This window comes from Mercurialis annua, linkage group LG6 (genome assembly GCF_937616625.2).
Source record: "Mercurialis annua linkage group LG6, ddMerAnnu1.2, whole genome shotgun sequence".
In the NCBI taxonomy this organism is placed as follows: domain Eukaryota; kingdom Viridiplantae; phylum Streptophyta; class Magnoliopsida; order Malpighiales; family Euphorbiaceae; genus Mercurialis; species Mercurialis annua.
In genome coordinates, this window is record NC_065575.1 from 12943583 (window position 1) to 13015671 (window position 72089).

The 72089-nt window shown below is 36.6% G+C and overlaps 3 protein-coding genes across 3 annotated transcripts; 1 reads left to right on the plus strand and 2 right to left on the minus strand.

The window, feature by feature from the left end:
• Positions 1-32167: 32167 nt before the first annotated feature.
• Positions 32168-37886, minus strand: LOC126687608 (uncharacterized). Its single transcript, XM_050382165.1, has 3 exons — positions 37781-37886; positions 32289-33264; positions 32168-32183 (listed from the first exon to the last, which is right to left on the minus strand). The coding sequence occupies exons 1-3, from the start codon at positions 37884-37886 to the stop codon at positions 32168-32170; spliced, it is 1098 nt and encodes a 365-aa protein (XP_050238122.1).
• Positions 37887-46352: 8466 nt separating this feature from the next.
• Positions 46353-51843, plus strand: LOC126686910 (probable protein S-acyltransferase 22). Its single transcript, XM_050381200.2, has 9 exons — positions 46353-46924; positions 47000-47113; positions 47950-48348; positions 48507-48575; positions 48667-48738; positions 49192-49320; positions 49402-49482; positions 49701-49889; positions 50751-51843. Exons 1-9 carry the CDS (start codon positions 46883-46885, stop codon positions 51528-51530), a joined length of 1875 nt encoding a protein of 624 aa, XP_050237157.1. The 5' UTR covers positions 46353-46882; the 3' UTR covers positions 51531-51843.
• A 4007-nt stretch (positions 51844-55850) lies between these two features.
• On the minus strand, positions 55851-57201 carry LOC126653807 (uncharacterized). Its single transcript, XM_050347745.2, has one exon. The coding sequence runs from the start codon at positions 57054-57056 to the stop codon at positions 56040-56042; it is 1017 nt and encodes a 338-aa protein (XP_050203702.1). The 5' UTR covers positions 57057-57201; the 3' UTR covers positions 55851-56039.
• Between the last annotated feature and the right edge of the window lie 14888 nt (positions 57202-72089).

The following is a 72089-nucleotide window of genomic DNA, read 5'->3' on the forward strand; positions in this document are numbered from 1 at the left end:
TATTTATTTCCTTAATCGTCATTCCTTCTTACTATATAATCTACTTCCTCTTTCGACTTATACTTCTTTTTCTTACTTTCGAATAGCTTCATAACTTTATTCTCATTCTTCAAGGTATCATCTTAATACTAGTTACAATTATTTATTAGTTTGTCCTTATTCCTTCCTTCTTCTTCTTCTCGAAGTGTTTTCTTAGCACTTATATCGTGATTCTAATTGTCCTTTTAAATAACTTGGTTTCTCCGTACTAGCATCATCTCTTGTCCTTATGACATCGTGACTTCTTAGCTGCAATTCACTCCTTCCTGTTCAAAAGCAATAAAGTATCACTTTATTCTTTACTTACTGTATTCACTGTATCTTTCCTTCATCTATAACAGCTCTGGTATTGCTGCTGTTCTATTCTGACAATCCTTATGACGTATTTCTGAAACTTTCACTTCTCTAATCACCTTACTAAGTTCTGAGGGCATTTGAATTTTACCCTTACACTTTTCTTCACATCATTCACCATTCTTACATTTACTGACACGTACGTCTATATATGTGCTTTTCTTCTTTCTGTTAACGCAACTTATAACTCTTAATGCTGATATTTTACTCAATATCAGTCATATAGCATCATTATCTCTTTCGATCTATCAAGTTTTAAGCTTCCATGTCTTACAAGATCATCTCCTTTGTCATTTCATCCTTTATTTTGTTATAAGGATAAATACTATATCCTTAAATATTGCCAGTGCATCGCAACTCAGCTGCGTATGCTTCCCGACGATAATTCCTTGTCCATATTCTCCCTTGGCTTTATTAGCCTAATAGCAATAATTGTTAACATGGCTTTATTCTTTTATTGGAGTTTCTTTCACAATTTATTCTTATTTGTTAAGAATCTTTTATTATTTGTCGCAGGGCTTTACATCCGAGTTTACTTACTGAACAACACGATTTTAAAACTTCTTTTGGCTGCGCAGCTCTTTCTAAACTACTTTTCATCAATCATTTAAAATCGTTAGTACAATTGTTGCTCAGAGTGATGACACCTCTCATCACTAAAGAGTTGCTCAAAATCGCATTTTTCTTTATCATTGTAAAGATATGAGATCTAAAATTTTGAAAATCATTCTTTTATGCATTCCTATCATGATTATGCAATGTCACATGCGATGTCTGAGCACCATTGTACCTTGAAAAATCATAAAAACTTTCAAAATCTTCATAAAATCGTAAGTCTTACTCTAGATTATACGCTCTGCGACTATTAACGGCTTTCTTTATACTTATTGGGTATGTTTCAAATTTTTGTACTGCTGTCATTTTTCTGTCATTTACAGACTGTTCGTCTGTCACATCCCTTTTCTCTCCATATCTCTGACAACTCAATTAAATTCAAAATTTCCTACTGTTGTACTTACCACATCCGTTTCTGCAACATTCTATTCTACGTCATATACAGACGCAGGTACCGATGTTTCACATCGACTTCCTGTAAGCAATCCATTTCTTTCTTCAAGTTCTAAAACGTAATATAGGAATTACGTTTGCGATAATTATATATTGTGACGTTTATTGTATTATTGTTTCTGTAAGTTATATTTATATATATATTCTTTCATTAGGCACGTATTTAATAACAGCGCTTCCTATAGGTTCTCACTTTCCGAGGTATTATCCTAAAGGCAAAACCTATTACTAATATTCTACTATGCAATGCAGTAATTATATAAACACAATAATGCAAACACATAAACACAATTACTTAAAGTATGTAAATCACTAATACCTGGGGGTGCCTGATGCGGAACATTAGGTTCCCTAATAACTACGCCTGTATGTCGGCCCCTAACTGTTCTACCAGAGTTTCTTCCACCTTTTTGCACAAAGTAAGGATTAGTTGTAGTTCTGGAGGACGTACTGACGTAATATGGGTGGTACTCACGTCTAAAGTAATAAGGTCGTACCGGATCACCCGCCCACTCATGCTTTGTTTCAATTCTACGGGCCATTGTAGTGAGCGTGCTAAAATGTTCGTCCACGTGCTCATATAGCTTATCGAACTGAGGTCCTAAACCCCTGACATATCTACGATTAATGGTTCTATTGCTTTCGTTCAGATTAGGGACTCCCTCTGCCATCCGCAGAAAATCAGTAGAGTACGCTCCTACAGTCAACATTCCTCTAGAAAAAGAACGCATTTGCCTCCTAACCTGATTTAGGGCTATCTGCGCCTGACCGTTAGCTATGTCCGCATCTTCCCTCAAATTGCGGTATCTCCGCACACTTGACCAGAAATAGTCATTTCTATATTCCTCGACATCTAACTCATCTAACTCTTCTTCTTCATGCTCTTCTTCCTGAGGATTTTCCTCTTCTGCTTCTTCTTCTAATTCTTCTTCTGGATCCTCCTCAGGGTCTTCTTCAGGATCCTCTTCCGGATCTTCCTCCGGTTCCTCTTCCTCTTCTTCGCTGTACTCTATTTCCGGTGAATGCACTCTAACTCTGTTTCCAGAAGAACTACCTATCTCCGACACAGACGTATAGCCATTTTGATATATTTCTGGTGATACTCTAGTGTTTGCGTGGAATCCATTCTGATGGACCCCAGATGGTTCGCCTACTTCGTTATGAAACCCGTTTTGAAATATAGGAGGCGCTTCCTCCCGTTCTTCCTCAGCATGAGACTGAGCTCCATTTTGCCCAGACATGCTGAAAAGAAACAATTTCGAACGTAAGCGACCATCTGAGCCCATTTCACACGCAATCCCAATCATCAATTTATAAATACTGTAAACATTTAGCATTTAATCCAGCCGCATGTAATTCGCAAGCAAATAAACATTTAATAATCTCAGCGCAAGTAATAATCACGTAATTACCTCAATCGTTCATAATTTGCAAATATATAACCACTTCCTATCTCTTAACGTAAGTAACAAATACTTAGTTACCTTAGTCGTTCACATAAACAGATACTATTCACTTACTAGCTTAATACTCCTGGTTCGCGCGCATTATGCCATAAACTATTAATGCACAGATCAAATGAATGCAAACAACTAAGGTCCGACTCTCTGCTGCAGTAGTTCCTAGGTTTACTTACTGACAGAGTATTCAAAATCAAACAGACATTCAAACATAACTGGCAGTGGTAACTAGACCAACTGCTCTCAAACAAACACTGAAACAAACTTGCAGTGGTAACTGGACCAACTGCTCTGATACCAACATTGTCACGACCCAAAACTATTGAGCCGCAACCGGCGCTAGGGAACGGGAGTGGTAGCTCCGGAACCCGTAGCAAGCCTAAAATCACAATTAATTTTTCGCAAATATAATATAAAATAAACAATATCAAACAACGGAAGCAAATGTACATATATATAACATGTAATCATACATTTACACTAACTGTTTCAAAACCTCGCGGGCTCTAGTTACCGTACCCTGTACGAACTGGCCTCGCGGTACTATATACATCAGTTAGTGTCTCAAAATATCACACCGGCATCTGGGGCCGTGGATTATATACAAAACACATAGCCTATCAAAAAGCATATAAAACAATAACAGCAGTTAATATATACAATAAAATAAACTGTTGTCTAGACTACTATTCTACCGACACAGGACCACTACTGCAGCATTCACAGAAGTCATAAACTAACATATACAGATGACTTCTGCACTCCAAAATTGGCTTCTAGCTAGGTCCACAAACTAAGCACCTGTAAGACAGTAAAGGTGAGGGGTCAGTATTTGGGAAAATACTGAGTGAGTTGTCATTTACTAACAGTATTAATATATAAAAACATAGCATCACATTTCAAGGAAACAATAATATGAAATATATAAACACGTATTTGATCCGTACGAAACTAATATCCTAGCATGCGACACATTTCTCGAATAATCATTATCAATCAACCCAATCGTAAATATCATTTGCGAGTCCAACTCGCTGGTGGCCCAGCCACTGGATACGGGGACTCCAGACTACACCGTAGCCGAGTACTCACTCGTATCAAAACCCAATCGTAAATATCATATTCATCAACAGCTCCCAGCTGTGTTAAGTCATTTCTCAAATGCAAACATACTAGACTGACTCGATACTGGTGATCACACAGCCTATTGACACCCAATAGGTAGCTAGTTTCTTCAGATCGCATACTAGTTCTCATATATAGAATTTAAATAAACATATAACATTTCAGTCAACTATATATAATGCGATGCGTGAAAACAGTATATATATATATATCAAATAGTTTTAATACATGAAAGTAAAAGCACAACTCACAATGACCGCAATCCAAGAAATGATATGATCGATCTGATGGTATGCCCTCGCTAGTCCGCTTCTACTGACTCCACTATTCGCTGACACGTCTGATAAATTGTTTATGATTAGACGTGCACTTCATACTTTAATACGTATAACACTTTTAAGTTCTAGGATTTAGTTTTATTTTTAACTTTATTTATGATCGCATTCTTCTTTTATCATAGTTGCGATATCTCGAACTCTGTTTCTCGTATTCAAGAAACGTATAATATCCTTGACATTTTTCATTATCATAGCTTACGTAAAACGTCGAGCTAAAACTTTACTTTTCAATTTATCGGGGTCCTTAATCGTTTTTAGGGTCTAATATTCCAAAATGTTGAAATCCCATTCAATTAGGGCCAAAAGCTCAATTAGGTCCCTGCGGACCCACTGTGTGCGCTCGCACACTTCAGTGTGCGTCCGCACACTTGGGAGTGTGCGTTCGCACACCACAAGTGTGCGTTCGCACACTTGTTCAAGTGTGCGTCCGCACACTGCAAGTGTGCGTTCGCACACTTCGGTGTGCGATCGCACACCGAGTGCAGTTCACGCACAGCCCCGGAAATGTTGTTTCCGGGCTTCCCGTCGTGCTATCACTCCCCATACACGCCAAACACTCCGTTTTCAACAAAACCCGTAACTTTGTTTCTCCAAAAACGCTAAAATCGAGTTTAAATCGATAATTTCAATTCCTAAACTAAAACAGCCTATATAACTCAAATTCGGCACCAATTCTCGAAATCTTACCTTGATTTGAAGCTAGAGATCGATAAAGCTTTCAATTCCGAAGAGATTGCCGCTTGAATCACTCAATTCGGACGTCGGACGGCGAAACGGCGGCGAAATGACGATAATCGGCGATGATTCTCCAATTCTCTCGATCCTTCTCTCTGCTCTTCAATTCATATTTCCTTTCTTATATATTTTGGCTAAAAGTCCACTTTGATCCTTGTTCTTTTTGTTTCTTTTCATTTATCCCTTAAACTTTTCTTTCTTACGATTTAGTCCATAGCTAAATCGTTAAACTCTTTTATTACGACTTATAAGCATTATTTATATCCGATAAATAATACAAAGCTCGATATTAGTACCTTCCCGTCAAAATCCAATATTTCTATTTCGATACAAAGCGGCTAAATTACCACTTTGGTCCCTGTACTTATTTTTGGACTTTTCTTGCCATTTTTCCTTTAAGTTCCAATTCTAATTATAGAATTGAAATATAACCTTAATTTCCACCTAATTGTTTTCCTTAAAACCGACCTACTAAAATTAATTTATCTCGATTTTTATCAAAAACTTTCCGATTTCGCCATTCCGGCTAATCTAAACTGGACACGTGGTCCAATTGGATAATTAATTATTTTGGGGTATTACAAAAACCGTATACCTCATCTAAGTTGAAGTATTCATTTTTCTCTTTTGATCTTCCATATTCAAGCTTGCAAAAGGTACATATACCTTCATTTACTAATAAAATACATGGATTGAGCTTCTTTCTATGGAATTTGTATGTTTTTGGTGGTTTGTGTGGGTGGTATTCTAAAGTTAGAAAGTTTGATTTTTATTTCAAAATATAATTAAAGATGATCATAAAAAAAAATAAGGGTTGAAGTTATTTTTGAAAAATATGAAAATTTTCTTAAAGTTGTTAATTAAAGGGAGAAATTCAAGAAAATGTTTAATTTCTTCTTGAATCCGAAAATTCAAAGAAAAATATAGTATTTGCAATTTTAAGGTTTAAATTTTAAAGAAGATAAATTTTTAAAAGGGATTGAAGGTTTTATTTTTCAATTAAAACAGAAAATTGAAGAAAATATGGGTATAAAATATTTTTAAATTTTAAGCTGTGAAAAGTGTTTACTTTTCAAAGAAAATAAAGATTTTAATATTTTTAATATTTTGAGAAAAAAAAATCTAAAATATTTAATTTTTCTATGGAAACCAAAAATTATGAAAAATAATTTGGATAAGATTTTTATGATTTTTGAGTTCTTAAAGGAAAATTAAAGATTTAATTTTTAAATAGAAACCGGAAATTTCATAAGAAATGTAGATGGGGATTTTGATAATTTTATATGAAGAATTGGTTATGATTTTATGTGTTAAAATTATATGTTTAATCATAGTTTTAGTTTATTAACGAAGGATACCGAATCCTATCTTAACTACAATGGAGCCGAGTCGTAGGAGATCCATTCTCAGACGATACCGGACTCCTAACCGAAGGAACAAAACATACGAAACAGGTGGTCGAATCCACAGGATCTGCCACGACCTATCCGACAGGAATAATGCTGAATCCCCGAGGACCCAGACAAAGCGCGTCGACCCTGGGATTCGGACGGATTACCAGATCTACTGAATATTCTCGAGTATCTTACCTATTTGGATACAAACTCCAACTTAGGAAGATAAGCTCTAACTTAGGAGTATGAGACTATTTAGGAAGACGTTCCTAAATAGGACTCATGTCTGAATAAGGAAGATTACTTCTAATCAGTCAAGCCCTACAAAGTAGGATTCACTTTCCTATTACAGCTCTACTAGGTATGCAATCATCTACTATAAAAGGAGCATGAGGTATGTCTAAACACACAATTACATTCATATACTCAAAACGCTGCTCAAAGCTCTAAACTGACTTTAGCATCGAAGAGTTAATCGGACAACCACCGTCCGGTTAGCTTCTACCCTGTTTTGCAAGTCTAATTCACCGGATCAGAAGGCAGACTCCATCAATTAATATGGTAAGAACTAAGACTTATATATGCTTGAAAAGTTGAGTTTTAAGCTAAGGATTTCGTAAGATTGTTATTTGATAAGTTAATCAAATGTCATTGAGCTAAGGTTATTTAAATAAAAGAGTAAAGTGTGATTAAAAGTTAATCTAATACTTTAGCTTAGTAATTAATTCAATTTAGCTGGTTTGGATAGCTAATTAAATAACATTTGGACTAATGTTATTTAAAGAATGACGATGATAATGATGATGATGGCGACGCTGATGATGACATTGTGAGCGAGAGCGATTAATGCCCATTCATATCATTTGCATTTCATATTTTTTTTATTGCATTTTTTTACTTTTTGCACTTTTAACCATACCAAAAATGCCTTGTATTTATTCATGTCAAAGGAAACATGTATGTCTTGTGTTTATTTTATGAAATGCCTTGTACTTGTCCTTTTATCTTTAATTTTTTTATGCAAGTTGATCCTACTATGTTAAGTTTCTCTTCTTATTTTTTCTCTACATGGTATTTCCTTTTTGCTTTTGCCAAAAGGGGAGAAATATTTGGTTTGGTTCACATTTATCACAAAATTGCAAATTTTCCTAAATGACTAAGTGTTTAAACTCTTTGTATTACTTTATGCTTTTAAATTGTTTTTCATTCTTAGTGCATAAAGTGAGGAAGAGCCAAAGATCATTTGAACTCTCACAAACTTACCCATTTTGGTAAATTGATTGTCAAAATCAAAAAGGGAGAGATTATTGGACCATGTACTTTTGATCTCTTCAATTTTGACTTTTGACAATCAATTTAAAGATTCCAATATTATTTATTAGTGTGTAGGAACCTATTACATCCATCGTGGAGTGATTCGGAAGTTATTAGCGAGAATCGAAAAATTTAATTATTGAACTTAGAGAAGCTTTTCACGCCCACTACCTTCAGCTAGTCGCGGGCGCGAGATATTAGTAGCTGGCGCTACTCAGATCCTTAGCGGGCGTGACCTTTTCAATTGTTGCTTCCCTAAACGGCCATATTTGAATCGCCCAATGAAGAGGTGCCAAGTGGCACAGAAGACGCTAGAGGTCGCGGGCGCGACTCCTAACGGTAGCGGGCGCTACCCGGTTCTTTTCAGCATAATTGCTGAGCTTCTTCTAGAAGGCGCAAAGTCTCGTTGTTGGGAATATAAATACCCCTTGTCTGCCACATTTATTTGGTTAGACACTTTATCAACAACCAAAGATTACAAGCATTCAATTCTCTTATCTAAACATTTATTGTGCATCAATTTGTATTGATTGCTTTTCATTTCTTTATTGATTATCAATTCTTGATTAATCATTTAGTGTTTGTAGGTTTGTGAATAGCCTTGAAAAATCACTTTGTGAGTTTGTGTTGAGCTCTAGAGAACACTTATTGTAATAGTTAGGTGTTAAGCTTAAAACACCCATTAGTGAATTTATTACAGATCTCAATCTTTGATTGAGTATTGAAGTAGAATCGGTTTGTGATTCAAACCACTCTAAATTGCTTGTGTTTTTTCTTCTACCTCCCAAACTCTAAACCAAACAGTAATCACCTTTTAATTTTTACAATAAGTGTTTTTCTATAGCTCAACACAAACTCACAAAGTGATTTTTCAAGACTAATTACAAATCTACAAACACTAAATGATTAATTAAGAATTGATAATCAACAAAAAAATGAAAAGCAATTAATACAAATTGATGCACAATAAATGTTAAGATACGAGAACTGAATGCTTCTAATCTTTGGTTGTTGATAAAGTGTCTAACAAAATAAATATGGTAGACAAAGGGTATTTATATATCCCCAACAACAAGCCTTTGAGTCTTCTAGAAGAAGCTCAAAAATTGTGCTGAAAAGAACTGGCTAGCGCCCGCTACCCTTAGGGGTCGCGCCCGTGACCTCTGGTGTCTTCTGAAAATCCAGCGGTCAAGTGCCACTTGGCACCTCTTCATTGGGCCATTCAAATATGACTGTTAAGGGAAGCAACGGTTGAAAAGGTCGCGCCACTGAGGATCTGAGTAGCGCCCGCTACTAATATGTCGCGCCCGCGGCCTAGCTGAAGGTAGCGGGCGTGAAAAGCTTTTGTAAGTCCAATTATTAAATTTTTTGATTTTCGCTAGAAACTTTCAAATCACTCCACGATGGTTTTAAAAGGTTCCTACACACTAATAAACAATTAGAACCTTTAAATTGATTGTCAAAAGTCAAAATTGAAGAGATCAAAAGAACTTGGTCCAACAATTTGGATAGCTAATTAAATAGCATTTGGATTAATGTTATTTAAAGAATGCATTTCTATATTTAAAGGTTGTCGATTAAATATCGAGACGAGTACGATACAAGTACGACGGGTTATGGATTATGCGTTTTATGTTTAGTGTCTAGAATTATCTCTAGAATAAGTTTTTGTTGTTAAATGTTCTAACAATAGAATTATACGTTAGAAACGACAAAACTCGAGAAATGGAATTAGAACACCAAGAAAGCTTGACGGGGATTGGCGTATATATTTTATTAATTCTGGATAATTAGCGATCTGGTTCAATATACACTACTCTTGCATATTATACGATATAATTATTTTATGATATACTATACATTAGTATTAAAATGCATCGCATGATATATTATTTTCTCGATATATATATATATATATATATATATATATATATATATATATATATATATATATGAGTTTGTGTATCGATTATATTGCATTGTGAAAACTAGTATATGATCTGTGGGAAACAAGCTACCTATTGGGCGTCAATAGGTTGTGTGATCACCAGTGTCCGAGTAAGTCATAGAATTAGTCTCGATAGCTTTGAAGAATACTCTTATCGTTTGTTAGATTCGAGGCCAGCTTGGTGGAACTATCTCGCGGTCTATATCTACTGAGTCACCATGGTTGAACTATCCAGGGACTCATATCGATCGTTTGATTTGAGTGATGGAACGAGTCGCCTTGGTTGAACTATCCCGGGACTGTACTAGATGGTATTGGTTGACTTGGTTGAACTATCCTGTAACCAAACCATCATGAGTAAGATATCGTATTTGCTTGTTATGATTAGGAATTCTATCCTAGTACAGGTTGGTTTGGATTAGGGTTTCGATCAAATCATATGCTTGAATTATAATATGTGCTCATATATATACACGTTTTGTTTTTAAATGCGATGTTATCTTGAGTAGTACAATTAGTAATGTGTACTCACTCGGCATTGTCTGACCACGTTGATGTTTACCCCCTTTGAGGTGATTAGTGTCGGATCAGACAGACATCCACTTATGTGCCAGAAGTTCTTTTGACTTGTTCAAAGCACAACTTCCATTAGAGCTGCAGTAGTACATGGAGACTAGTATGGCTTAGTGTAACAGGGTCCTTTCATGTATTGTATACTTTTAAACCTGCTATTTGATATATGTCATTTGTTAGGCTACGCTAGGTCGTATGATCGTCTCTGATGCTGTTTATGTTTACAGCATTTATTTATAGATCGATAGATGGGCTAGTACGTATAATATTACGGAAGTTGAACGCCCACTAGTATTGTTTGTATTTGGCATCGATGATGTGGTTATATATGGTATTGTGTTGTTTCCTAAATGTGTGTTTATTTGTACACGTTTTTGCGAAAAATTTACAGTGATTCTAGGCTTACTACGGGTTTTGGAGCTACCACTCACATTGCCTAGCGTCGGTCTCGGCTCAATAATTTAGGTCGTGACAACTCTGCATCGCAATGCAAAGGTTGATGTATGCCTGCAAGCTCTCTTTAGCGGTTCTAAACAGACAAGCTGCAATAGTCAATGTAAGAATTGTTTGTCCCCTTTGAAGGTGTGCAAACATATAGACAAGGTGGACCAAAAATTTCACTGCAAGAAAATCTGGGAAGTAACTGAGCCTGACGGCTGGTCAAGTGCATGGACAGACACTTGACTGGCCTGGGTATTAGAGGGTTTAACCAAGTGAAGGAGTTTCACTTGATCATTGGTATTTAGGTCTGGCCTAACAGGATCTTTTGAAAATCTGGTTTTGAAGACTAGAAAATGTTGTTAGGCCTGACCTAAGACTGAGTTTGAAAATGGTAGTTTTTGTAAAATGGACTCGGAATCCTTACATTAACATTTATGCCTCAAATACACACATTATGTTGGGTGTTTTTCTAAAGGGTAATAACTAAGTTGTAATGCGTGTAGGCTGAGTCATTTGGTACTGGTAGTAATCGGCTTAAGGCTCTCATAAACTGATATACCTTTGATGGGTCTCTTTAATCACGAGTACAAACGACTGAGGTACTAGGCTGTGAGTGATGCTGCTCCATATAAGACATTCCAGATATTGGAGTGCAACGCCAGGACGTGAAAGCGGCTATGAGCATTTGGGCTGATATAGAGTCTCCTAGAAAATAGGTGAGAAGATAAATTTTGTCTAATGTAATGCAACAGGTGCGAATATGTCTGGTAAATAATTTAGTGACTGATAAGGCGCAAGCCGTGCGGTTTAGGTCTATGGTAACCATTTTTGAAAACAATTATGAACACATTTTTATGTTTTAAAAACAATTGGTTTTGTCATCCCCAGTGGAGTCACCACTGTGAGCGGAGCACGGTTTGGAGGCCGCTCGCCCAGGCTTATGGCTGCCTTTGGATCTGGAAAGATTTTAAATAATTGAGTCTCCACCTAATTTAACTAGAAAATGCCTTATATACCGATTAGATAACCTGAATCGCTTATGGGTAATAATATAGTACGCCGGGCCAAAAGACTGGGTTCGTGGACCTCCTCGAGACTCTTGTACTTGGCCACTTTTTTTTTTATTCTCATTGTCTTTCTATTTTTATCCTCTTTGTCTCGTTTCCTGCTCTTTTGTTGAATTTCCTTCTTTCTTCTTTGACTATGGCTGAAGGTTACTCAAAGGTTGTCGCTTCTTTAAAGAAGTGGCCTTGGTTGCTTACTCAAGAGTCACTAGTTTCTCTGCGGGAGACCTATGGCATCCTAAGAGACTATCTTCTGGATCTTCCAAACAATGGTCAGTTTGCAAATTATCGTCTTCCTCTTGTTCAATCGTTTGTCTTTGAGGAGCAACTGTTGGCTGGTCTCCGTTTTCCATTGGATGGACTGCTGCTCCTCTTTTTGGAAAATTAGGGCATTGCTTTGTCTCAATTGCATCTCAATGTCATTGCCATTTCATATGCCTCAAGTCGCTTTACTATCTTCATCGTGAGCGGTTGTCCCTTGCTCGTATACATTACTGGATGAACTCTCCCTACCGCTGTAAGGAATGACCCTTCATTACCTTGGGTTCCCGTTCCGGGTTTCAGATGTTTGGTGACATCCCGAATTCTTTGAAGAGGTTGAAGGGCAATTTTTTTATATCATTTCTCACCCTTCCCGTTCCATTGGTCCAGCGCCCTGCGTTCGCATGTCAACCCCCGAGATCCACTGCCGATATCGACGGAAGAACATGCTTTGATAGAGCGTATCAATACCACTTATGTCGAGGGGTTCCGGACATATGCTGACTTTATCAACGAATATTTGTGGAGGCATGCCACCCCTATGGCCGACATTCTATCGGTCGTTGTTCCTTCCGCTGGTACGCTTTGTGTGGTGTTCTTTTTTTCTTTTTGTGCTGCTAATTTTATGTTAGTTTTTGTAGGTTGATCCACTACTCCTTCCGCTCCGCTTCTTATTGAATCTGTCACTCCTCTTTCAAAGCGTATTCGTAATGATGACTCGGAGATTCCACCTACAAAGAAGCCTCCCACTGTGCCTCCTCCACCTATTTTTGTTCCTTCCACCACCCCATTGGGGGTGACCGGTATTTCTATTCCCGCTTTTTCCGGGTGTCCATCTATCATTGTGCCATCACCGACTTCTCGTGCTGAGGTAGCGTCGGTTCCTTTGGTATCGTCATCTTCTCCTCCTTCCCGAATTGGTATCTCTAGGGGAGCTATGGGTCCTTTGGCTGCTTCAGCTTCTTCTTCTTCTCAGGATATTGAGGAGGAGGTAGTCGCATTTTCTGGAAATATTATTCATCCGGGTTCTTATCTGAACCTCCCATACAGTTGTAGTCATAATGAATTGGGCGTTCTTCACCAGGTGCGTGATTTCATTAGGATGATGGAACCTCCTTCTATTTACCATCGCCTGGAGGACAACGACCTTTATGACTCCATTTGTTGAGGTTTCCTCAATATTGCCGATGGTGTGCATGTTGAATTGAGTCGGGTTAAGACTGACCATGCTATGATGGTGGAGAGTTTAGAGGATTCTTATTTCCTCATCTCCCGGATGTTGAGGTTGCACCGAAGGGCTATTCATGATAACTATTTGGCTCTTCATCCTGGTGGCGATACCTCTTTCTTGACTCTCAACGCTCGTGCGCTGAAGGAAGAGGCTCAACGTTTGTTGGCGGAGCATAAGCATGGTCAAACTGTGCCGCTTCCTAGTAGTGTGCATGTGTCTGCTCCTTCCGATCCTTCTATTCCTGTTATCCATCCAAGCCTTCCTCCGCTATCGTTGTGCTTTCCCTCTCCCAATGGGGGATAACTTTGTAGAATATTTTGCTTGTAGACTCTTTTTGGCCATTACTGTTATCTTAATGAATTTTTGTTTGTTCTCTTTTTTCCTATATTTTGTTTTTGTTTCTCTGCTTGTCTCTTGCTATTGTTTATGTGTTTCATTTGTGCTTTCTTGGTGGGATGTTTCCCACTATTTTATTTTGTCTATTGTTGCTCGCTTTTTTATCGTTGCCTTATTTGTTTAGTTTTATTGTTGTTTTTTTTCTTCATGAGAAATGTTCCTCAAATTTGGCCGTTGCCTTTTGAGAGATGCCTCTCAAATGTTGGTTGTTGCCTTATGAAAAAAAAATCTCAAATGTGGTGGTCGTTGCCTCCGTTTGTATTGTTTGTTTGCGAATTTTTTTGCTTCTGACAAACATTTCTTTATGAGATTTATTCATTCATGATACCTTTTGAGATGTTCTACATTCCAGAATCTGGGTACTTCTTGTCCCTCTATTGTTTCTAAATGGTAGTCTCCCCTTTCGGTTGTCTTGGTTACTCGGTGTGGTCCTTCCCAATTGCTTTCCAGCTTACCTACTCTAGTGTTGCCCTTGCCTATCTCGGCATCTCTTAGAACCAAGGGTCTCCCACCTTGAATTCCCTGGCTTGTACTCTCTTATTGTGATATTTTTCTGCCTGACTTCATTATGCTTCCGCTTGAATGTTTGCTGAATTTCTTATTTCTTCTAAGTTGTCTTTTGATAAACATAGTTCTTCTTCATTTATTTCTTTGTTGTAGTGTTTTATTCTCATCGTGTGCATTCTGATTTCTACTAGGATGACTGCTTCTACTCCGTATGTCAGCCGGAAGGGCGTTTCTCCTATTCCTTTCCTTAGTGTCATTCTGTATGCCCAAATTACACTTTATAGCTCCTCTGCCCAGTTGCCTTTTGCTTTGTCTAACCTTTTCTTAAGCCCTTTGCAGATTGTTCTGTTTGTAACCTTCATCATTCCGTTGGTTTGTGGGTGCGCTACCGATGTGAATTATAGGATTATTCCCACGTTCTCGCAGAAGCCTCAGAATGTAGCACTATCGAACTGCTTCCCGTTATCTTTTATCGGTGTATTAGGTAATACCGAATAGACACACCACTTCTCTCCAAAAGAACTCCTCATCTTTGGCTGCAGTTATCGTAGAAATGGCCTTTACTTCCACCCATTTGGTAGACTGATCGAATGCTACAAAGATGAATTTTTTTTTGGTCTTCGACGTTGGAATGGTCCCAGGATGCCTATTCCCCATTTCGCAAACGGCTAGGGAAAGTATGCTGGCTTTGTCTCCTGGTCAGGTATGTGTGATCTATTTTCGTGCTTCTAGCATTTGTCGCATTTTCAAACCAGCTCCTTTGCGTCTAACCGTATGGTTGGCCAGTAGTATCCTTGCAGGGATACTTTTCTGACCATGGAGGTTGGTCTTTCGTGAGCTGGGTGAACTACTCTTCTCTTTTTGATACGCTTTTGAATCATGGGAGGCTTGTTGACGTCCGGTACATAGTTTCCTAGTAGAATGCATACTGGCTTGCTGTCCTTCTAACTTTCTTAGCTTCTTCTTTATCTTTGGAAGATTCTCCCTTCTCGTGGTATTTTCATATTGGTTCCCTCAATGGGTCTATCTCTTATATGTGGTAGCTAGTTGGTGTGTCGGCCGTTGGTGTTTGTATTTCCTCATTGAGCTCCATATGTTGGAATTTGTTATTTTTCTCTGAGGCAACTTTTGCCATCAAGTCTGCTTCTGTGTATTCTTCCCTCCCGATTTTCTTTATTTTCCAGTGTCCTCCTTTTTTCAATGTCTTGTAGCAGTTCCTTTGCCTTTTTATGATATTTTACCAGGTTTTCCTCCTTTGTGGAGAATGTTCTCTCGATTTGTCCGACCACCAACTGTGAATCGCAATAGATCTTCAAGTCCCCAGTTCATACCTCAACCACTAGCGCTAATCCGTCTATCAGTGCTTCATACTCGGCCACGTTATTCTTTGCTTTAAAGCTCAAGTGGACCGCATATTCCCTTCTGTTTCTAGCTTGGAATAATTAGTAAGTTCCGCCACGAAGTCAGCTGGGGCCTGCGCTTTCATCGCTTGTCTTGGCTTCTATCTAATGCCGTGCTCTCCCAGCTGTATCGACCATTTGACTAGTCTTCTTGAGAGTTCAGGCCTTTGAAGCGCTTGTCGTAGCAATTGGTCAGTTTGTATGACAATTGGATGTGATTGGAAATATGGTTTCAGCTTCTTTGTTGTCGTTATTAGGGCTAGCGCCATCTTTTTAATTTTGGGGTATCTGTATTCCGCGTCCTTCAGGGTCCAGCTTACGTAGTACACAGGGAGTTGTTGTACTTCCTCTTCTCTTACTAGAACTATTGCTATGGTGTCTCTGCATACCGAAATGTATAGGTAAAGGGTTTTTGCGTCCAGCGGCCGGCTTAGTAGTGGCGATTTGAGCAGGAATTTCTTCAAGTCATCGAAGGCTTGGTCGCATTCTTCACCCCACTTGAATGTTTTTGTTTTCAACGTTTTGTAGAACAGTAGACATCTTTTTTGTGATGGCGAGATGAACCTTCCCAGCGTCGTTACTCTGCCATTGAGGATTTGAACTTCTCGTTGGTGTTTTGGCGGGCTCATTTCTAGGATTGCCTTGATTTTCTCTGGGTTTGCTTATACTCCTCTTTGAGACATAATATATTCGAGAAACTTCCTTGCTTCCACTCCACATGTGCAGTTCTCCAGATTGATCTTCATATTGAACTTGTCAAGCAATTCCATCATTGCTCGTAGGTCTTTTGGGTGATCTTCCTTGCTTTTGCTTTTCACAATTACGTCGTTGATATATACTTCCATTGTTTTACCAATTTGATTCTTGAATATGTACTTCATTAGCCGCTGGTATGTTGCACCTGCATTTTTTAACCCAAAAAACATCATTGTGTAACAGTAAGTACCTTCATCGGTGACGAAGCTTGTTTTGTTATAGTCTTATTTCTTCATCGGGATCTGATTGTATCCTTACACCATGTCTACCAGGATGTACAACTTATAGCCTGCGGTAGAGTCAACCAGTTGGTCGATGCTGGGTAGGGGGAAACAATCTTCCAGGCATGCTTTGTTAAGGTCTGTGAAGTCAACACACATGCAGTATTTGCCGTTCGCCTTTTTTACCAAGACCGTGTTGCTTAACCATTCCGGGTATTTGACCTCCCTAATGAAACATGCCCCAAGAAGCTTCCCTACTTCCACTACTATTGCTTTTTGTTGTTAACTTCACCCGGGTAGACTCGCATATCTCTCTTCTCGGAATTAGTAGAATCATACTACTCTACCCAGAAATAAAGATTAGATAGGTCTAATCATATTCTTAAAAAATAGTATAATCCACCACTCCTTTCGTCAACAATGAATGCCATCAAAGGTGGACAGAGACTCATAGAATGGCAGAGGCAAATAGAGCTTTTGCACATTTTCGTTAACCCACGAACAGGATCTATATAAACACATAGACGTGTGAAAGTAGGCCAGCATTTCTATTGGAAAATAGGAGGTTTCCAAATCCATGCCCAAGTACTTATTACTCCTAATGTCTTCGCTTCTTTTGTCGGACCGGCATCATAGTCGGTCTGACGTTTAATTCTTGCCACGCTACTCCTGGGTCCACTCCCATGATCTCTGAAGCCTTGGTGACAAAGGTTCTTAGGAACTCTTGGAGCACCTTTTTGATTTTGTTTTCCGTAAAACTTCTCACCTAGCTGTCAATTTTTACATTCTTTCCCGGGTGGATTTCCTAAAGCTTCGTTTCTCTGACCGGTTCCGCTGTTGATTCTTCACATAGGAGTTCGAGTATTTTGTTTATGGGTAGCAACTCTGCTAGTGCCAAAAGGTAACATGCTTCTTCCTCCTTTTGGCTTCCGGTAACCACCATGGTTCCCTTTTCCGTGGGAACCATCATTCTTCTGTTCTTGATGTCGATGGCCGCTCCTGAATTGTAAAGAAATTGTCGTCCCAATATCAGGTCGTACGGGAGTCTTCTTTTCACTATCCAGAAGGGGGATGCAATCGTTTTTTCCCCGTCCCTCCAAATCTTTGAAGACCATCCAGATATTTGTCGTCCATATGGCCGTAACCATGCTCTCCCTATCCCTTGGAGATCTTTGGGTTGATTTCTTATTCGGATCAAGCTTCGTCCTACAGTCTGTAAGCTTCTTCCGAGATTATGTTGGCACGCGCTCCTGGGTCTACCGATATCCTCCGGACCTCACGTCTCCAACTTTGTCCTTCACTATGAGGGATCCTTCTTGTCCCTCTTGTTGTGGATTTGGAGTTACATTGCATTCAGTCGTTGGCAAGGCAGTTCTGCCTCATTCGTAACCTTGTCTTCGATCATCCGTGCTCGCCGCTCTCGTCCTTTTACTAGCTTAGCATTTCTCTGGCGCATCCATCTAAGATGTGCTTCAGGTTGGATTTATGGGTTTATTGGGCTATCACTGTTTTGTTCTCGCTTCTACCAATAGAATTTTGTTTTGAGAACTGAGTTCCCACAGACGCCGTCAAATGATAGATGTGGGGATTTTACAAAGGATATTATTTGGTTTCTAGAACAGATTTGGATTGAAGGTGTGAGCTTCAGATACGGTCATCATTGGTGGCTTGGGACTGGCCTTTTATAGGCAAGCGTGTGCTTATTGTTTCCTTTGGGCGATGTGGGATTTGCGTGCTTTGTAGTATTTTAGTCTTATTACATCAGTGGACCTCCTTGAGACTCATGTACTTGGCTTATCAGTTACTGTTTTATTTACCGAACATATTTGGTTATCTCATCTCAACATTCATGCAGTTCACGGTATAATTTGTGGAAATTAAACACGTATGAAAGCGTTAAAGGGATCCATATAAGACGCACAAATGAGTCGATCTGGGATTTGAGGCAAGTAGCAAATACTCCTATGCATACATCTAAACCTAGCAGTTTCTATCAAGTAATTGAATAATGGCTGGTTTGGATCAATTTACATGCATAAAGCTTAAAACGAGATGTCTAAGTGATATTGATTTTATTTTAAGTCATCTTGAAAGCCTATACAACCTTTAATTACATTTTACATGGTATTCCTAAGATGTCTAGGTGATTTGGTAGATTTATTTAATTTGATTATTTATTTAGCGTGGTTGGTTCTTTATCCTGTTAATATTGGATTTGGCATGCTTTTAGAAAGCGTTTAAACAACTTCAACGTGGACATGGGCAGGTGGTAAACATGCAAGGTTAGCAATACTTTTTAACCTCGTCGACCAGAGTGTTTGTCACGCGATGCGATTTGACTGTCGGCGTTGTCGAACCCGGGTTTCGGGCAGAGCATGGAAGTGCTTCGTCTTGTCGATAAGGATCCACTGGTTTTAAATGCAATTGATTCCGAGTTCAAACGAACCTGGAGTCCTTTCTGAAACTGGTTGTCTTGGTAGTAATGGGCTTTAGGGCTCGATTGGCTTAGCGGGGTTATAAGGAAAGTCTTCAAGGTCCGAAAATAAACAGGCACAAGCCCTTTACAACAGGTTTTATAAAACTACATCTAAAATAGTACAAGTGGGCTCAAACGGTGCCCAATGCCGAGCTCAAATGAGCCAGGAAACACAAAAATAAAGGCTAAAAATATGTTATTAGTAAATTTAATTCATTACAAAAATATTTTAACTTATATATTAGATATAATTAAAGAATAAAGACTAAAAATATATTAATTTTAATTTTTTTTCAAAAATAATAATAATTAATTTGTTATTCGGTTTTTCGGTCGGTTCGGTTTATAAAAAGCTAAAACCAAATTGAAAACCGAATATCAAATTTTTATATTGACAGAAATCAAATCAAACCATTTTAACCAAAAAATGAACCAATGTTAAAATTTTGGTTTGGTTTGGTTTGGTTTAATTTTTCGATTCAATTTGGTTTTTGCACAGCCCTATTTGCAGCTATGCACTAATCACGCCTATTCGAATTCAAACAAACGAATCGATAGCTCGTCAACAGGTGTCAACAATAGAGTTCGTAGAAAAGTATCTGAAAGACCAGCAAGCCAAACTGGAGTATCAATGATCATATAGATTTCTGCAACGATTATTAGTGCAGAATGAAATTTGATAAGGATAGCAACTGATTGTGATGAAATTTATATGGACGGTTACCTATAACTCAAAAAGGATTCTAGCTTAATTAGGTGATTATGGATAGTGTGATATACATCCTATATTCTCAATATTTTGCGTATATAATATATGGCCGAGAGTTTAGACGATAAAGTGAAATTAATGGACGACTAAAATTTGTAAAAAATTTAGGTACACAATTAAAGAATGAAGCATTGTTTGTTAGCCATAAGTAACAGATGGTTAAAGGAAGAAGACCAAGCAATAAGAGTATGCATCTCAAGTCTATAAAAGATTTTAGAATTCGCAAGCTATATACGATTTAAGAAAATAGTTTGACTACAAAGCTAATACAGTTAAATGATATCATGAGTCGCACAATGTCCACAAACGAGAGCCATATATTTTGGATAAGGCATAACAGGATAAAATTTTAAGTTTAAGTCGCGATGAATCGTATCGTATAGAAAATTGCATAAAGATGCAACCGACAAGTGAAATTTACCAATAAGCAGCATGCTTTAAGGATAAAGCATAAACCTCTTATAAATAGCATTATGGGTTATCAGAGTTACGTCGCTATAAATTTTAAAATTCAAGGACAAATTTTTATTAGGGGGAAGAATATATTACCCCGAACTTTTAAAGTATTAAAGTTATGCCACGTTTCCAAATTTGCGATAATTAAAGTCGAGGAGGTCTAAAATAGATTAAAGTATTATGGATTAGGACCGAAAAGGGTCTATTAACACGAGATAATAATTAACTTTTGAAATTATTATTCGTTAAAGCAGGTTCGAACGGGACTAAGGAAAAGCTCATAAATTAAAATAAAATAAATTTTTAAGTCACAAGCTAATAATTTATATGTCGAAGTTCGTAAAATAATTTTAAAAAGCTATCATAAAATTTGGACGTAGTTTATTTAATCAAGTAGGACTGAGCGAGACCTCAAATATCTCTACAAATTGAAATAGAAAAAGTACAAGTCCCGTGCGGATAATATTATATTTATATTCGTTTTACATTTAATTGGATTTTTGGGTAAAATTTCGCGAAATTGTGAATTCGTTTCATAATTGATTGCGGACGATAATTAGAAATATGGGTTAAAGTACGTGTTTGAGCTGCTTGAGCCAAAGTGGAATTTAGCCATCACTATATATAATTTTCCCATGAATCATACATATATTAAGGTTACAGTACATCAATTCCATCTTCTTCTATTTTCTTCTTTGAGCGGCATGAACGGTGGAAGCTACGACTTCATAATCTGGCAACCAATTTCATGATTTCAACTTCGGTCGACTAGCTAACTCACGTACAAACAAGGTAATATGCTCAGATTTGATTTCGGTTATATATTTATTCAGTTTTGTTAAGTTTTAGTTACGGGTTATCGTTTAGAACGTTTAAACCTCAAAATATATGGATTTAATCATTTATCTTTGGATTTTGACCACGGATTTGATAAGGAAAGGACGTGAGCATGTCAGATTAGGAACTGACAAGTTCAATTATGCTCAAGAAAGCACAACTGCTTATGCTCGACGAGTAGAAGCAGTCTGCTCGACGAGCAAGGCCAACTCTACTCGACGAGCAGAGTTGGAAGGTTTAACGAGGGGGCTACATGAGCAGTCCCTAACCATCCAAATGGGTTGTTTTTGACTCATATCGAACCTAAACGTGTGACGTATTTCACTTGAGTTAATCAACATGGCATGACAGAGTAATAAAGGTTTGAATGTAAGAGTTTTATAAGATATAAGCTATTAAAAATGGACTGATTCAAATGTTAAAAGGGATAAATTAAAGGCTTAATTGCTTCAAAAATCACCAACTTTCGCGTGTTTTTGGTATTTGACACGAACTTTTAATTTTGGCATATAAATACACGAACTATCAATTTTTTACATATATAACACGGGCTCCGTTTTTGACATAAAACGACACCGTTTTTGACCTAAAACGGCAACGTTTTATACCTAAAACGACACCGTTTTTCACCTAAAACAGAAACTTGGCCATATATGCAAAAATTGATAGTTCATGTATTTATATGTCAAAATTAAAAGTTGGTGTCAAATACCAAAAGACACGTGAAAGTTGGTGATTTTTTATGCATATAAGCCTAAATTAAAAGGAGTTAAGCTTATAAAAAGGGTTTCTAATGAGTTAATCAAATGAGGTTTTTATTAATATTCAGAATAACGAAAAGGATGTATTAAGATTATATCAAAAATAATACGATATGAGTACGACAAGCTACATTTATATATTAAACGTTTATGTTTACTGTCTAGAGTTATCTCTAGAATAGTATTCTTTATGTTATATGTTTTAATGATAGAATCTTATATTAGATTTGATGAATTATCGAGCTACGGATTTGCCAAACCAAAGAGCTTGACGGGGTTAATGAATATGAGTTTATTTTGGAAAATTAGCGCTCACTGTGAGTTTGCAATTTACTTTTGTGTGTTATTACCAAAAGTTATTTATTATATTAATATTATAATCAATGCATTGCATATATCGTATGATTTGATTCATTATGTTTGTGAAAATAGGTTTGGGTTATTTTATGATTTTATTATTATGTTCAATATATCATAGTTTACTTGTTAGTATAAAAACCAATGTATGATCCGAGAAAACATGCTACCTATTGGGCGTCAATAGGACTGTGTGATCACACGGTGTCGGGGTAAATCGAAAGTGTCTGTCTTGACTAATTGTGATTAGTAAAGGAGGACAACTTATGTTAGATACGAGCTAACTCGATTAATGTTCTCGGGACCTGTATCTAGTGAGTAACTCGATTGATATTCTCGTGACTCATAATTTTGGATTAAGCAGTAGTATCAGTACCTTGGTGGAATTTCTCAGGACTTTGCCACATGGTATCGGTAACTCAATTGAATGTCATCGGGACCGTACAATAATGACTAAGTTGTTTGATATGGTTAGACGTGGGTATAGTACAAATAGCTCGGATATAAGTTTGGTATTAAGTTTTTGATCGGATCTAATATTTGGATTACATTTATAAGTAAGTATGTGATCTCATCTTATAATACCTTTAATAATTTGTGAACTCACTCAGTGTTGACTAACCCCCCCCCCTGGTGTTTTTCCATTTAGGTTTACATTGTTATGAAGTGGTCGAACTTCCATCCTTTGTTTTGAAAGTCTTAGTGTATGTATTTACAGAAAGTTTTTGTTCCTATCTAGAGCTGCAGTAGTCAATAGTGGTAGATCCAGTTTATATCAAACAGTTTTTATATGTTTTGTTTCAACCCATATATATTAGTATATATGTACAGTTTTGAGTAATGCACTTGATAACCATTTGTATGTTTTACCAGTTATCTGTGTTTGAACTGGTTTATTCGATATGTTTTATATGCGTGAAACAGGGGAATGCACGAGATATGCAATGTTTGAATAAGACCCTAATTTTCATGTTTATAATAACTGTTTTCTATTATGTTTTCTATGTATATGATAAAGAGTTTTTTTTGAAAATGTACTTCATATGATTATATGCTTTGACTAGTGAAACATTTATAGTGATTTTAAGATTGTTACGGGTTTCGGAGCAAACACTCCCATTCCCTAGCACCCGCCGGTTTCAACTCATAGATTTGGGTCGTGACACATAATTACTTTTTTCTTTAACATATATATCAAATAGTAAATTATTTTTGTCTTATTTTTCCGTCAAGATATATGGCTTTAGATATCATTAAACTGGTCCAGAACTATAGAGCGACCTAGTTCCGAGTATTTTTTAAAAACTACATTTTATGTTTCTGTGGACAAATTTAAATAATAGAAATATCATAATATTTCATGAAATATTTAATTTAATTTTCCCTCTGAATTATAATAATAAATGCATTTATTTAAAAAAAATTAATAGATAACTTTTATTTATAAAAATCATTACAACCTCTTCAACAAACCCAATGAAATAATAAACTATTGGATTAACATTCCGTCAAATTCATTTTAACTTGAGCGTCAATGTCCCATAAATGTACACTGTTTATTATAAAATGAACATTTTAACTTGAGCGTCATGTCCCATAAATCTACACTGTTTATTATAAAATGAATGGTGTAGATTAATGGTTTAATTTTAACTAAATTAATCAACACAATTTATTTTATAATGAACGGTATATAATCATTAATATGACCCTTGAAGTTGGAGTGAGGTTAAGAGAATACTAATTTCGAACTATTTTATTTATACTTTGTATAAATGAATTAAGAGTTGAATAAGCTACTTATGCATGTGAAGATCTATTATGATGGCCAGGTTACTTCTATTGCATCTCGAAATCGCGGGTTCGACCCAAACCTCGGCAGCCAATTGGTTCGGCTGCTTTAAAATATATCATAAGTTTAACGATAATATTAACAACTAACTCTGTTAATTTCCGCTAAGCATATCTATAATGAAAAAGGCCTAATTACTTAAAACCACCCACCTTAAAACGTTTTTTCATTTATAACCTGACGTAGGAAAAAAAACCAATTGTACCCTTTTTTAGGTTTTCATGTTTCACCTTTACCCAAAGAGTTAAATTGACCTATTTTTATTTAAAAAAAATTCAAAACAATCCTTTATTTTAGCTTATATTTTAATTAAACATTAATGTTATTAATTGTACAAAAACACATTCTTCCTCAAAAAATTTAACAAATAATAAATTTTTTTATTTAATTTTATTAATTATTAAGAGATAACTCATCTCCAATTCCCTGCACTTTTATCATTTTTGATCTTAAATTCCTGCACTTTGAATATTGCACACAGGTCCCTGCACTTTCATAGCGCGTTTAGCATAGGTCCCAGCGAAAACAGATCAGAATTTTAACTATCAAAAGAAGGCAAATTCGGTTCCTAGACTTTTTAGGCAACAGCACTGACAAGTAGAAAAAGAAAAAATGGTTTCAAATAAGTCCATATATTTTTATAATTTTTAAATAAGAAGGGAATAAACTTCTGAAATAGTACACATAATACTATTTGAATAATTAATTAAATTAGGTTTAATTAAGCCAGTTTAATGGAAAATCCAGCCGAGAGAACAGACTCTAGTAATCCATCAGAATTGACTTCGCTACACAACGTGCAAAGCGAAGTGCACCAACTTCTTGAATATTTTCATACAAAAGGAATTTTAGGTGATTCACCAGAAAAAAGATCTATTTTAGCAAATGAAGTAGGGAAACTGGTAAATGAAAGATTAGACGCAATCGAAAGGGAAAAAGGGTTAAAAAAGATAAAAGGACCAATAAATGAAAAAGAAATTCTTCAACTAAGAAAAGAAAAAATTGTTCCTTTTATTGCACATCCGGCAACTAAAGCAGCCAGCATGAATAATAATAATTTGGCACAAGACCTTAGAAAATCTTTAGGATTGGTAGAAGAAGCTCCTCTGCATATAGATGATAGAACTTTTAATGAGCTAGTCTCTACGAAAAGAACAATGTACAAACTCAACTATCTTCATAGGACAAAAGAAGAATTTGTACCTAGGAATAATCCTTTGAGACTGGTAATTAGCCCGGCGGCATTTCTCAACATAGATTGTGAAAAACATGCGTCTGAAAAAATAGATGAGTGGATTACTATGATTAGATTTACGGTCAAATCAGGTGGTTACACTCCTGGAGGTGCCTACGAATTGTGCAAAGCCACCATGGTTGGCAATGCTCAAAAATACTGGGAATCATTAATAGCTCACACTCCAATAAAAGAAGAAATTGATAGAGAAGTGTTTGCTTATGGAGATCTAGCTATAGTGGTAGATGCCTTGAAAAGAGAATTTTGTGGTTTCTCGTTGTCCACAGAGTCATTAGAAAAAGAACAATCTTTAATGGCTTTAATGAAACTACAAATTTGTGACATGTGCTATTTCGTATAACTTTGCCTGTGAATTTCAAAAATATTATTATAATTTAGACTTGACAGCCCAAAATTACATGTCAGAATTATTTTTTGCTAAACTCCCGGATCCTTGGCCGGAAGTAGCAAAGACTGCATTTCAACTTCTCTTAAATGAAGACAAAGTGATCAATGGTTTAGGAGGAAGGATACAAGCAGTGAGATATGCTATGAGAAAAGCATGCACAGAACTCCAAGTAAGGCAAGACGCAAAACGTCTTCCTTATTTAAACAAGAGTTGTTGTTCTCAAATTGAGTATGTTCCAGGAAGGTGAGGATGTTCTTCTGGAACAAAAGAAAAACCTAGAACAGGGTATTCTTGAAAGAATAAAAATTTCAAAGGATATAGGAAGAGAAGAATATCGAGAAAGGATAGAGAGGACAAGAGAAAGTCTGATAGGCCAGGTAGGTTTATTAGAAAAAGAAGTAACCTTAGAGACAAAGATAGGATAGATGCGTTCAAAAAAAAATATGGTAGAGAACCAAAATGTCCAAAGGGAAAACCTTTGAGCAACTGTTCTTGTTGCTGGGTGTGTGGCTCTAAGAGTCATAAAGCCGATACATGTCCTCAAAACAATAAACGAAGAGAAAATTTTAGGAGAGTATTTTTTGAAAATGAGAGCCTAGCATATGAGCCAATAGATGAAGAAGAATTTTCTGGTATAGACTCTGAAGTAGATTCAATTTATAAAGTAGTTTCTGAATATGAAATTGATAATGATGAATCTAGTTTATGGACATCTCAATTATTCATGATGAACACTTCAGGAGCTGACATGGATGACGAGTTAGTACCATTGGATACTACTCTGTTACATGAAGAGTCCTTTCAGTACGAGGATACATCTAGAAACTGTCTAGAATGGAAACTGCCTAAGGTAGACATCAATTCTATTTATAGTAAGTCTAGATTTAGCTTCAAATCAATAGTCGATGTCTCCCAATCTGAATCCACAGCTCAGGTTTCTAGCACAGAATTAAAAACGTTGGATGTATCTCTGATCACACTTACAAAAATTAGAGATATGATGAACAAATCCAAAGGTGAATACAAATATATCCATGTTGGTTTAGTCTAAGTAGGATTAGTCCCTTTGTTTAATCTCCCAGCGGACAGTCCTGTGATAGCAACATTCTTAGATAAAAGATGGAAGGAATTTAAAGACCAGCTAATATCAGGAGTTCAGACTAACCTAGAAATATCCAGATTATTTGATGACTTTAAGCGATAAATGTTTGGGAAATTCATTAACTCTTAGGATAAAATCCTCTAAGATGAATAGAATGAGTTCTCAGGCCAAGTATTTGGCGTATTACACTAGGATTGTCTTTAAACTTATCAACACGAAAAATCCAGGAGTGAGGAACATTTATAAAGTAACAGAATTGTTCGAAGAATGTTCAGATAACTATAAGCAATTCAATAGGAAAGAGATAAATCCTGTAGAACTTAGTTGGCCCAAGAGTTGGGTGCTTACAAAACCAGCTGAGTCTTCAAGACAAATAGGATCTTCTCAAATAACCCAAAGAGGAAAATAAATTATTCTGAATCTCGAAGAGCCAATGAGAACTTTTAGAATCTCTGATCCTATTCTCAGAAGATCATTATCCTCTAGGAACATGTTTAATTCTACGATTGTAGACCAACTACCCAGAAGATCAGTGTCTAGTGCAACTGAAAATAGGATAGAAATTCCTAGAACATCAATAAGAGAAGAAGATGGACAGTCATCTGATAATAGGAGGATTATAGGCTACAAAGAAATACGTCTACCTATCTATGCAGATGAAGAAGAAGGTCAGGAAAGTGTAAGATTAATGAGACAAGCAATAATACTTTCTGAGGTTGTTCAAAAAATCCAAACAATTTTACAACAACGTTCAATGCCTTTTTAAGATATTTGGAATATGATATCACCTATTCCAATGACATCACAAAAGATCTTTAGCCTGGAAAAAATCAATTTGAGCACTTATATTTCACTAACATTCAAATTTTCAAGTTATTATGATTATTGTTTAGATGCGTTAATTGACACAGGAGCAACAATCAGTAGTGCAAGACCAAATGCATTACCAGATGAATGGTGGAAACCATTGGTCGACCCTATTGTTTTACGCATGGCAGGAGGTGAGGTAAATCTAGTAACACATTATGCTGAAAAAGATTCCTGCTATCATTAATGAAAAACAATTCATTATTGATAAGATTTTAGCCTTTCCTGAACTAGATGCAGATATTATTTTAGGAAATGCTTTCCTAAAAGGGCAAAAAGAAAACCGTCCTTTTGTGCAAGATGATGTATTTATCTCAATTGCAGGTGTCAGAATCATAACTCTTGCAAGTCTGCAATTAAAGTTAAAATTTGGTTTTTATTCGGTAAAAGTTTCTGAGTTGTGTGGATCTATACCTTGCGAACCAGCATACAGAGTGCAAGCACAGCGTGGTGAGTCATGGATAGATTGTTTATTTGGATTAGAAATTCCAAATGATACCAATTGGTATGAAAATTTGTGTCAAACACAAGATGTAGTAGAAAAACCTATTACAAAAAGCATACAACTTGCAGGAAATAAATGGGATAAGTTTCTAAACAAGTTAACTGATAACTTTAGTGAAGATCCATTAAAGTTATGGGTTCTAAATGGTATAAAAACCAAACTAGAACTGAAAAATCCTGATACTATCATCAGATCAAAAAATATAACATATTCTGAAGAAATGATAGAAGAATTTGATAAACAAATTCCTGAATTGCTCGAAAAAGGGTTGATTAGAAATAGTGAAAGTCCACATTCTAGTCCAGCTTTTATGGTAATTAATCATGCAGAGCAAGTGCGTGGAAAAGATGGTTATAGACTATCATCAGGTAAATCAAATGACTAAAGATGATGGCTATAAGATTCCTACAGCCGGAGATGTAATTGATAGGTTAAGTCTTAAACGACCGTCTATTTTTCTAAATTTGATTTAAAGAGCGGTTATTAGCAGGTAAAAATGGAAGAAAACTCTATACCATTAACAGCCTTCAATGCTCCTCAAGGAATGTATGAATGGTTAGTAATGCCATTCGGTTTAAAAAAATGTTCCAGGCATATTTCAACGCAAAATGGATAATGCTTTTAAAGCATTAAAGAAGTTTTGTGTGGTCTATATAGACGATGTGTTAGTTTTTTGCAATAATGAAGCTGAACACATGAGTCACCTTGAACAAGTGACTGATATCCTTCAAAAGGAAGGTATGATTCTATCTGAAAGAAAGATAGAATGGTTTAAGGAAAAGATAGAATTTCTAGAGATAGAAATAGCAAAAGGAAAAATATGGCTACAAAGTCATATCTCTGAAAAACTTATCAATTTTCTTGATGAATTGGAAGATAGGAAGCAAGTACAAAGATTTTGTGGACTTGCTAACTATGCTAGACAATTCGTGAAAGATTTGTCCAAATTCTTAGGAAGAATATCTAAGAAATCTTCTGATAACACTCCTTGGTATTGGGATGAAGAAGACACTCTAGCTATACAATAGGTAAAAGAAAAAATGAAAAATTTTCCATGTTTAAATTTACCCTCTGATACAGATGAGTTAGTCTTAGAGACAAATGCTTCAGAAAAGTGTTTGGGTGCAGTCCTTAGAATCAAAGGATGAAAACCTGAACCGATTTGTAAGTATTGGTCTGGAACCTTTAAAGGTGCAGAATTAAATTATCCAATTCATGAAAAAGAAGTATTAGCGGCAAAAAACAGTATGAAAGCTTTTTATCTCTTCTTAGCACCGAAAAGGTTTATTCTTAGAACATATTCTACTTATGTTAAAAGGTTTAGGAATCTGAATTTCAAAGAAGCTAGACAAACTAGACTCTTGAGGTTGCAAGAATGGTTTAGTTATAATAGGTTTGATATTGAATACATTGCATCTGATAAAAATGTAATAGCTGATTCTCTTTCTCGTGAACTTTCTAATATTGCAGATGGATCCTACTGCCAAGAACAAGCAATGTTGGATTTGCAAGAAGGAAGGGCATACAAGAAAGAAGTGCCTTATGAAGCGAGGAAATGAAGAGAACGAGAGCGTTAGCTCTGGTCCTAAAAGGACGAACAAGAGAACAAAGGCTTCAAAAGATAATCTTTGTTGGCGGTGCAAGCAACTTGGTCATTTTACTTCAGAATGCCCAAAAGGAAATAAAGTTGTGAGTTCAAAAGAACTGATAAACCCTAAAAGGGTTTATGAAAAGGTTAAAGAAAAACCTTTGGTTCCCCAAAAGGAACAAAAAGAAAAATCCTTGGTTCAAAAGAACGAGAAGCTGCAAGAGTCTCAAACAACAGGAAGAGACTATTTAGCTGAAGGAGCTGCCAAGCATGGCCTATCAAAAGAACGGGCTGCAAAAATTATTGAAGAAATGCATAGGAGAGAAGACTGTTATGACCAACCTTCTTTAAAAAACAGCTCTGGTAAAAGTCATGAGGCAAGAACCAGCAAACAGGTTAAAAATCCGATCAGAAAGTATCATCAGATACCAGTGTTCAGTGATTTTGAAGATGACTATTCAGACAGTGATGATCTTCTTGACGATGGTCCTGAATGGGATACATTGGGAGAACCCTCTGAAAAATATGACTTTAAAGTCAAATATTCTGTGGAAAAACCAGCACATTCTCAAGAAGAAAAAGATTCAAAAAACGAATCTGAAGATATTGATCTTGGAGGATTTCTTGCATCATTAGAAAATCTTGAGGTTGAACAAACCTGGAATTATAATGAAGACGAAAGTCTTGGTCTTTCAAAAGACGGATCTAATTTGTGTGCAGGTTTAAAAGGAGGAATCCAAAATAAAGATTTTCAGCAAATATCAACTTGGACTCCGCTCAGCAAGAGAAGAAGATTTCCTTAACCATATTTCTGAGAGGAAAAAACTTCTTGAAAGAATGAATCAATATTTGCCCCCAGATGTAAGATACACCATCAAGAAGAAAATAGTTGATTCGATAGATCGTTCTCTCAAAGAATGTTCTATGTTACAACCTTATATCTATTGGCAGTCACATGGATGGTCTAGTTTGCAAGTTGAAGCGGATATGCTGGTGGAAAGTCTAAAATTCACAGAAGCAGGTCTAACTTCAATTTTTAGAAGTGGATTTAGAAACACCCTGGTCAATATTTCCAGGAATTGTGCAAACAGCTTTAAGTTATGCTAAACAAACATCTAAATTTGTTACATTCCAAATTGTAAGTACAATGATGGAATATGAAGAAGATGGCAAGGTCCGATATCCTTATCAAAATTGGGATCTTCGTCCTGTTACCAATAGAGAACTTGTGGAAACCCAGAAAATTAATAGTCAAAATCAAAAGTTAAGGTGGAAAATGTATGAAGAATCAAAGCTCGCAAACAAAGCTCTTCATATTGAATTCCTCAAGTCTGTTCTGGAGAGTATATTTAATAATTCTAACTATATCATTATCGGAGATGGAAGAATGTTCATAACTATCTGGTCCAAAGATCTTGAAGTAGTCGATAATGAAAAATTTATCTCTGGACGAGAAGAGGCAAAAGAATTACTCTTGAAGCTAGTTAATAGAGATGATAGCTTGAATTTCAAATCAGAAACCTTTGAGATTTGGAAGAAAGTAGCTGGGTATAGAGAACAGCTCTTTGAAAAAGCAAGGCATGAGCTAGACGAAATGAATTGGGACCTGCCTGTCACTCACTCACAGGTGGCATGACAAAAACGTCATGTGTGACGAATGCTTCAATACATAATTGAGGCGGACACCCTTCCCAAAGCACTACATGTGAATTGGCCCCTACTACATTAGTTAGTGGAGACAACTTTAGTGTTGTATATGAATCTAATTATTGTAAATTTGTGTGCACCAGCTGGACAACAGTACCAGAGACACCAGCTGTCTTGTTTTATTATTGCGCACTACTTTTTGTTAGTGCTTGTAATTATTGTTGCTTTTGAGTTGGCAAACAGCACTAGAGGCACCAACTACTCGTGTATTTTCCTATAAATACCCTGAAGTTCTATGAACGAAGGGAGCATAAATAAATTAGAGTTTCTTTCATATCATTTTCTGAAGAGTTTTTGCTACTATATACCTTGTCTATTTTACGACGGTTTGTTTTAGTGAAGGAGTGTTTCATAAGTCCCATAACCAATTGAAGTAAGGCGGGCATTCATAACACAAAAGAACCTTCTAGCTGCTGGTGACGAGCGTAAAGGAAGTGGAAGCTATTTGCGGAAGCTTAGTGGACCCTGCTCATTGAAGGTATATATTTTTAGATCAATAAATTATTTTATTTATCTCAAGTTGAAATTTGAAATTTTTTTTTTGGTCAATCAACCAAAAGGCAGCAAATTATATTAATGCTGAAGAAAAACGAGATACACCCAAAAACAGAGAAAGCCACTGCTAACAGGCTAGCAGGCTACAAAACAGAACAGAAAACAACAAAAACTAAAGCCAGAGAACAAAACTCAGACTGGCCAAAGATAAACAAAACTACAGAAGCTCAGCCTCCATCTATCATCACATTTTCCTCATTTCAACTACACTTTTCATCTGCTTAAAGACCAAATCAGGATTGGTAACTTTATGATTAAAAATGGCATCATTCCTGGAGATCCAGATATAATAGACTGCAGTAGTGAACCAGAGCTTTTTGATCCTGGACTCTTTAGATCTTCCTGAGGTTCTTCTTATAAGAAAGCTAATCTCCCTGCTCCAACTCATCCCTTTCCTTCTGTATCCCATAATATCAAGCACAGTACTCCAGATTCTTTCAAAGAAACAGCACTTGAAAAACAGATGATCAATGTTTTCAGGTTCACACCCACAAAGACTACAAGTATCTGAGTCTATAACTTTCCACTTCACAAGTTTATCTTTAGTCAGAATTCTTCTCTTTAAACAAAGCCAAGCAATGAAGGAGAATTTAGGAATATGCCCAGGGAACCAGATCAGATTGTGCCAGATTACTGAGTTATGAGCCCCATTCATTTTCTCAAACAGACTCTTCACATAAAACTTCCCATTCCTGCAAATCTTCCATCTTACTCTATCTTCTTCATTATCTTTAACTTTAAAGTTCTTAGTCACAAAATCCCAAGCATTCTGTGTTTCTTCATCTATTGGATCAGGGAGCTTCCAATCCCCATTTCTCCACAGACTATTGACTTTAGCATCCTTGGGGATCTCTGAGTCTTGGATGTTAACAGATGGAAATCTATTCTTCAAAGCTTTTCCATCAGGCCATGGATCATGCCAAAAGGAAAACCTATCACCACATCCCAGGTTATACTCAAAATAATCAATAATGTCTCCTCTGATCTTCAATAAGTTGTTCCAGGACCAGGAGCAATCTGTAGGCTTGCAGATCCCCCAAAAACTCATTCTCTTGAGCTTATTGTCTATGACCCATCTAGCCCATAAAGTAGCTTTCAAAGTGACAATATTCCAGACATGCTTAGCCACTGCTGCCACATTCCAAGCATGAATAGGTTTCACACCTAAACCACCACACTTTTAGGATTGATAAAATTTAGGATTGAAGTTTTAGCTTGAAGTTTGATGAATGATAATTGCCCTCCTGATTTTTCCATTTAGATCACAGATGTAATACCCCAAATATTTTAGAATAATGTAAATTCCGATAAATTAAGTTAAGATGGATTTAATTTAATGATATCGGGAATTTAAAATAATTTTTATTGAGCGGATTAGCGGGATTGAAGGAAAAAACTTAGAAAATTAATATAAAATAAATTATAAATCCCGAGGTGATAATTATTTCACCAAGGTCCGCGAAATATTTTATAATATTTATGGTAAAAAGTTTCAAGTCAATCGGAGACTGTTCAAAATTTGGACACGGATGCGTTTTGGACTAAAGTGCAACTTTTGAAAAGTTCAAGGATCAAAACGTAAATTAGCTAATTAAGCCCCGAGAATAGCGATTAAAAGATTATTGATGAAAAGTAATAATTTTGGAATCGTATTATTTATTTGGATGTAAATAATATGTACGTAATTGAGTTAAAGGAAATAATTAATCGTTAAGTTAAAATAGAAAGTTTAAAAGAGAATTGGTTTAAGTTAAAGAGATGAAGGATTAAAAGAGTACATTAGCCAAATATATAAAAAAAGAATGAAGTGAATAAAGGATCCAGAATCCTTCACTCTCAGATTCATTTTCTTTTCTTATTTCTTCGACGCTAAATTACGGTTCGTCGCTCGATCTCCGTTTCTCGTCAGTTTCCGATGTTCCATAGCTTGAATTGATCGTATTTCAACGGCGAATCACGGTAAGCTCGACGTTTTCTCGTTTGGATGGATGAATTTCTTGATATATCGAGTTAAAGTTTTAGGCCACGAAACGATTATATCGTTTTTAACGATATTAGAATATAATTATAGCGTTTTGAATATAGATTAAGCGTTTTGGATGCGTTAGGATCGTTTTTACATCGAAAGCACGTCGGAAATGGAGCCAGGGTGAAAACCCGCGGCTGTACGCCGCACGGTCCAACTGTGCGAACGCACAGCAAACTGTGCGAACGCACAGTCTTGAGGGACTGTGCGAACGCATAGTCCTGTGTGCAAACGCACAGTGAGACGTGCGCTCGCACAGTGTTTCAGCCAATCGTTACATTTTGGAAATTTGTAAATACTCGCGTATCGAGATTGAAACCGATTGAATAACAATGTATTTGAGTTAATTAACCAAACGAGGTTAAAAGAGAATTTATTTAAAAGTGATATTCGATTCGTAAACGAGTTAGAAACCGCTTATTGGGATGCACGTGAGAAGCACGATAATCGATAAGAGTAATGCGTCGTGTCTTGAGTCTAGAATCATAGAATATGATTATGATGTGAGTCCATTGTTTTGAAATAGTTTTAGATTCGGCAAGGCAAGGAGCCGCTGGACCAGGAGCTCGGGAAGCTAGACGTTTCTGAGCACCAGAGTATTTTTGGATAAGCGGTCACTGTGAGTTTATACGATTTACTTTTAAATTATTTATACAAGTAAAATATTTTATATTGCTTTATATTTGATTTGAATGTTTGAAATGCAAATTCGTTACTTGAACTGTACATATAGTAGATTTGAAACCGGTATCGATCCGATGGAACATGCTACCTATTGGGCGGCAATAGGACTGTGTGATCACCAGTGTTGATTGGATATAGTTGTAAATTCGATTATGAGTATGAATTTTGAAGTTGGATAATGAATTCGATACGAGCGAGAACTCGGTTACAGTGTAACCTGAGCCCATTATCTAGTGAGTTGGACTCACACTGTGGAACTAAGAAGTTGGTCGCGATCGACGAGGTGGAGTGTCAACACTCCCGGGTCGGACCATTTGGATCAATTCGAGTTGATTATACACGAATGATATGTTCGAGGATTAGGGTTTCAATCGGATCCAGTACTTGGCTGCATATGGTTTGAATACTACTGCATTGCTTTATATTTTATTTGAATACTTATTAGTAAATGTATGAACTCACTCAGTATATTCCCATATATTGACCCCTCACAGTCTTTCCTTTCAGATGAAAGCATTTTAAAGGATGGACTTCCATTTCTTGTTCTGGAAGTTCACAGTGGTTGAAGTATGTGTCAAAGGAAGTATCACTTCATAGCGCTGCAGTAGTCGGTAGGCGTCTATTTGTGAATAATATTGAAGTCAAACGGTATATATATAATTAATTTTAAAGAATGATGTTTTCTCCCGTTTGATTTCTTTAACCAATTGGCATGAGTGAAATTAGTCACGATTATGACTAGAAACAGGGCAGTGCTAGATCTGAGATATCGCTCGGTAAGACCCTAATTTCTAAGAATCATTTGTAATGGTTTTCGAAAAGTAATTCAGATATTTTGATAAGTATAATGGTAATGTTTAAAAAGGTTTTCCGAAACGTTTGATATAGAATAATATATTTAATTCGCGAAAAAATTCATAGTGGTTTTAGGCTTGCTACAGGTTCCGGAGCTACCGCTCCCGTTCCCTAGCGCCAGTCTCGGCTCAATAATTTTGGCCCTGACAAATGAGTAGGTAAGGAACCAGTAATAGGATTGTTAAATTCTGTTGTTGATTGTCTTAATTCTCTAAGTGTGACTTTAGAAACTTTAAATAAATCTGTAGAAAGTTTTTCTAAACATTTAGAAGAGTTGACTCTTAAACAAAGTGAATTTGAAAATTATTTTCTTAAAAATAGAGAACCATTAGGTTTTGTTGCAAGCTCTCGATACTTTCATGAATATGAGAAGCTGAAGGAGTTCAGAAATAACAAACACAAATTTTAAGGATCTTTGAGTAACTTTTTAGTTCCGCCTTTGTATGAGTAGGCTCACAATTGATGGTATCAGAGCCTAGTAGATTTCTGAATATTTCTGAACTGTTTTGAAAAAATAAAAGTTGAATGACTAAAACTGAAATAATTGAAAAAGTTTGAAAATCTGATTAAAAGAAAAAGGACCTAGGATAAAAAGATATCATAGTGCAAGGATGCAGTATAGACAATTGAAAGTGGAGGGACTTAAAGTAAAAAATAATGAAAGTGTAGGGACGTACAGATGTATTCAGCCAATTATTAATAGTTTTTTAAAATTAAAAAACATAAAACATATGCCCTTTATACAAAATAAAGTCGATTTACGAAAAAAAATTGAAAATGTTACTGCAAATTTTTTCTTCCGAAACAATCCCCATAAGATCTGGACCATTGCAGGTCTGGACCATCGCCAAGTCTGTTCTTCATGGAGAACATATCGATCCTCAAATTTGTTCTTCAATTTCTTTTCATAAAGAACAAATCTTCAAATATGTTCTTCAATTTCTTTTTTAAGTTTATTAATTTTTTTAATAAAATATTAAAAATTAATTAATTGTTATGACTTATTTAAACATTTTTAAAATTAAAGGTATTGATGGATACCGAATCCTATTGTAAATATAATGGAGCCGAGTCACAGGAGATCCACTCTCAGGTGATACCGGACTCCCCCTGAAGATCCGAAGATATGAAGGAGACGCCGAATCCCTTAAGATTCGGTGATATGCTAATAAAGACCGAATCCTTAGAGATTCGGAGATATGCCAGTAAAGACCGAATCCCACATGATCCGCCCAAAGCGCGTTAGGTCTGGGATTCGGGTAATCGACTAAGAATGGAAGTATTGTCCTATTTGGACACAAACACTATATATGGAAGGATAAACTCTACTTTAGGAAGATAAGACTATTTAGGAAGACGTTCCTAAATAGGACTCTTATCAGATTAAGGTAGATCACGACAAATCAGGAGAATCCCTACGATATCGCCGAATCCCTACAAAGTAGGATTCACCTGCCTAATACAACTCTACTAGGTATATTCGACTACTATAAAAGGAGCACGAGGTATGCCTAGAATCACAATTACATTCATATACACAAAACGCTGCTCAAAGCTCTAAACTAACTTTAGCATCGGAGAGTTAATCGGACAACCACCGTCCGGTTAGCTTCTACCTTGTTTTGCAGGTCTTACTCACTGGTTCAGAAGGCAGACTCCATCAATTGGCGCCGTCTGTGGGAAAAGCTTAACTAAACTTCAAAAAGAAGGAGCTTTTCTGAACTCAAAAACAAATCTCATTGAAGAAGATGACTTCTGAAAGAGTAAACCTGAAGAATCAAACGTCACAGAGAAAACGGAAAGCAACAGAACTCTCAACTCCTCCTCCAGTAACTTTTGACGGGGAAGACTTCGGGAGAATAGCTGAAGAGCATAACGAAGCTCTAGTGGTAGCCATGATCATCGAACACTGGAACGTTGAGAGAATCCTGATCGATGAAGGAAGCGCAATAAACCTAATAACAAGAAAGGCTTACGAAAGCCTAGGAAGAGAACTAGCAGAACTAAAAAGAAATGCCACACCTGTGGTAGGATTTGGGGGCTCGCCAATTAAGCCCAACGGAACAATTACACTTGATGTCAAGCTAGGAAGGACAAGGAAAAGCGAGGAATTACCTACATGGTTTAGTGTCGTAGAAATCGACTTGTCGTACAACGCGATACTGGGGAGACCTTTCCTCCACGACTCAACCGCCGTGACGAGCGTAAAGGCACTAACCATGAAGTTACCAACGAAACAAGGAATTATCACGATACAAGGAAACCGAGCCGAGGCAAAAAAGTGCTACGAACGAGCAATAAAAGAATCAGGCGAAACAATGGCAATAGAAGAAATCCTTAATCACGACATCGAAGAAAAAGAAACAGCACCCGAAGGCGAAACAAAGAAACTCCAACTCGACAAGGAGAAAAGAGTAAATCTCGGCGCAAACATGAACCCAAAGATCGAAAACGAAATCACGGCCATGCTGAAAAACAACGTCAAAACCTTCGCTGCTAACGCGTCAGAAATAGTCGGGATAGACCCCCAAGTCATTACTCATGATCTAAATGTAGCGGAAGCGGCGAACCCTGTGAAGCAAAAGAAAAGGAAGTTCTCGGAAGAAAAACAGAAAATAATCGCTGAAGAAGTAGAAAAATTGGAGAAAGCGGGATTCATACGAGAATTCCACTACCCCGAGTGGGTAGCTAACGTAGTTATCGTAAAGAAAGCCAACGGAAAAAATAGAATGTGTGTAGATTACTCCGATCTAAACAAAGCGTGTCCTAAAGATAGCTACCCTATCCCAGACATCGATCAACTTGTGGACTCTACTGCTGGACACGCGATGTATAGCCTAGCCGACGCAGCTCAAGGCTACCACCAAATCCAGATGAAGGAGCAAGACCAGGAAAAAACCTCATTCATCACGGAGGGAGGAACTTACTGCTACACGGCGATGCCTTTCGGTTTGAAAAACGCCGAAGCGACATACCAAAGGCTTATGAATTTCATGTTCAAAGACGAGATAGGAAAACGAGTCCAGGTGTATGTAGACGACCTAATCATCAAAAGCGAGAACGAGGAAACCCATGCAAAAGATCTTGAAGAAACATTCAACATACTGAATAAGTTCGGAATGAAGCTGAATCCTGACAAATGCACGTTCGGTGTATAAGGCGGGAAATTCCTGGGATTTATGATATCTCAAAGAGGAATAGAGGCGAACCCCGAGAAGATCAAAGCAATTATGGACATGAAGGCACCAAGAAACGTAAACGAAGTTCAAAAACTCAACGGGCGAATCACAGCACTCGGTAGATTCATGTCTTGCTCAGCAAAAAGATGCTTGCCTTTCTTCAAAGCCCTCAAAGGAACACAAAAATTTGAATGGAATAAAGACTGTGAGAATGCTTTTGAAGAAATAAAGAAGTTCCTCGTCACCCCCCCCCATTGCTCAGCAGACCGCTGAAAGGGGAGACGCTATATCTATATATCAGCACCACATACGAGACTATCGGAACAGTACTGGTGAGGGAAGAAGACAACGAGATGAAGCCAATCTACTACATTAGTCGAGTCTTGAAAGGCGCGGAGACACGATACCCAGAGATCGAAAAAATGGCACTGGCCGTATTAACCACAGCTAAAAAGCTGAGATACTACTTCCAAAGTCACAACGTTGTGGTAAGAACAAATCAACCATTGCGAAAGGCGATCCAACGACCAGAAACGTCCGGAAGATTAGTCCACTGGTCCATCCAACTCAGCGAACACGACATAAGATACGAACCTCGCCCGACTCTAAAAGCACAAGCTTTGGCGGACTTTGTAGCAGAAATAACTCCAACCGAGACTGGTCAGCCCAAACCAGCCTTAGTATGGGAACTTCACGTAGATGGAGCGTCGAATGAAAAAGGAGCCGGAGCAGGAGCCATCCTCAAAGGACCCGAAAAAATCAGAATCGAATATGGAGTAAACATCCAATTCACCGCCAGCAACAATGTAGCTGAGTACGAAGCCTTAATCGCAGGCCTCGGCCTCGCATTAGAAATAAGAACGGAAATCCTAAAGATCTATAGCGACTCCCAGCTGGTGGTAAATCAGGTCAAGGGAGAGTATCAAGCCAAAGAAACAGGGATGATCGAATATCTGGGACAAGTCATGACACAGCTCCAACAGCTGGAAGCACAAGGAGGACAATGGGAAATCATTCAAATCCCAAGAGAGGAAAACACCGAAGCCGACGCCATCGCCAAATCAGCATCAGAACTCGGAGATCTATTCACTAAAATGCAGTTAAAAGAAATTCTCGAATCACCAAGCACCAGAAAAGCAGAAGTCATGACAATCGAAGAGGCCGACTCCTGGATGACCCCATTGATCAAATATCTAGACCACGGCGAATTACCAACAGACAAAATCGAAGCCATCCGCACCATTAGAAAATCTGCCAACTACTCATTTCACAACGGAGTTCTTTACCGAACCTCCTTGACTCATCCATGGTCTAGGTGCGTCTCGCCCCAGACAGGAGAATCCATCTTAAAAGAAATCCACGAAGGAATATGCGGAGCACACGAAGGAGAAGTCACCATAGCAAGAAAAACAATACTCCAAGGATACTACTGGCCGACCATCAAAGAAGATGCGAAAACATTAGTCAAGAAATGTGATAAATGCCAAAGACACGACAATATCAGTCGTGTACCAGCAGTACCTCAAGGATCAATGGAGAGCCCTTGGCCGTTCGCCACATGGGGGATTGATATAGTTGGACCGTTTGAAACGGGAAAACATCAATTGAAATTCCTAATCGTCGCAATAGAGCACTTCACAAAATGGGTAGAGGTAGCGCCAGTCGCAACCATCACTGCAGCCAAAGTAGAGGAATTCTTCAAGAACGAAGTAATATGCCGATTTGGCATACCCCACACTGTAATAGCAGACAACGGCAAACAATTCAATTGCAAGCGGTTCAAGGCATTTTGCAAAGGACTGATGATCAATTTGAAATTTACTTCGGTGGCGCACCCTCAAACAAACGGAATGACGGAAGTCACCAACCGAACCATAGCACAAGGAATAAAAAAGAGGCTTTCTCAGTATAAGGAGAACTGGGCAGAAGAATTATACAGCGTTCTGTGGGCATACAGAACAACTCCTAGAAAAGGAACTGGCGAAACACCCTTCAGACTCGCCTACGGCACTGAAGCGGTAATTCCGGTAGAAATTGGCATACCCAGTATCAGAGTGAACTATCTAGAAGAAGAAACTAACGAGGCTAGAACAAGGCTGTGTCTAGACCTACTAGAGGAAAGGAGGGATGAAGCGGCGGTCCGAGCCGCCACATACAAGAAGCAAGCTGCAAGATACCATAACAAGAGAATGAATTCAAGAGAATTTCAAAAAGGCGATCTGGTCTTACGAAACGCGGAAGTTGGCAGAGGAAACGCAGGAGTAAAGAAAATGCAAGCTAATTGGGAAGGCCCCTACATTGTAGAAGAAGCTACTGGCAAGGGCGCATATAAACTAAAGACAATAACTGGGTCCATGGTACCCAGATATTGAAATGTAGAGCACCTGAGAAAGTATTATCAATAGATTAATTCATGGCATGTACTTATTTCTATTTTTGAAATAAAAGGGCGATTTGGCGATAAGAAGTAAATTTTACAGGCTCGCTCGAGACCTAATATATACAATTTAACAAGAATCGTTCGAATCTTAGTTAAAAACAATTTGGACTCGTCTGAGTCAAATAAATAAAAGGATCCATTCGGACCTACAAATAAATCACACCAACAGAAGTTTAGATTAACTTCTCAAAATAACAAACGAGTTTCGATTAACTCTACAGCTAAAGAAAAGCAATGGTCAAAAGATCATTATATTCACAAAGGAAAATTACAAAGGATCCGCCTACGATCCAATACAAAAGCAAAAAATACAAAAAGCAAAAAATACAAAAAGAAGAAAATAAAAACTAAGCTTTCTTCAAAGCATCTTGTTTCTGCTTATCAAGCTTCGCCTTCACCTCCTTCGCCAAAGAAGCAGGATCCAACTGATTGACTCCAGAAAGATCGACGCCAGGATTCTGCTCCCGCAGCTTTGCCCCGATCGCCAGCCGGTATTGAGTCATGACTTGGGAATAAAAGCTCCCAGAGTCACCCAAGCGCTGGCGGAGACGCCCCTCTTCTTTCTTCAGATCATCCCTTTCCTTAGAGAGAGCATCTGAAGAAGACTTTAGAGACTCGACTTCATCGGATAAAGTTCGAACCCGAGACTCTAAGGCGGAAATCTCCCGAGTCTTGGCAGATACGGAGGACCTCAGCTGTTGGATCAGACCAGTCGCCTCGCCAGCTTCCTCCTCCATCTTTTGCTTTTCGGAGAGCCAGGATTCAGAATCCTTCTGAAGCTTCTTCAGTTGATCCACCGCATCCCTTCGGCGGCGCTCCAAAACAGCGATGGACTGGACCACCTGCGAAAGAAAGCAACAAATAAGAAAAATATAGAAGCAAATCATAATATAAAATAAAAGAAGAAAAACATACCGAAAAACCGCCAAGACAGGCGAACTCAGCCAAACTATCGCCATGTTCGCGATCAATGGACTCGATGTCCTCTTTTATCATAATATTCTCCATGCAAGCATGAAGAATAGCGACGTTTGAAAGTCGAGGCGGATTTTGTGCGTCCGCCCAAGCTGCAAACCGAGGTGCCTCATCGACAGACACCCCAGAAGATTTCTTCTTCTTGGGACGCTTGGAAGAAGCTCCAGCTTGGTCCTCAGCAGGACGTTTTTTGCCGGCGGTAGGCAACTCCTTCAGAGAAGGAACTGAATCCTTCGAAGGATGCAGAGGCGACTCAGGAGTCGCAGCAGGAACCTGATCGCCATAAGCAGGATCAAGACCCACCGAATCAGGCGACGGATTCGGCACGGCAATCGTAGAAGGGTTAGGAACGCCGCTAGTGACCTCGCCCATATCTACAGTCATATCGACATGAAAATTGTCAAGCAAATGTTCAAGAGAAGTCGACATCCTACAAAACAAAAACATAACAGCAAAAGTTAGAAAAATACCTTCTAAGGGAAGACCTGCCAAAAGTATTTCACGGCGACTTAAATATCGTTCTAAAAGAATGTTGTACTTGGGCTTATCAAAGCGACAATCAGACAACAAGGACACGGCGAAGTCCCTTTCTCCATCAGTCAGATCGGGTACATCAGAAAGCGAAACCTTACTAGAAGTAAAACTCCGCGGAAAAGTAGAAAAAGAGGAATGTTGAACCAAGAAAAACTTAGGGGTCCAACCTTTCAAAGAAGACGGAAGACTAAAAAGAGACCGATTCGGTCGACCACCAGCAAAAATAAATTCCTCTCCCTTTCGGCGGGAGAAAACATAAAAATAATTAAAAAGAGCAAGCGAAGGCTCCTGCATCCGAACCCTACACGATTCCATAAAAGAACAAAGAAGGCGAATCGCGTTCGGATGAAGTTGACCCAAAGGAATACCTAAATTATGACAGACCTCTACGATCAAAGATTCTAAAGGAAACCTAAGACCCGCTAAAAGCTGCTCATGAAAAATTACTATCTTGGAAGACGAATCGGTGCTATGATTCGCCCGATACAGTTTTCCAGGCCTTAGAATAACATATGACCCAGGAAAACTAAATTCCTCGGCATAGCCAAGTATCTGTTCTCTTGACAAGGAGCTCCGGGTATATTCTAGCTCGTCACGAGCACCCTTCGCCCCCTCGGTTACTTCTGACATTTTAAAAAAAATTAAAATGGGGGGGAAACACGGAATGATAGTGAAATTAAAATTCTAAAAGATCAAAAGAGAGAAAAAGACGAAGAACAAGAAGAACAAGAAGAACAAGAAGAACAAAATCAAAACTGCAAAGAACTACCAAGAAATCAAATTAGCGAAAAGGTAAAATACCTCGCAAGCAAATACGCAGGATCGAAAGAAAGATAAGGAGCAACTTGAAAACGAGGAATCTTGAAAGCAAAAGGAAACCCGCAGAAAGCTTGAAGACATTTGTTTTAGCAGTTGCAGAAAGAGCAAAGATGGAAGAAGAAGGAAAATGAGCAATTATATAGCTTAAACCGAAGAAACTGAAAAGACGGGATCCCATAATTACAAATAAGGACCAACTAATAGCACACGAAGACACTTGTCCTTCATCCAGCCACAACCCTCTACTGATAGACGACGCGTGGCAAACGCGGAATCTTACTAAAGAAGAAACGTCGCCCACAGACATATGAAACGACTCGCCCGGAATACAAAGCGACTCGCCCGTATAAGGGGACTCAGCTCCAAAAGAGCTAAAATCCACTAAGGCATGAATACCGACTGCTTTCGCTCACTTGCGGGGGGGCTAATGATGGATACCGAATCCTATTGTAAATATAATGGAGCCGAGTCACAGGAGATCCACTCTCAGGTGATACCGGACTCCCTCTGAAGATCCGAAGATATGAAGGAGACGCCTAATCCCTTAAGATTCGGTGATATGCTAATAAAGACCGAATCCTTAGAGATTCGGAGATATGCCAGTAAAGACCGAATCCCACATGATCCGCCCAAAGCGCGTTAGGTCTGGGATTCGTGTAATCGACTAAGAATGGAAGTATTGTCCTATTTGGACACAAACACTATATATGGAAGGATAAACTCTACTTTAGGAAGATAAGACTATTTAGGAAGACGTTCCTAAATAGGACTCTTATCAGATTAAGGTAGATCACGACAAATCAGGAGAATCCCTACGATATCGTCGAATCCCTACAAAGTAGGATTCACCTGCCTAATACAACTCTACTAGGTATATTCGACTACTATAAAAGGAGCACGAGGTATGCCTAGAATCACAATTACATTCATATACACAAAACGCTGCTCAAAGCTCTAAACTGACTTTAGCATCGGAGAGTTAATCGGACAACCACCGTCCGGTTAGCTTCTACCTTGTTTTGCAGGTCTTACTCACTGGTTCAGAAGGCAGACTCCATCAGGTATCAACACCACAAAATAGAAAAAAGTATGACATAATCCTTTTATTTAGTTGTTTTTAATGTTTTCATCCTTAGATTAATTAAGGCCTAATTACTTAAAAACCACCCACCTTGTAATTTTTTTTATTTATACCATGACCTAGGAAAATTTTCAATTGTACCCTATTTTTGATTTTTATGTTTCATCTCTACCCTAATAAGTTGAATTGACCTATTTTCTTTTGAAAAAGAGTTTAAATTAGTCCTTCATTTTTAACCTATATTCTAATAAAACCATAATATTAATCATTTATATATCTTGTTTTTAATATTTTCATCCTTAAATTAATTAAATTATTAAATTTTTTAATTTTGGGTACAAATGAAACATAAAAATCGAAAATAGGGTGCAATTGAAATTTTTTGTAGGTCATGGTATAAATGTAAAAAAGTTATAAGGTGGGTGGTTTTTAAATAATTAGGCCATTAATTAAATTGTCATTTTTTTTTGGGTAGAGTTGAAACATAAAAATTTGTTTTCAACCTGAATCTAAAGACTGTTGATCAAATTTTTAGTAGTATTAAAAACATTGTTTTTGAGTCGACCAATTCCTCTACCCCGCTTCTTGAGGCTAGATGTAGTAAGTAGTCTCTTAGCTCCCAGTTCTCCCAGTAGTTGTATTGGTGTACCTCTATAATAATAAAATGGCTCCCCTTTTGATGATTGACAAAAAAATCAAAAAAAATAGAATTGGCTTTTTTCTTATGTTAAGGTATAAATGAAATATAATTCAACGTAAATGGTTTTTAAGTAATTAGACCAATAAAAAAACTAGAACAAAGGATCAATTCACCCCCTAAATTTGGCATGCAATATCAAAAGAGTAATTTTGGAGGCTTTTAGGTCAAACTAACCCGCAACTTGCATGTTTGTATCAAAAACACCGAAAGAAAGTGGGATATCCCTCCCCTAAACTATGTAAAACCGAATCAATTTAACTCTCCACTCACACCGGAAACCGCTTCATTTTCACCGGAAACCGCTTCATTTTCACCGGAAAACCGCTCTATTCTACCGGAAACCACCGCACCACCGAAAACCGCCGTCGGATATTTTTTTAACCAGATTTTTTTAAACCAATTTTTTTTTGTTGAAGGAGCAAATCCAGACAAAAAAGAGCAGACCTAGATGCATATGCTCTCTCGGAGGGGCAATTCTCCTCCGACGAGGAGCACCTGCTCCTCAACGAGGAACAAATGGTCCTCGCCTGAGGAGCACCAGCTCTTCGTTGAGTGAGGAGCAGATCTGCTCCTTAGGTGAAGAGTAGATCCGCCTCTTGCCGGAGGAGTAGTGCTCCTCCCCTAAGGAGGAGCTATTTTAAATTTTAAATAATTTTTTTAAGTTTTAGGTGTTATTTTGTAAATTTTTTAAAATAATAAGGACTATATCAATCTTTTAACTAGGAGAGTGTTTCAAACACAGGTTGAGAGTGGACGAGGATGAAAAAAGGGCCGATTTGATGCACTCTAACATACTTGCGAATCTGTTTGATCTAAAAATATTTAAAATGATTTTTTTAATATTTTGTGCCAAATTGAGGGATGAATTGATTCTTTGCTCAAAAAATCTAGTACTTATAAAATGTTAGTTTGAGTTTTTACGTTTAGTATAAAGAGTATATGTTGGAGATGTAATAAGTAGCTTTAAAAGAGAGGGAGGGAGAGGTAGGTGGTGGAAATAAAAGAGAAAAAGAAAGAAAAGAGAAACTAATGAAATGTCTGGTTGCAGTGTGGCCTAGCCTGTTGTGACACATGATTTCCCCAGGCCAAAAGGTAACGCTACAAACAAGAAAATAAAGCTGAAGCTATCACTCCTACCAATCCTAATTATGGCCATCAAAAGCTCTCTCTCTCTAGATCTTTGTTTTGCTTCCAATGCCCAACACACTAAACAACAAAACTAAATCCTAATTCAAAAGTTCAGATTTTTTTATTGAGTCTCTCTTGTTTGTCTCCCATAACCTTTGGCTATGTTTGAGTGAACCAGACAAAGTTTTCTTTATTCTCCTTCCATGGCTTCAAAGAATGGTTTTTTCTGATACCCAAATGAGGAAAGTTAAAGAATTTAAGTAAAACCCAAGTCTTTTCTTCAGTTTTTCTTCTAACCCTTTTGTTTCTTATCCCTTACATTTATTTGTATTTTCTGGGTTTGCTGTACTTTGGACTAACAATGAGGAAAAATGGATGGCAGCTTCCATATCACCCACTTCAGGTGATGTTATTTATTGTTGGTAATATCTTTTTTTTAGTTAAAATTCTGAATTTGAGTGTTTTTTTGTTGTTGAAGGTGGTGGCTGTTGCTGTGTTTCTTGCATTGGGGTTTGCTTTTTATGTGTTCTTTGCTCCTTTTGTTGGGAGGAAAGTTTTTCAGTATATTGCTGTGGGACTCTACACTCCTTTGGTAAGTTTCTTTACATTATTTTCATGTAGTTGAACTGTGTCTCTGTGGGTTTAAGAACTGAGATCTGTGCTTCTGTGCTTGTCTATTCACTTAAGTTGTGCTTTTACTAATTTGATTTTCGTTGCCCGTTTGATTCCTTTTGTTTATTTGTTGGCAATTGAACCCTTAGATCCTTTCAAATGTGTGAAAATTTTCTGTCTCCTTTTACCAGATGATTTGAGTTTTTTGACATTTGAAAATCAAAATTGTCAATTCTCTAGATAAAGGCTTCTCACTATTAATTTCTCCTTGATATTAGTAGTGACAATTGGCCTTTCGGGTTAAATAACGTTAAGTCGCTCGATGAAGCTATATTTTGATTGTGGTTTCCCAGTGGACAATCAAGAGAGTTGTCCTAGTAGAATTTTTGATTCTGCCTCATAATATGCTTAATTGCATGGTCCCAGTATATCTACATTCATCGAGCCAGAAGTTAACGGTTATTATTGCCAGCGAATGCTAATGGATTCATAAATGGATGTTGAATTTCGTGTCTCTGGTTTAGAGTTTCTTGGTCTCTATGATGTAGTTTGAAAGTTTTGTTAGCCATGACTTGATAGCTGTTCTTAGTTCATTTATCAGATGCTAAGTAATAGGCTTCAATTTTAATGTAGAGATTCTATAAATAAAGGCACTTGTGTTAGGCCATGATCATTTTCCCCAAAAGATTATAATTATACAACATGGTATGCATGTAAATGTATTTGTTCAATAATTGTGTTTCCTTTTTTGTTATATTGATTATGCCTACCTCTGTATTGAACCTTCAGAATCTCTCTCTCTCTCTCTCTTTTCAGATTACATTTGTCTTTGGCCTATATATATGGTGCGCAGCATCTGATCCTGCAGATCCAGGAGTTTTTAGGTCCAAAAAATATCTCAACATTCCACATGATAGCAAACAATCCTCTCAAAAGGGTTCTAAGCTAGGTGGGGGCTCAGCTTCATCTTTGCATGATGCAAATGCTTCTACTGTTGGGGGGAAATCTCTGGATAAAGGGTCGGCAGGTGCAGATCCAACTTCAAAAGACCCTGATACAGATTTGGAGCAGAAAAATGTAACAGGTAGTTCTTGCTTGCAATTGGCTCTCTTTCCTTGTGCTCTTATCTGCAATGGATGCAGTTCAAGGGACGAATCTTCATCACAGCAGATGAGTGAAGATGGCATGTTCTATTGCAGCTTGTGTGAAGTTGAGGTTGGTATTTGGATGCATTTGCATTTTGTCCACTCTTCCAGATTTCGAAGTGTTAAGACTAAGTTGACATGCTGTCCTTTTACACATTGTTTTAGTAAAATTGCTTCTAGAATAATATTTTTGAAGTCTTAATGCTTATCACATGCAATTTTGGTCAGGTTTTCAAGTACAGCAAGCACTGTAGAGTTTGTGACAAATGTGTGGACCAATTTGATCATCACTGCAGGGTATGAAGGATCTTGCTTGCTGGATATTACCATTCCATTTTAAAATTGCCTGACATTCCTGTAATGCATCTTTGGTTATTGATTCTTGCAGTGGCTTAACAACTGTATCGGAAAAAGAAACTACAGAAAGTTTTTTACCCTTATGGTTTCTTCTCTTCTCTTGGTAAGCATAGATCCCCAAATTCTGCCTTACCTGGAATCTTCAAATGGTCATGTCACGATCATCTGTAAATCGTCTTTTAAGATCCACCGTGCCTCAAATCTTTCCATCCTGCAACATACCTGTGTTGATCCCTGTTTAGATAAAAGTGCACCATCTTTGACTGTGTATGTAAAATTATTCGAAGATTTCCCCTCAAGTCACTCGAGAATGATTATATTACCCTTTTTTAAAAATACTACTGGTTTTTCTATTTCTCGGTACTCTCTACGTATCCTAAGAAATCCCAAAAAAATCTTCAAAGACATTTTTTGCACACCGACTCTCTAATGCTTTCCCACGTGACATGGCTCTGAAGATATCCCAGAGTAAGATATTTAATTTTTTGGTCATGTTCATTTTAATTGATTATTGACAGGTATACATGGTTTGTACACATTGGGCTTGAGATTGCAGCTTATACTACAATGGGTGACTGGAATTCTTGTGCTTATATGCTGCTTTGTTGAGCGGAAGCGATTCTCTGCAGATGTCTCCACCAAATTAGGAAGCAGTTTCTCTTTGGTTCCATTTGTTATTGTAGTGGTGAGTATATATATTTTGGCTGGCAATCTAACGAGTGTACTAATTGTATTAGTTGTTAATCCGATTCTTACCATCATGCAGGCAGTTTGCACCATTTTGGCTATGATTGCCACCTTACCTCTTGCTCAACTGTTCTTCTTTCACATTCTTCTAATCAAAAAGGTATTGTTGAATAAGTTCTTTGGAGTTATAATTTTCAAGACCTTTTAAATCAACTCATCTATTTCCTAGTTTTTGATGTTTGAAGCTGCTGTTTATATTTATTATTTTAATGGCAGCATTTTTTGTCTGTTTTTTGAAATGCATTTGTACATGTTTTTGTTCATGCATTCTATGTATAGAGTCATTATATTAATGTGTTCTTGTGTTTTTTTGAAAAGGGAATCAGCACGTACGATTATATAATAGCACTAAAGGAGCAGGAACAGGAGCAACAAGGATTTGGAGGCCAGCAGAGTCCACAGATGTCGCCTGCCAGTTCTCTTACTGGATTGAGCAGTGCAAGCTCCTTTTCTACCTTCCATCGGGGGGCATGGTGTACACCACCTCGCTTGTTTCTGGAAGACCAGGTACTTATTCATCTCATTCTCTTTTGTAGGAAATTGTTGTTGTGCCGGTTTTTTTCCTTCTTTCCTCATCTTATCATACAATGAAATGTAACTTCAGATGACAAGTTGAATATGTTTAATTTTAACTGTTCTAAGATCTAAACTATTGGAACTTTGGTTCTAAAATTTTGTACACAACCAAAACTATTGATCTATGTTTGAGAAGAGGTGTTATGCTGGCGTTGGAGTTGACCAATCTAATGATTTGTCAGCTTGCAAAGCTATGAAAAGCACAAGTATTATATATTCTAGTGAACAGCTATTATTCAAAAAACTACCATAAGTAACTACCTAAGTAGCACGGATACTTCATTCAATCAATATTTTCCGTTTTAGAAACGTGTGGGAATTTGGTGTTTCAGACACAAACTTCATTTTTAACATAGAAACCCTTAAAATATCACCGGTCCATTGAGTCCGTCTTCAAGTGTCCATATCTGTGTCTGTGCTACATAGGACACTAGTTGGAAATTATAGTTTTTCTGCTTATTAACTAGTCTATTTTCAGCCGAGTATATATGAATTTAGCTTTTTTTGTACAAGGATGTTGTAATGTAAAAGAAGAGAAGGAAATTTGTTGTCATAAGCATAGCACATGACCCCAAACACTGCTGTGATTTAATTTTCTTCCGTTGGTTGTAACTCTACATTTACAATCTTACGCTCAATTGAATAAAATTTAGTTACTTTTTCCTTTATCAGCAGTTGTTTTAAGCTAGTTCGCAGTACTTGTTTTTGCATGCTGCTCTCTTCAAGGGTAATGCAATTTTAGAGACATCATGTTTCTTTCTAATGCTACTACAATTTCTATTATCCTTCCAGTTCGATGTTGTTCCTCCCGAGACTGGGTCTGTGAGTTCCTGGGGAAAAAAGACAGCTGCGGATGAGCCAATGAAGAAAAAGAACCCTGCAGCCGTAAAGATTAGCCCATGGACTTTGGCCCGATTAAATGCCGAAGAGGTTTCGAGAGCTGCAGCAGAGGCAAGGAAAAAGTCCAGAATCCTGCAGCCTGTAGTGAGGCGTGAACCGCCCTTTGGGGTGGAAGGAGATAGTAGCTTTGGTAGCAGTGGACGTCGAATGGTCCCAAGGCCTGACAACAATAAAAGGCGAGTTAATAAGAGAGGACGGCTTCTATCTGACCAGCCAATGGACCCTGTTACCACGGTTCCAGGTATAAGTGCTGAGAAAGGTTTTATGGAGACATCGACAAGTTTAGCTCCGCTTCAGATGGAAGCGAGAAGCGCTTTCCAAACTAGCAGAGCAATGTCAAGTGCAGCTGGGATTGTCGGTTCTTCTCCAGAAAGCAGTTTAGACTCGCCAGATATCCACCCGTTCCGCATTTCCTCATCAGGAGCTGAAGACTCAAGGCGGCTGACTGGTTTTTCAGCTGCAGGTAATGTTTCTCTCAGTGGCATTCCACTATCTAGGTCTACTAGTGATGGATATGAAGCTTCAGGTGGTGAAGATAGTGATCGGGTCCCATCCAGGCTTGTCCAGAGATCGACTAACTGGAGCAACCTTCTTTTCCGTCCTGACGAGGATGAGGGTGTTTTTAGATTGAAAGCATCTTCATCAAGCCAGGCTAACACTAGAAAGATTTGATGAATGAAGATTGGTTAATTTTGTAATCCGCTCCGAAGAAAAGGCTGGAAATTCTTTCATTTTTGGGCCAAAATTTCAAGGACTAACTGGCCATTCACCGCACCCACCATTGAAACATGGAATCAGGTTCCTTGCGGAGGGCATGACAATGATACCACACAAACTGCAGTTTGCATGAGCTCATTGCTTGCATTTGGGACTTCACATGATAACAGATTGGTGATGTTGTTTATATTACTCAATTCTAATTCCTTGTTGGACTTTTTCTCTGGAAGATTGATTACCTTGCTATTGGATGCCTTTTGTTTCTTAATTTTTCGTTTATAAATGATTCCGACGGCCATTTTTCGGGTTTCTAAAAAATTTCATGATCATTTTGGTAACAAGTCAATTTTAAAATTTCATGATCATTAAGTTAGTCTTGTCTATTCTTGCATATTTCCTCGTTCTCAAGTATAGAAAGGACCCTATATAGAAGGGAATAGATTTTTCTTTTGAAGTGCTTAATCTCATAAAGATCTTAGATTATTTTTGACTAAGGGAAGAGGAGACATTAAGGAGAAATTCTTAGATAGACTCAGTCCACCACGTCATCCGTGGACTAAGCATATCACACAATGACGCGTCATTAAAATAATGGTAATCTTGTAATATTACTATTCAAATGTGTATATAAGTAATCAACGAATTTACAAGATTGCCATCATTTTAATGACGTGTCATTATATGATAGGTTCAGTCCACGGATGACGTGGTAGATTAAGTCTACCTAAAAATCTCTCGACATTAAGATGCGATTGACTTGGAACCGCTTGGCAATCAATGTTGGAGATGAGAGATTTTGCGGAAGAAAAACCAGGCAGATTACATTCCTCACTTGGTTGGGGTTGGGGATAAGTTCACTAAGAAAGTATAACTTTCCGGAAAATAACACTTTTCTCTCACTTGATTCATATTTGCCAATAGTTTCCGTAAAGTTAAGGAGTTGACTTTCCTTTTACTAGGAAAATAACTTTCTTAGCAAAAATTAGGTAAGTTCTACTTTCTTAATTAAATTAATTAAAATACTATTATATCTCTATATTTAATTAGCCAATTTATTTATTGACGGTAATATTGATTTTAAATTTTAAGTAATTAAAAATAAAATGCAACTTCCCGATAAGTTATTATTAAGTGAACCAAGCAATGGAAATTTTAATTTTCTTCACACTAACTTCCTCAGTAATAAACTTTCCGATAAGCATACTTTCCGAAAATTGTATATTTTTGAACCAAGAGGCTAAAGTTGTTAATTGATTTTTTGCGCCAAGTTGAGGGAATAAATTGAGCCTTGTCTTAAAATTTGTTTAAAGGTTTGATTGCATGTAATTAGTTATACTAATTCCAAATTCTAAAACAAATAGAAATTTTTAAATTTTTAAAAATAGTATATTTTTTGGGAAAAGGGTCAAATAAACCCCTAACGTTTAACGTATATGTCAAGTAACCCCTTAGCATTCAGAAAGGTGCAACAAGGACCCTAACGTGTTTAAATTGTATCATCTGAGCCTCCTAGGGGTCCTCGGTTATACGATTTAACAAACGTTAGGGTCCTCGGTGACCCCTAAAAAGGGTTTAGATGATACAATTTAAAAACGTTAGGAGCTTATTTGACTCTTTCCGAACATTGAGGTCCTACTTGATACATAGGCTAAACAGGGGCTTATTTGACCCTTTTCCCAAAAAAATTTAAGTAGACTCAGTTCATTACGTCATTCGTGGACTGAGCAAATAGTATTATATGTTTCAAATTCAATGTAATGAAATTTGACAAATTTAAAAAAGGCGTTCTATGATGCTTAGATTTAATAATAATAATAATAATAATAATAAGGCCTAATGTCCTAAAAAAAAACCCGACCTTTCACCCCCTTTTCAATCCTACCCTGACGTTGCAAATCAGTCAATTTTACCCCATTTTGTATTTTTTCCATTTCAATTGTACCCTGAAGCATAAAATTGACCTTTTTTTTTATTTGACAAAAATTCAAAAAAATTCTCTAAAATAACCCTTTTTGCATTAGATTAACATTTTATATTAAATTGATAATTTTTAAAGAATTTTTTTGAACTTTTGTTAAATAAAGAAATAACATTTTTATGGTTTAGGGTGCAATTGAAATGAAAAAATGCAAATTAGGGTAAAATTGACAAATTTTCAACGTCAGTGTAGGATTGAAAAGGGGACAAAAGGTCGGAGTTTCTTTAAGGCTTCAAGCCTAACAATAATAATAATAATAATAATAATAATAATAATAAAACAATTAATATGAAATATATATAAAAAAAGATTTTAATCAAATTTGAGATAATTTAGTAACTTACCTGTGAGTCTTGCACATATTTACATTTAAAATCTAGAAAAATAATTATAGAATCAAACCACATTTAAATATTTTTCTAATTTTTCAAAATCAAGCTGAACCAACATTTTAAGGATGCAAATTTTCTAAATCTATTAAGACCCTTCAGTTCGATTAAATTTTTGGTTCGATTTATTTTAGAGTCTTATGTTCAAAACCAAACTTACCCAAAAATCCAATTTTTCATAATTATAAACCAAACTAAATTTAGTTTGATTTTTTACTTTGATTTTTGGCTAATGGTATCAAAAACCAAACATTTTTGACTTTTTTGAAATATATCCAATCATTTCAAAAGTTGTAAATTTATCCCTATTTATCAAATTCGTTGGAAATCTATCTAATTTTTTAAAAAATTGATTTGATATTTTTTAAAATTGATTTATCTGAATCATGTAGTATCTCAATAGACAATTATTTTTCTTTTCAATTTTGAAAAACTTCGCATATTCAATTGCTATTTTAGGCATAATTAAAATAATTTTGATAAAATGGATAGATTTATAAGGAATTTGTCAAATTTGAATAGATTTACAACTTTAGAAAGTTTTGGATATATTTTCAATAAGTCAAAAAGGTTTAGATTTTGCACATTATTAGACCTTGATTTTATTATTTCATGTTGCTTATATTACTATTAGAACTTAACTGAGAAAAGAATTATGTCCAAAAACGAATCAAAATAAGTCGCTATTTTATAATATCAAACCAAACCGAATCAAATGAAACCAAATCAAAATAAGTCGCTGTTTTATAGTATCAAATCAAACCAAATCGAATGAAACCAAATCAAAATTTTCTATTTTTAGAAGCAAACCAAAATATTTTATTTTGTTTAGTAACCGACAAAATTAAAATTTTGAGGATTGATTTTGCTCATACCGAACTAGATCCATTAATGCGGCTGAATTTTTGATTCGGTTTATTAAAATTTAACTAAATAGTTGTCCAAAACCGAATTGAACTTAAAAATCAAATTTTTATAATATAAAACAGGATCAAACTTGTTTGATTTTTGTACTCTTACTCATTCTCATTTTTATATTTAATTTATTAAATCAAACATACAAAAACTACTCATTTTCATTCCCACAAATGCTCGCAAAATTTTCATCATATGTTGTGACAAGAATAAACGTCTCTCTCATTCCTAACCAAACTCTAAAAGCAAAGCAATAAAATGTCATTCCATTGCCAAAACTACAAATTCAAGACCCAGCACTTGCAAATACATTAAGCTAATCCCACTACTATCACTCTACTGCTGCTCATTATTGATAAGTGTAATGATTAGTACTTGCAAAGCACTCTTCTTTCAAGTAATAATCACTTGTTAATAGTTTAAGCATATAATCATTGATATTAGTTAAAACAAGTAAATTTCAGAAAAATACTTGATGGCTTTGTATTGACCTCAAGAAATGTCCTAAAGCTAATGATATTTACACGCCTCAATTTGTTCGCATGGTTTCACTTCCCTATCATCTACAGAACATATAAGTTCTCTGCAATAGACCTTCAAACAATCTACTGACTGTTCATCAACCTCTTTTCCTTGAAGAATTTCTAGGTTATTTACGCAAAAAATAGTTAAGCGGCTCTAATTTCTAGCTTGAAAATAGAAAATGCGCATACCAAGCTAGGTAACTCATAAATAGGCATATACTTAATATCAGTACGAGGAACAATGTTGCTGCATATTTGAATGGCCTTATTGTTCTAAATTAAAAACATAATAGTCACAAATATTACTAACCACTATGCACTCCATCCCTTTTTTGAAAAATTTACATGTTATGTTTTTAGTAACTACAGACTCATTGCACATTCAATCAAGTTTCAAAAGATTCAACTGTGAAGTTAGCTCAGTTAAAGTAAAATGACACATTCATTCATCATAAGAAACACACAAAAGTCAGGAAAACAAAAATAGAGCAGATCAATTTCCAGTCGTAGCTATCAACAATCATCAACCAAAAGCTGATGGTATTTACAAGTAATCCAAATAGCAGACAAGTTTTATACACAAGGTAACGTGTAACAGACTAAAACCAACAAAAGGCGAAACCATTACAAATCTGCTTGTGCTGACCTGCGAAGTTTCTCAAGCGTAAGCGACGGAGACAAGGTGAGGGACTTTCCCATCATCAAAGGGCAAGCTAACATACTCTCTGGCAAACTCTTCAGCAATCTCCAAAGCAAGTTCACCGCGAATCGCCTTGCAATACATGTACATAACAGTATTCGCAGCGACGTTGTAGAGAAGCAAAAGCATAAGTAAAGTAGAAGTAACCACAATTTGCAAAACAAAGGCACAGCTTTTCCATCTATTACTAGTACCAATACCCAATGTGACACCAGAAACAGAGCTAATGAACATCAAAACACAAGCTAAAGCACCAAAAAACAGCCACAAACCCAAACCCACACCTCTCATTCCCTTAATCAAATAGCTACTCCTTTTCAATGGCTGAAACCCCCAACTTGATTCAACAACTACAATTACACTAACCAAAAGCCAATTAAGCTGCAAATAAACTAAAACCAACATCAAAACAATCAGTACAATCACAGAAAACCCGATAAAAAACGGAGATGAGCTATCAAGTTTTGAAAACTCCATCACAAAAAATAAACAAGACCCACATAATATAACCAATGAAAGAAAAAAACTTTGTATTAAAATGGAAGTGATCAACAAGCGAAGGAAGGAAGTGAAGGCAGATTTAACAGCGGATAAAATCTTAACGGGTCTACCATAAAAGCCGTGGAGAACACTGTAGGTGATGGAGCCAAGTGAAAGGAGAGTGAAAACAAAGACGAACAGAGAGAGTAGGATTGAGAGAAGTAGAGTGATTGTGGGAGTGTCGTTTGGGTTGAAAACGACGTCGTAAGTGGCGGCGGAGAGGAAGATTTTGGAGTTGAGAGTGGAGGATTGGGTGAGGAGATTGTGGATAGTGGGGAAGACGGTGAGGGAGAAGGAGATGGGGAGGAGAAAGAGGACTGAGAGAGCCAAGAAATGGCGGGAGTGGGCGTTTATTATGCGTTTTGATTCGGATAATACTGTGCGCAGATCGAGCGGTGGTGGCGGTGGTGACGGTGGTGTTGCTATTGTAGCCATTGAGAAAGAATTTGGAGGTGTGATTGGGTAGAATTTATTGAATGATCGATTGGTGAAGATGGAGGAGAAAAGGGTTTTTGTTTGACAATGGCGTAAGAAAGATGAAAGGAAGATAGATCGGATGTTGAATGAAATGTTTGTATTGCGTCGGTTTTTCATTTGATTTGCTGGCTAAGATAGGTGGGCCCTATTATTTGTGGAACAAAGAATCATTTCACCCCTGAACTTAGCACGAAGTATCAAATAAGCCAAATTTTGCAAAAGTGGATCAGATCACCCTAGAACTTGGCAAAAACGTATCCCCCCTTCTCACCCACGAGAGTGGACACACTCTCTGATTTTAGATGATTAAAAGCTTAAAATAGTCCTTAATATTTATTTCATTCACAAAATTTGTCACGACCCGATTTCCGCCCGAAACTCGAGCCGAGACTAGCGTTAGGGAATGGGAGTGGTTGCTCCGAAATCCGTAGCAAGCCTAAAATCCTTTATAAATTTGTTGCGTTTAAAGCATAAAAAGGTTTTCAACTTGATTCACAAGTACTTTAAAACTTTCATTGAAAACGCAATCATAATCTGTGATTATATCTCTAGGCATTAGAGGGTAATCGTCATCTTACATATTAGCCCTATCCGAATACAATGCCAACAATGTATGAAATTTGGGTCGTAAAACCTTGATTTTATTTCAAGAAATTAGAGCGCAAACATCAATCTCTTATGACGCACCTTCCAATACAATCCTCAAAAGCTAAAAACATAAAACATTGTATCTCTCAAACAACTGGTCAAAACATTCTAGAAAACAAGCATCTTTTAATACAGTAGTTCAAATCAAAGTTTATCAAAATATGATGAACTGCTATAAACAGAAAGACAGACTTCTCGGAACCCAACTACTTGCAGTTCCAGAGGTAAGGTTGACATTGACTTCCGAAATTATTATGGAAGCCCGACCTTGTAACTTGATTACCTAAAAGGGTAAATATTTGGGGGGTTAGAAATATAAATATTTCTGAGTGAGTCCACAATTTTACAGTTGAATATTGAAATCGCATATATACAAAATGTTACCAACTAATCGATCCAGATGAAACCCTAATAGGCAAACTATTGTATGGGTCTCAACTCACACAACTTAAAAAATATACTATGAACTGAATCACTGTTGTCTTGTGAGCGGAGTGGGGTTTGGGGGCCGTTCGCCCAGACTTATGGCTGACTTCTCGATCTGGAAAGGGTTTGAAAATGGATTCGCCATCTAATTCAACTAAGAAATGCCATTTATACTGACTAGATAACCTTACACGCTTATTGGTAAGATTATCATGCATCGGAACAAAAGAACGGATTCGTGGATCTCATCGAGACTCATGTGCTTGGCTTATCAGTTACTGGCTTTATTTACCGGCATATTCATTTTATTCTTATCTCAACATACAATTAACAGTCCACATAATATAATATTGGAAATGTAAACAAGTCTGAAAGCGTATAAACAGATAGACTCGCATATGACTCAATCTGGACTGGTCATGCAAAGCAAGTAGAAGGTACTTCTAAGCATATATGCACAAAGCCTAAATTGGGAGTCTAAGTTTGACTGATTTTATTAGGTGATCTTGAATATCCTACACAACCATTTATTACTTTTTTGTGGTAGTCCTAGGATGTCTAAGTGACTAGTTGGATTTGATTTGATTTAGCAAATTTAATGTGGTTAGTCCTTTAGCCTGTTAATACTGGATTCGGCTTGCTTTTGGAAAATGGTAAACATTACAAACATGCTCACAAGCAGTTGGTATGCATATAAGGTGAGAAAATACTTTTAAACCTCGTTGACTTTTAAGTGACTGGCACTTGCGCGGGTTTGAACATTGATGTGGTCAGAACTGGTTCTCAGTCAAAACATGAAAGTTTTTTGTCTCGTCAATACGGCTTTATCGGTTCAAACTAGGGTCGATTCCGAGTTTGGGTGGTCCCTGAACTCGGCCTGGATGTGGCTAGGTTCACTAGTTGTGGGCTAATGGGCCCGATTTTTACTTTATATTACATTAGTGGACTTCAAGGTCCGGATTACATCGGGTGTGACCTGTTACAGTGCATAAAATTAAAGTACATGAAATTCCCTACGTCTGGGTTTAAACTGGGCCTAATTCCGAGCCCAAACGAGTCCGAAAACTTAAATCTAAGTTTTGGATCGAAGTCTAGAAATCTGGAAAACAAGTTCTGAGGAGCAGGGATGAACTCATGGTGCCGCCGCCTTCAGTGCATGCGCCGACAGTTTTCCATGGCGAGAGCGCCAACGGCTTTTGGACAGTAGGGACAACATGTCGTTTTCATCATTTGCAGCTCTATTTTCACTCGTTTCAGCTCCGTTTTTTGTACAAAAATAGTTAAAATGCATAAATCGAAACAAAGAATGCAAATATGGAAATTAAAGAATGTTTTCAACTGATTTTGAGCACTAAAACACCAATTTATAGCAGCTGCGAGCAACTAGTTTTCATGGAAAATAAGCTTAAAACAACCTAAATATGCACTCTAGGTGTTTTAATTTACTGGGATTCTAGAATTGAGCATACAAAACAGTTAATTCCAGCTATTAACATGTTTTCCCCTCAATTTCATGGCAATTTTATCAAACACATAATTTGGCAATTATGGTAGAAATAATGAAAATAACCTAACATGCATCCTAATTGGCCAATAACTCAGCAATTTACAATTAGCATGACATAAAGTGATAAAGAAATAATAGAGGGTCCTCAGAAGTACTGTTCTAAGTCCTTGGTTCGTTTGCTGGCCAAGTGGATGCGGAATCCAGCTTCGAAGCTGTGCATGATTGTGTTCTTTGAGAATTAAAGCGTGTTTAGTGTTTTTAGGACTGAATCGAGTGCGATTTGGTGTGTGTGCGTGGTGTAAAATTCGGCTAGGTTTGCTCAAGGGGCGGTCAAATTCTCTAGCTCTAAGATTTTTGTGTTTCTGGTTTGACCTTTAACTAAGCTGTCTTAAGGTTGTTTATATAGGGGTGATTAGGGTTTAGGATTTACTTAAGTCTAATTACTGTTTTGCCTAGTTAGAGTTTAGGTTGAAGTTGAAGAAGCGTTAAATGATAAGTGATTAGGATTAGCTTTTAATTATTTACTTTTGATTTTTACTTTTAATTTTTAGATTTGAACTTGCTAGCTAATTAAAAAGGTGCTAAAAGTCCATTTCGGTGTCTGAAAAAAAAAAGGCTTCTAAGACCCTATGGATTTGGGTATGGTCAATTCAGTCTGTAAAATTTGCAAACTGGCCCATTAACTTCTAAAACATTGCAATTAGTCCAATTTCTAGATTTAGGGGCCGTTTGGTTCACCAAAAAAGGTGGGGGGGAATGGAAATGGGAATGATTCCCATTGTTTGTGTTTGTTTTGTCAAATTACACTAGGGAATGGGAATGTGATTACCCCTTCAATAGGAATCACTCATTCCCCCCTACCCCATGGGAATGAACTTTTGAAAATGGGAATCAAAATTTAACAAAATATTTTAATGATAAAGAATAAATATATAATTATTTAACAAAATTATTTTTAAATTTTTAAAAATATACTTAAAATAAAAAAAATATTTTTTAATATTTATTTTTTAATATTTATTTTAAAAAATATTTTTTTTTAAATATTTTTTTTTTATTTAAAAAATAATTAAAAAAATATTTTTAATAAATAATAAATAATTTTTTTATTGAAATTTACCCATTCTCATTCCCATTCCTACACTTGGAACTAAACAAAAAATGAAAACAATCATTCCCATTCTCATTCCTTCTCATTTTGATTCTCATTCTGATTCTCATTCCCAACTTTGAACCAAACGACCCCTTAGATTACAATCTCTTTGGATTTTTATAGACTATTTGCGGCTAATTACGTTTTAATCCTCCAAGTTTGCAGCTATGCACAGATTACGCCTGTTTAGATTCCAGCAAGCAATTCGATAGCTCGTCACTCTGACAGATTTCTCTGAAAATTATTATTGGACGCTTCAGTCCCTTACCTTTCCAAAAAAATAGGTGTCTACACGTCTTATCCGGGGTATCTGGACTGCAACCATGAAACTGCCATCACAATTTTACTTGTGACCGTAACCGTGCTACTTTCATCTCAGAATTACCCGTTAAGTCAGGGTTGTCAGCACTTCCAACGCCCAATGACTTAACACCTCTACATACTCAGACACAAGCTCATACCTAGAACACTAATGGTGATCACATTAGCCTATTGACAACCAATAAGAAGCTTGTTCCAATGGATCTTTCTTGGTTCTGTTATACTAATGCAATTTATTATTTAAACCGTTTAAATATAAATATTCAAAAGTAAAAATCACAAAGTAAACTCACAAAACTGATATCCCCCAAAGCGTATGCTCCTGATAACCCAGTAGTCAAACACCCTGTTGTCTTGAATTGGCAAATTGATACTCGTCGTATCTAGTTAGAATTCAAACGTTAAAACAATATCAGACATCGAATTCCTAACTTTAGTCCTATCGTATAAACGATAGACTATACAATTGCTGTTTATATATGACTCTATAAACAATCATAAAAATGAATCTCAATGTTGAACTTCCCGTTCAAATCATAATACAGATCTTGGTTGTAATACCCCAAATATTTTAAGATAATTAAGTTGTGCTACGTATCGTGAATTCCGATAAATTAAATTAAGAAGAATTTAATTTAATTATATCGGAAATTTGGAATAATTTCTATTAAGCGGTTTCATGAGAATTAATGAAATAACTTCAAAAATTATTATAAAATAAATAATAAATCCCATAATGGAATTTATTTCGCCAAAGTCCGCGAAATATTTTATAGTATTTATGGTAAAAGTCTCAAGTCAATCGGAGACCTTTTAAAATTTGGACGCGGATAGATTTTGGACTAAATTGAAACTTAAAAGTTTCAAGAACCAAAACGTACTTTAGCCGTTATATATATATATATATATATAATCTAATGGATGAAGGAATCATCCAGAAGGCATAATCAGTTCTTTCATTTCTCTCGTTCATTTCTTACGGTTCCGTCGCTCGATTTCGTTTCTCGTCCGTTTCCAACGTTCTATAGCTCGAAACGATCATATTTCAGTGACGAATCACAGTAAGCTTGACGTTTTAGCGTTTAGATACATGAATTTCATTATATATCGAGTTAAAGTTTTAAGCCACGAAACGATTTTATCATTTTATCGATTATAGGGTTGAATTTGGATGTTTTGAATATAGATTAACCGTTTTGCATGCGTTTGGAGCGTTTTTATGCCGATAGCACGTTGAAATGCCCTCGGAAAACGATTTCGTGATCGTGCACATAAGGTGCACGAACGTGCACCACCAAAGTGCACGATCGTGCACCCCAAGGCACGAACGTGCACCAGACCCTTTTTCCCCCGCTCGTGAGGTTTTGATGTCCTTTCGTATTCGCATATCGAGATTTGAAATCGAATAGTATTCGATTGATTAATTTGAATAGTTAACCTAACGAGGTTAAATATGAAATGATACTTGATCCATAAACGAGTTAGAAACCGTTTACCGGAGTATACGCGTGAGAAGCACGACGATTAATAAGAGTAATGTGTCGTGTCTCAAGTCTAGAGTCAATCATAGAATAGGATTCTAATACGAGTCAGATGTTTTGAAATTGTTTTAAATCCGGCGAGGCAAGAAGCAGCTGGACCAGGAGCTCGGGAAGTTTGACGTTTCTAATCCCCGACGTATTTTTGGATAAGCGTTTTCAGTGAGTCTATACGATTTACTTTTGAAGTATTTACACAAGCAAATATTTTATATTGCTTTACGTTTGATTCGAATGTTTACAATGCGAATTCTTTACTTGAAATGCATATATGTTTGATTTGAAACCGGCATCAAACTGATGGAACGTGCTACCTATTGGGCGGCAATATGACTGTGTGATCACCAGTTTTGATATGATACATCTATAAATTCGATTATGATTATGAATATGAATATGGTTATGAATATGAGCTTCGAAGTTGGACAATGAATGTGAGAACTCGGTTACATTGTAACCCGAGCCCCGTATCTAGTGAGTTGGACTCACACTGTGGGATTAAGAAGATGGCCGCGATCAACGTGGTAGAGTGTGAACACTCCCGGGTCGGACCATTTGGGTCAATTCGAGTTGATTATATACGAATGATACATTCGAGGATTAGGGTTTCAATCGGATCATGTACTTGGCTGCATATGATTTGAATGCTATTGCATTGTTTTATATTTTATTTGAATACTTTTTAGTAAATGTATGAACTCACTCAGTATATTCCCATATGCTGACCCCTCACAGATTTCCTTTCAGGTGAAAGACGCTTTTGAAGCAACGGACTTCTATCCTACTTCCAAAAGTTTGTATTTTAAAGTATGTAAAGAAATAGTACTTTACTCTTAGAGCTGCAGTAGATAGATGTCTTGTATCAAATGATTTTCTGTATATATAACTTTATGTTTTTAAAGTATATATATTTTATGCTTGCTGCGTTTTGAATGATTGTGGTTGCCAGAAGATATGTATACCTGGCATATGCTTAGCATGAAGCGTGTTTATGTCTGTCATGCATGACGTTTGATATTTGCGAAAAATTATTTTACGTTTTGAGGCTTGCTACGGGTTTCGGAGCAACCACTCCCATTCCCTAGCGCCGGTCTCGGCACATGAGATTTGGGTCGTGACAATGTTGGTATCAGAGCATGGTCCAGTTACCATTGCTTATGTCAGAAGAGAGATTGATTTTTCTAGGATTCTACTGCAGCACATAGGATTCGAATCTTGTCTTTGTTACGTATTCATTTGATTTTCAAACTTTCAGCTTTCCCTCTAGGGTGTGAGTCTGTCGTAAGTGTGTGTGTTCGCATAAGATGCGATGCGCGTTTACGGTATACATTTGCGATGATATGCGTTTATGCGGCTAAGTAACGTTGTTTGTCCTGGTCAGGATGTCTGACCAACGACAAGAAGAAGGGCGAGCTACCACTGCAACACGAAATGTTATAGAAGGGGCACATGATATTCATCCGGAGGCTCAAGATGAGTCTTCTGTTCATGGAGGAGGTGGTGGCCAAGAGGCCCAGGCGCAGGCACCTGGAGTGCAAGCGCAAGCACAGCAACCTAATGTTGTGGGTTTTGACCTGAATCAGTTCCTTACGGGAATTGCGGCCATGCAAGCCAATCAGGCTGAGGTGCAGAATATGCATCGTGAACAACTACAGCAGCAACAGCTACACAATGTTACTTTTATTGAACGAGACATCGTCTTGGCTTATATGCGTCTTAAGCCAATTAAATTCGACAGCTCTGACGATGCTTTAGACTTCCTGGAGGAAGTAGAGCGTAATGCTCGACGTCTGCAAGCTAATGAGAGGCAGACCATCATCATGGTGGAAATGTCTATGCGAGGACCCGCGAAAGACTGGTTCCAGCAGCACATTCAGCCAACCATGGACACTATGACTTGGGCTGAATTCGTGAATCGCTATAGAGACACTTTATTTATTTTAATTTATAAACTTTTCTTTGATCCTATTTATTAAAATTTAAATTCTCAATTTAAATTTTAAACTCCAATAATAATAATAAACCTTTAGGGACACTTATAAATTTAATTTATACTTAAATTTAATTTACGTACCCCGGGTTTATCAAATCACTTCCTGTGATTTAAATAAATAACTTTAATTAGTCAAACTTGACTATTACCCTTTGACAATTAAAATAATCTTTTACGAATAGTTTTCTTAATAATTGTACCTTAAAATATTATATTTATTATTTAATATTTTGATTGTCCAATTTGATATCCTGGACTATTTTATTAGGCCAAACTCTCAAAAAATACCAAACCTTTGCGATTTTTATCAATTATGACCAAACCTTTCAAAATTTGCAAATATAACCCGTTTTGGCAAATGGGGTTTAATTATTAAATATAAGAAAGACATTTTTTATGTCTCTCGTTGCCATATAGATATAAACCTAGTTAGTCACACACAATAGGGTGTGCAACCGATTGAATTTACGAGAGATTGATTTCATATAGATACTAGCATATCTCATAAATTAATTTCAGATGAAAAACAAGTACAAACAATGGACTAATTTATAAAAGTTATAAAATAGTAGGAAACTAATTACTCCCTCCGTCCCATTCTAATTGAACACTATTTCCTTTTTGGGTGTCCCATTCTAATTGACACTTTCTATTTATAAAGTACTTTTCACACTATTTTTCTCTTTATACCCTCTTCAATTAATGCATTTAGAAAGCATATTTTGAAAAGTTGTGATGCATTTAATGTAATATAAGGATATAAAAGTAATGTTACTAAAATTTCTTAAATAATGTGCAATTGAAATTTTCTCAATTAGAATGGGACAGAGGGAGTATATTTTATCTAAGTTAATGTGATTAGTGATTAGACGCAGTGGCGGAACCGCGCTTAGGCTAGAGTAGGCGTTAGCCCGGGTTGAAATAAATATATATTTATGTAATAATGAACATTTATAAGCATTTTGGCTTAGCGGTTGAGGAAGTTATTTGTCATTTCGAATTCCCAGGATCGATTCTCCTAGCTGTTTTATTAACTATCCCTTTTTTACTTTATTTTACTTAAAATCAGTTAAATTTATCACTTTTTATTCCTTCATTTTATTAAAAGCTAGTAAAATTAATTATTTTTTATTCATTATAGTTATACAAAAAAAGCAATCAACAAAAATCCATCTAGCTCCTTAATTTTTTAAATTAATTATATATTTTCACAAAAAAATTATTAGAGTGTAAAACGAAGCATAATTAACAAGTTACGAGTGTGTCTTTTTTTTTCATCTAAAATCACGAGTTTGAAATTTTCTAATTTTTTATTCTAAATAGGAGGAAAAAAATATTTTTTTATTGAAATTGTTTTTTGGTAAATTTCACCAAAGGAGCAAAATATATTTTTATTGAAATTATTTTAAAATTATAACTATTTGCATATTTACGTTGAAAATATTTTTTTACATATTAATTAGCCCGGGCTGGAAAGTAATTCTGGTTCCGCCACTGATTAGATGATGTCATGGTAATGATGTCATGTGACGATATCATGTGATGATGGCATATATGTGATGTCATGGTGTGATGACACATATGTATATATGTGTCATATGGTGGAAACACATATGCTTTGTATGTGACACCTAGCATGTAAGGTGTCATATAGTGACAACACCTTTACTTGGTGTGTGACACCTAGCATGTGAGATGTTGGAGTTTTCTGCAAACTCTAACCTATAAATAGAGGATTCCTTTGCTCATTCTACACAACACACAACTCACTACAACACCAAGTTGTAGGGAGAGCAAACACTTGAAGGAGTTCAAGCAATCACCAATCATGAAAAAGTTTGGTGAAGTTTTTCATACATCCGAGTAAGCAAGTATCGCGACGAGAGTTTGAGCTTAGGATTGCTCGGCAAAAGGAACTCTTGCGGATTACTTAAAGGCAAGGATCTAATTGGATGCATACTCATGTGGACGAACTTGAGGTCGCTGTACTATCGGAACTATAAGAATCTTTGGAGAATCGACATAGGTATTCTTCTTACAATATCTAGATGCGTGCTTTAATTACTTGATGATACGACGATCCATTTGTTATTGATATGGTCAATTTCTGATTCTGGATTGTTGGAAATTTGATTTTGAATTGAAATATATGATCTGAGCCCTCGCGTCTCGCTACACCAATAAGTAACGCTATTGTTCTTCGTCGTAGACGCTCCCAGATCTTCGATTCATAGTTGTAGCACTGTTTTTTGTGTTTCCGGTTTTGTTTGAACTCGGAATTAGGGCCCGTTTGAGCCTACAAATATCTAATTAGTTGTAGGATCTGTTTTTATGTTGTAATGGGTCAATACCTATTTATTTCTGACCTAGAATCCTAAATTTGTAATCCGCCATGCCAATCGGGCCTCGAAGCCCATGCCCGCCATGACCAGAAAACTCCAGCAGTAATTCCAGGTTCGTTTGAACTCATTATCAACCTCAGTTTTACCAATACATCTGTATCAAGAAGACGAAGAACTTCGATGTTCTAACTGAGTTCAGATTCCGATCATACAGACTTATAGACGGCAAACGAGTGTATGACATTCCGATTCTACACGGTCAAAAAATATCTCTAACCTTGTATGTATATCAACTGCATCTGTGTATGCTTGAAGTGTTTACTGCTTTCTAATGCATATCTAAGTCTAATATTAACAGGCTAATGAACATAACCACGGTAACTTAGTTAAAACTGACAAATCCAAGAAATCACCTAGAATTCATATGATTTTCATGAAATTGTAATTAGAGGCATTTAAGATGACATAATAAAATCAACCTCACGTATACATCCATGTTAGGCTTTGTGCATGGTAAAGACACACCATTGTTTGCTATATGATAGAAACCACTAGGATTAGATGGTTGTTTAGGAGTACATGGTGCATGTCTCACATGCCAATCCAGATTGAGTCATATGCGTGTCTTACTTGTTTACTGCTTTCAGACGTGTTTATGTTTCCAGTACAATATTATGTGGACTGCATGAGTGTAAAGATGAGATAACTGAATATGTCACGCAAATATTCAAAGTGTTCAATAAGCCAAGTACAAGACTTTTGGTAGTATCCACGAACCCGGTCTTTTGGTTCAATGTTTGATAATCTCACCCATAAGCGAGTGAGGTTATCTAGTCTGTAGAAAAAGCATTTCCTAACTTAGCTAGATGACGACTTCATTATTTTCAAAACCTAACCAGATCTAAAGTCATCCATAAGCTTGGGCGAGCGGCCCCCGAAACCTGTTTCGCTCACAATATGTGTTTAAACATTAAAGATGATAATTATTAAAATTAACCTCACTTATAAATCTAGTTTAGACTTTGTGCATGCAAAAAACATGAAATCCAGTTACATGTTATTTGTTATAAATTAGAGGTTTACTTAAAACAATTTTTTTATTGCTTACTGTATTTACTCACCGAGAGTCATTGGCTAGTTGTTATTTCTAGAGAGTTTTATAATTCATATTTTTCAGTTTGTAGTTATTTCCATTTTACGTTTGATTAGAGAGTTTTATAATGCATATTTTTCAGTTTGTTTCCAATTATTTTTAGTTTCTTTGATTAGAGTTGTATATGTGTAGACACCTCTTTTCCGGATAGGTAGAAAGTGATAAAGGACGAAGCGTCTAATGATAATTTTCATAGACAGTCGTTCGGGTGACGAGATAGCGATCCGCTTGTTAGAATTCAAGTGGACTAGATCGTTGTGTAACGACAATCTTGAAGGACTAAAATGAAATTTTCGCAAATAACCCATAAAAATTCAAAGGAATTGTGATAAAAGTCTAAGAAATTGGACTAATAACAATACCTTAGAAATTTATGTGCCAATTTGTAAGTTTGATGGATTTAATTGCCCAAAACCTAACCTTAGGAACCTTAAAGACCTTTTTCCACTTTGTTTTCATGGAAACTAATTAAACCAAAAATTAAAAGAATTAACCTAAAATACAATTTAAACCTAACCTAAATCTAACCCTAACCCTAATCTGACCTCTATAAATACCATCTTATATATAAAATTTAGGGGGAGGCAGTTAGATTACACACAAACACTGATTGCAAAAGAAACCCTAATTTTATACTGCCCTAGCCAAAATATATAACCTCCATAAACACAAAATTTAGCCACCAAAAGCCAATCAAATCAAACTATTACGCTTCAATCATTCAAAAATCAACTACTGCACAACGTTCTACACTAAATTCTATATCTGGATCACTAAAAAATGCCCTTAGAAATCAGAATGATACTCATGAGGACCATAATCAGTCCTTATACATATGATATCTTTATATTTGTATTTAGGCTGATACCCAAAATACTACCGGCCTTTTTTTTTCAATAACACCCTGACTTTATAATTTCGTCAATTACCCTATTTCGTATTTTTACGTTTCAATAGCACCCTAAAGTATTAAATTGAACTCTTGTAATTTGGATAAAGTTCAAAATAAATCCTTCATATTTTTCAAAAATTCTAAATGTCATATGATGTTTTAAATTATACATATAAACCCTATTCTCCATAACAAAACATATAGAAATAAATAAATAAAATAAAACGTCACCGCCTCCCTTGGGACCAGCCGCCGCTCTCCGTCACCACCTCTATTCGAACGCCGCTTCCGCTTTCTGTCACCGGTCTTCCACCAGAGACAAGCTGCACTGAAGGAAGACTAGCAAATCTGCTGGTCTTCCTTGGGGAAGATGATCTGGTCTTCCCCAAATAATACTAGTAGATCTGGTCTTCCATTGAAGACCAGTAGATCTAGTCTTCCATGGAAGACCAACTACTGATGGTCTTCCATGGAGGACGAGCTGTTCGTCTTCCATGAAAGACCAGCAGCTTATCTCCGGTGGAAGACCGGAGACGGAGATCGGCGGGTGGTGGTGGAAAAGGCAGATGGTGGATTCCGTTTTAAATATTTATTTAATTTTGAATTAAATAATCAATTATACATGTATTTAATTATTCTTTTTAATTCAGGATTTATTTGAAAAAATTTTAAGTTAAGGAAGTACAAGTAAAAAAAGGTATAAAATGACCCTTAAATTTGATTGTTTTATAAACTTTAATCCTTATAATAATAAAATCATCTATTTTTTAATTTAGGATGATGTTGAAATGTAAAAATACGAAATAGGGTGCAACTAACGAAATTACAAGATCAGAGTGTTATTGAAAAATAATAACATAAAGGTTAGTAGTTTTTGAGTGTGTTAGCCTTGTATTTACATTCAATTTCAATTTATTTTTGTATTTATATTCAATTTCAATCCAATGATAATGATTTTCTTCGATTTCACTTATATACATATTATTAGGGTGTTTTTAATTGTTTTACATGTTATTTTGATTATATTTAATTTCAAAAGGTTCAGTTACGTGTTTTTTTAATCATTTTTCCATGTTTTTCGGGTAAAATCTGAAACATGGTTCGATCCCGAACCAGGTGCCGCCGCCGGTCAATCTGGAGCCGCCGCCGGTCTTTTTGGCGTCGTGTTCGTTGTCCCTCAACTCCTCCCAAATCTTAGATCATGATTTTAGAACTTGTTTTAACGTTTCCGGGCTCATTCGGACGCAGAATCGCTCCCCATTTAAACTGCTGGTAATGTAATTAGTCATAGTTTTATTTTTTGTAATTTTTCGGGCCCGTACCAGTCATCATGCCTTTGCCATGTTAACAACAATAATATATTCCATGTCATCATGGGCCTTGAAGCCCTATCTCCGGCCCAACAACTTTTAGTGACGATTCCTGCTTCATTTGGACTTAGAATTGAGTCTAGTTTGGACCAGTGGACTCATGTTGACTAGAGGAACAACGTTTGTGTTTTGACTAGATCCTGAATCTGATTGTATTGATAGACAAATGACAGACAATCATCAAATACTCTAAAATAAAGTTTAAAAATACTCCTAATCTTACATGTATATCAGCTGCTATTTGAGCATGTAAATATTGTTTACCGCTTTGAATGTATGTCCAGATCCATCATTAACATGCTTAATCAGATAATCATATTAATTTAGTTACAAACTAATCATATCACATAAAAATCTTAGGACAACCATGAAAACTGTAATTAGTGGTTGCATAGGCATTCAAGACGGTAAACATAAAATCAATTTCACTTTTTACATCCGGTTTAGAATTTATGCATGTAATTGGAATAAAATCCACTTTTATCTGTTATATGTTAGAAACCACAGGGTTAGATGTTTATTTAGGAGTACTTGTTTTTTGTTCACCATGCCAATCCTAATCGAGTCATATGCGAGTCATGAGTGTAACACATATTTACATTACTGCACTCATCTTTCCAGCTATGTATTTTCAAGTCATTTACTTTCCAGTATTATATTTTTGGACTTCTTCCTTTGATGAGATGATTATTTCTATTTTCGATATATCTGATAAATCGATATTATCAATAAGCTAAGTGCAAAAGTTAATTGTGTACATGAACTCTAGTCTTTTGGTCCGATGCACGACGTCTGATCCATCGGTGCATGAGACGTCTAGTCGGTAGAAAAAGCATTTTCTAGCTTAGTTAGGCAACGACTATATTTCAAACTAAACCACCAAGATTGCCATAAGCCTGGGCGAGCCCGAGCTTCGCTCCACTCAAAATATGTTATTGCATGTATAAAATGATCATCAATATTTGAAGTATTTTGATAATTAATAAATTTAACAATGGAAGATTTCTTAGATTAATTGTGTTTCAGGATCAATAATCTTCTGTATTGAAGATATTTTATGCGTCCACAAACGAGTCAAATATTGTATGTCAGTATACAAGACAGCCCTAGTACGATAATGGATAACTCTATTCCAATTACCAGATTGCCATAATTCCGAGCGGATCAAGCCACGGTTTATATATTGCTCCTCCCACTTTTGGGGGTGTTTGGTTCAACTTTTCGGTGGAGTTTTTAGCTTTTCCTTTTCAAAAAGCTCTGTGAGCAGAGGGGGGTTCGAGGGCCACTCGCTCAAGGCTTATGGCTGACTTCTCGATTTGAAAATGGTTTGAAAATGGAGTCGCCACCTAGTTAAACTAGGAAATTCCTTTTAACCTACTAGATAGTCTTACTCGCCTCCGGTAAGATTATCGTGCATCGGACGAAAGACTAGGTTTCGTGGACCTCCCCGAGACTCTTGTGCTTGGCTTATCTATTACCGACTTTAATTACTCGACATATTCGTATTATATCTCATCTCAACAGTATACACAGTTCCCATGATATGAAAGCTGTAAATAAACATGTATGAAAGCAGTAAACATGTTTGACGCGCATATGACTACTGGCAATTGAGACTAGTAGCAGGTACTCCTAAGCATACATCTAA

Bases quoted from the DNA above. Each gene is read 5' to 3' on its own strand.
- LOC126687608 (XM_050382165.1), bottom strand. From the start codon at position 37,886: ATGGTTAGTGCCTTTACGCTCGTCACGGCGGTTGAGTCGTGGAGGAAA. The intron at 33,265-37,780 runs GTAATTCCTCGC...GTGGTGGTTTAG, and splicing joins TACGACACTAAACCATGTAG to GTGTGAAACCTATTCATGCT.
- LOC126686910 (XM_050381200.2), top strand. From the start codon at position 46,883: ATGAGGAAAAATGGATGGCAGCTTCCATATCACCCACTTCAG. The intron at 46,925-46,999 runs GTGATGTTATTT...TTGTTGTTGAAG, and splicing joins TTCCATATCACCCACTTCAG to GTGGTGGCTGTTGCTGTGTT. The intron at 49,483-49,700 runs GTATTGTTGAAT...TTTTTTGAAAAG, and splicing joins ACATTCTTCTAATCAAAAAG to GGAATCAGCACGTACGATTA.
- LOC126653807 (XM_050347745.2), bottom strand. From the start codon at position 57,056: ATGGCTACAATAGCAACACCACCGTCACCACCGCCACCACCGCTCGAT.